The 70,732-nt window shown below is 42.5% G+C and overlaps 6 protein-coding genes across 10 annotated transcripts; 4 read left to right on the top strand and 2 right to left on the bottom strand.

Annotated features, from left to right (window-relative positions):
• Window positions 1–41,925: 41,925 nt before the first annotated feature.
• Window positions 41,926–43,821, top strand: LOC116655395. The gene is made up of 2 exons (XM_032453260.2): window positions 41,926–42,658; window positions 42,712–43,821. Exon 2 carries the CDS (start codon window positions 42,901–42,903, stop codon window positions 43,810–43,812), a length of 912 nt encoding a protein of 303 aa, XP_032309151.1. The 5' UTR covers window positions 41,926–42,658; window positions 42,712–42,900; the 3' UTR covers window positions 43,813–43,821.
• Window positions 43,822–44,296: 475 nt separating this feature from the next.
• On the top strand, window positions 44,297–46,936 carry LOC123257368. Its single transcript, XM_044716185.1, has 2 exons — window positions 44,297–45,193; window positions 45,242–46,936. Exons 1-2 carry the CDS (start codon window positions 44,297–44,299, stop codon window positions 46,934–46,936), a joined length of 2,592 nt encoding a protein of 863 aa, XP_044572120.1.
• Window positions 46,937–58,186: 11,250 nt separating this feature from the next.
• LOC116655397 lies at window positions 58,187–60,088 on the bottom strand. Its single transcript, XM_044716106.1, has 3 exons — window positions 59,669–60,088; window positions 58,912–59,522; window positions 58,187–58,831 (listed from the first exon to the last, which is right to left on the bottom strand). The coding sequence occupies exons 1-3, from the start codon at window positions 59,694–59,696 to the stop codon at window positions 58,241–58,243; spliced, it is 1,230 nt and encodes a 409-aa protein (XP_044572041.1). The 5' UTR covers window positions 59,697–60,088; the 3' UTR covers window positions 58,187–58,240.
• Window positions 60,089–60,286: 198 nt separating this feature from the next.
• On the top strand, window positions 60,287–61,832 carry LOC6505413 (60S ribosomal protein L5). Of its 2 annotated transcripts, none has more exons than XM_001966874.4 (5): window positions 60,287–60,414; window positions 60,492–60,524; window positions 60,609–60,872; window positions 60,925–61,362; window positions 61,573–61,832. In XM_001966874.4, the coding sequence occupies exons 2-5, from the start codon at window positions 60,522–60,524 to the stop codon at window positions 61,765–61,767; spliced, it is 900 nt and encodes a 299-aa protein (XP_001966910.2). In that variant the 5' UTR covers window positions 60,287–60,414; window positions 60,492–60,521; the 3' UTR covers window positions 61,768–61,832. The 2 variants fall into 2 exon arrangements, with proteins under 2 accessions (XP_001966910.2, XP_044572042.1); XM_044716107.1 differs by having other exon boundaries at window positions 60,313–60,363.
• Window positions 61,820–69,911, bottom strand: LOC6505388 (vacuolar protein sorting-associated protein 41 homolog). 4 transcript variants are annotated; one of them, XM_001966875.4, is made up of 12 exons: window positions 69,747–69,905; window positions 69,559–69,687; window positions 69,324–69,494; window positions 69,151–69,271; window positions 67,811–68,164; window positions 67,413–67,740; window positions 63,628–63,696; window positions 63,171–63,572; window positions 62,794–62,980; window positions 62,503–62,736; window positions 62,313–62,439; window positions 61,820–62,255 (listed from the first exon to the last, which is right to left on the bottom strand). In XM_001966875.4, the coding sequence occupies exons 1-12, from the start codon at window positions 69,768–69,770 to the stop codon at window positions 61,882–61,884; spliced, it is 2,520 nt and encodes an 839-aa protein (XP_001966911.1). In that variant the 5' UTR covers window positions 69,771–69,905; the 3' UTR covers window positions 61,820–61,881. The 4 variants fall into 4 exon arrangements, 3 of the variants coding, with proteins under 3 accessions (XP_001966911.1, XP_032309129.2, XP_014759540.1); XR_006507393.1 differs by lacking the exon at window positions 61,820–62,255 and having other exon boundaries at window positions 62,503–62,607; window positions 62,709–62,736; window positions 69,747–69,907; XM_032453238.2 differs by lacking the exons at window positions 67,413–67,740; window positions 67,811–68,164; window positions 69,151–69,271; ... (1 more) ...; window positions 69,559–69,687; window positions 69,747–69,905 and adding an exon at window positions 66,064–66,148.
• LOC6502488 (beta-1,3-galactosyltransferase 6) lies at window positions 66,131–67,426 on the top strand. Its single transcript, XM_001966876.4, has one exon. It carries the CDS (start codon window positions 66,213–66,215, stop codon window positions 67,356–67,358), a length of 1,146 nt encoding a protein of 381 aa, XP_001966912.1. The 5' UTR covers window positions 66,131–66,212; the 3' UTR covers window positions 67,359–67,426.
• Window positions 69,912–70,732: the final 821 nt, after the last annotated feature.

Below are 70,732 nucleotides of genomic sequence, written 5' to 3'. Positions count from 1 at the left end.
TTAAGGCGCTTGCGTATGTCACATTTTTGTCAACGTTAATGGGTCCTAGTGAGGATCTGGCTGCAGTCGAGAAGAAGACTTCAGGGTTTGATCTGGACGCCGTGAACTGTCCATTTTGGGTGCGGGCAGCTATTCCTTTCTGGTGGATGCGACTTTTCAGCTCCTTATAGACTGGGCATCCTCTATAATTAGCAGTGTGATTGCCACCGCAGTTGCCGCACTTTTTCGAGTTGCTGTCATCTTTGCTCGCTGGGCAGTGTGCGGAGTCATGAAGCTCTCCGCAAACTACACACACCGGGCGCAGTTTACAGTATGACCTTGTATGGCCATATTCCTGGCAGTTCGCACATTGTACCGGGCCATTGCGTTTGTGCGGTTCCTCAACTGTAATTCTGCGGTGCAGCAGGTACTGAAGATTGTATATTGGGTGCACTTCGTATTTCTTCAGGAGCTTGGTTTCTGGTTCAAGCTCAACCTTAAAGAGTGGCTGCGGCTTTCTATCCCTGTTAAGGATATTAAAGACTGTCTTGGCGCTAAAACCCTTCTCCTGTAGCCCCTTTTTTATCTCTGCAGGCGTTACTTCGGGCTCTATGCCCTTAAGTACGACTTGCAGGCCCTAGCTGCTTTTTAGCTGGTACGTGTAAAAGTTCTTTTTATTCTCGGTAAGATATTTTGATAATACTCTATAGTTATCTTCAGACTTCATTTGAACTTTTGTTTCTTGAATGTTGCCCTTTACAAGGGGTATTATGTGGAAGTTATCCTTACCAATAAGCTCAATAATTTTGTTGACAAGAACATTGGAACTTTTTTCGCGTATATACATAGATAGGCGGAGGTTTTGGCTTCCTTTTCCCAACTTCAGTGGATTCGACCGCCTCAACCTCATCGGCGTCTGCCAAGATTTTAAATCGGTTTGAGTTAATGGGCGTTTCTTTTGCTACTAGGCTAGCATTGCCACGGGTTATTTTGCGTTTGGAATTCAGGGGGCTCAGCTTCCTTTTGATTTGGATGTAGCGATCCATGCCAGTCTGCACAGCCGGCTTAATATAGTCATTGTTTTTTTTTTGGTTTTCGGGCAGCGCGGACGTATTACTATTTGCGCTGCTAGCTGATGACGTCGTTAAACGCGCTGTCGATACAGTTGCGGTTGTTGTTGTTGTTACTGTTGACGTTGTCAAAGAAATTGAGGTGCTAGTTACTGCACTCTTTGGCTGCAGAGACATCGATGGTATCGAGGAGGAGCAGGAACGCGCTCTCTCGCTCTCTACGTTTAAGAATTCGGTCAAGTTGGGGGTAATTGACCGAGCTTGATCGGAGCTTGCATGGTTTTCGGTTGCTTTAAAAGAGAAGTACGCGTTGTTTCTTTGTACTGAGAGCCGTCTCTCGTCTAGCTCACGTTGACGTTGTGTGCGAACGTCGTTTGAACTCATTGCAGTCGAGGTTGATTTAGTTTGAGTTTTAAGTGTTGTGTTTTATATTAATTAATTAATTAATTAATCAATATAAACATTAGCGATTTCATCGCAAAAAGCGTCTTTTCGCGTTATTGTAGATTTCTTAGAGCAGTCACTGCACTTTTATGATTTTATTGAATATTTTTTCCCGGAGCACAATAAAAAACACGTCTGCATGCGACGACTGCAATCGAACATTGTGAATAATATGAGACAAATTTCATCAAAAAATAATGAAAATTGGTGAAGTTATAACGCTTTTCCCAAAAAAAGTCAATTCAACCTTGCGTGCGCTCCGGAGTAACAATGTGTATAAGAATAAGAGTATATTGCTTTCTTCTGACAAAAATTCTGTCATTTATGCCACATATTAATATTGTCTCATTAATAATGAATAAAACGAGACAAATTTCATTAAAAAATAATAAAAATTGTTGAAGTTATAACGCTTTTCCCAAAAAAAGTCAATAAAACCATGGGAGCACTATAAGAAGAAGAGCATATTCCTGTCTTCTACACACAGGTACTCCGGAGCGCACGCAAGGTTGAATTGACTTTTTTTGGGAAAAGCGTTATAACTTCACCAATTTTCATGACTTTTTGATGAAATTTGTCTCGTTTTATTCAGTATTAATAAGACAACATTGCTATGTGTCAAAAATGACAGAATTTTTGTAAGTTGTACCGAAAAACTGGCATCAAAATCCGAAAAACACGAACAAAAGTCGAAAACTTCAGTTTCAGGTGTAAAAATTTTGTTCTTTTGGTTTAACAAAATCGAAGATGTATATTTTTTTCAAAAGCTACAACATTTCACTATTAAAAAACACCAAAACTTTTCAAATCGGTTGAAAAAAACGCGTTCTGGAATTTTTAAGCGCAAACAAGTCCCGAAAAACGGTTTTTTAACCATAAATCAAGATTTTGAGGGTGTTAGAAATATTTCAAAAATGGTTTTGTGATATACTCGACCCAATGAACAATTCCTACTATGTCACTTCAAAAGTTCAGAATCACTGTTACACTGTGTTATTGATAGTCGAGGCACAGAGTATCGTCCTCCTGCTCCCGCTGCCACTTCGACCGCGCCTGTAGGCCCAAGACGTACTCCCGGGACCAACGCTGCCAAAACATTTGCTTGATTGACGAGACAAGCCGCCATCGCCGCAAGCACGTTAGACCCTGCTGGTCCGGGGTCCGCGGTGCTGGTAGGGCGATGAGCGGCCCGCCTGTCAACAGGTGCCCGGGAGTTAACGCCTCGCCGTCGCTTGGGTCCTGACTGAGGGCGCCCAGGGGCCTCGAGTTCAGGACGGCCTCGACTCCAACGAGGACGGTCTGCAGCTCCTCTGCGGTCAACTTTGCGCTGCCCACCGCTCGTAGGAGTAGGTGCTTTGCAGACTTCACTCCTGCCTCCCATAGTCCGCCCATGTGCGGAGCCCGCGGCGGTATGAACGCAAATACGCATCCTTTTTTTGATGCGTATTGCCGCAGCTCGTCCGCTTCGCTCTCGATCTGGTGCCGCAGTGCCGCGAAGTGGCGACTCGCTCCGACAAAGTTCGTCGCGTTGTCGCAGTGCACGGTCTGCGGACATCCTCGGCGCCCAACGAACCTTTGAAAATCAAATAGAAAGGAATCAGTTGACAAATCGGAAACTACTTCTAAATGTACTGCTTTAGACGAAAAACAAACAAACAGGGCAATGTAGGACTTGTATGGTGGCCTACCACGAATTTTCAAGGTCGTCTCAATAGGGCCACAGAAATCCACGCCACATATGGAAAATAGGCGGAGAGCTCGAACTCGATCTAAGGGTAAATCTCCCATGATTTGAGTCATCAGATGAGGCTTGCATTTAAAACAGCGTATGCATGACCGCACTATCTGACTGCAGACTTCCTGCGCGTTTACTATCCAAACGCGCTGTCGCAAGAGACTCACTAGTGCTCGTAGACCCACATGAAAATTCGACTCGTGCAAGTATCGGACGTAGCTCTGAACAAATTAAGAGCGCTTCGTCAACAATACTGGAAACTTGGCATCGTACGAAATAGGAGCATTAGCTAGTCGCCCCCCGACCCGCACCAACGAAAAGGTAAGCCCAGCCTGAGAGGTTTCATGGACAAACGGACTTGGAGCTTCTGTAGGCTTGGGCTAACAACAAGATTTTTTCGAATATTTTTTATTTCCTCTTGATACTCGTGCTCTTGGGACAATTTTATTAAAAGCTTCTTGATATTCGACAGGTGAAGGTACACTATCAGAAGTAACTACTAATTTTGTATACTTCTTTATAAAGCGGACCATGTAAACGAACACTCGTTTACACTCGGTACATGCCGCCACGTGCTATCCTCTGACCACTCTTGAATCTCAGCAACTCTATTTGATACGAACGTTGACAACGACGATGGATGGGAACGAATCCAATGAAGACAAACTTCCGAATCTGACCAATATACACTTCGTTCGATCGGTGCTTTGATAAGAGGTTTTATTTTGCGACAGAGGTCGGCGAGAAGGTGAGCGGCACATAACTCAAGACGGGGGAGCGTCTTTGTCTTGAGCGGCGCTACTTTCGACTTTGCTGTCAACAATGAGACTTTACTACCTTCTGCAGATTTGCAACGGATATAGACGCAGGCTCCATAGGCTCTCATCGATGCGTCAGAAAAGGCATGAATTTCAATTGGTGACATTGGCTCACTCATCACAAATCTCGGTATTGAGATCTCTTCTAACTGTGACAAGGCAAGCTGAATCTTGTTCCATGCGGTTTCCAAGTGCAGTGGAATGGACTCATCCCAATCTAGCTTATTAAGCCAAAGTTCCTGTAACAGGATCTTTCCTTTAATAAGGATCGGGCTTAATAAGCCAAGAGGGTCGAAAAGCTTTGACGTCACCGAAAGAATATTCCGCTTAGTCGCCCTTTGACCCATGACTGACATATCAATTTCGAATTTAAATACATCATCTTTAGGAACCCAAACGATTCCTAATGTTTTTGTCAGCTCTGAGTCCGAAAGTGTTATTGACTTAACCGTGCTCTCGGATGCAGTAACTTCAGGCGAGTTTGAAAACCACTTGCTCAATTCAAACCCAGCGTTTTGAAGAACCTGAGTTACTTCAGCCTCAATTGTCTTTAGCTCCTCCACGCAACCAGCACCCGTTAACATGTCGTCGACGTAAAAGTCAGACCCAATAACTTTAGCAGCTCGAGGGAATGTATTTTTCGCGGATTCACTCAACCTCTTCAAACACCTTATGGCCAGGAATGGGGTTGGTGCAGTGCCATAAGTAACGGTGTTGAGCTTGCACAATTTCAAGGACTCAGACGGGTCTTTTCTCCACACTATCATCTGGTATCGTCGATCTGCTTCATTTACCATCACTTGACGATACATCTTTTTTATGTCGGCTACCAGAGCGAATTTGTTTAGCCGAAATCTAAGAAGAGTTGAGTACAGCTCTTCCTGAATTGTTGGACCCACCATCAACAACTCATTTAAACACTTTTGTGTGGTTGTCTTGCAGGACGCATCGAAAACGACTCGAAGTTTGGTCGTTGTACTTTGCGGCCGCAAGACACACTGGTGGGGTATAACGTAGTGTGGAGAAGCAAGAACGTCATTGCTTGCAGGGGACATATGGCCTAGGGATTCGTATTCTTCCATAAATTCCAAATACATTTTCTTTAAGTTCGGATCTCGAGATAATCTTCTCGAGCGACAGGAATCGGCGTTTGGCTATCTCGAATGAATTGCCCAAAACGCTTGGATCCGACTTAAATGGAAGTTTAACTTCAAATCGACCTGATGGCAGTATTCTTGTAGTCTTCCGATAATGTTCCTCACATAGCTCTTGTTCTGGCGACAACATCTTTTTAGAAGATGGAACTTCTTCCAACGACCAGAATTTTTTCAAGTTTTTGTCTATTGACTCTAATATTTCCTCTTGGCAATTCAGACTAGAGACCGGCTGTGGAGGAGTAGAGGAATTTGCCAGATATTTTCGCGATACTATCCACCCAAGGAGAGTTTTTTGAAGGATGGGATGGTTCGGACCTTGTTTTATTTGGCCAACGGACAACAGTTCGAAAAATGACTCAGCTCCAATTAGCATATCTATCCGCTGAGGTTTGTAAAAATATGGGTCTGCTAACGGCAAGTTCTTTTGGTAGGGTCCAATCTTTTACGTTCACTGACTGGTCAGGGTGATAGCCTGAAATGGTTTTCAAAACCCAAAAGTCGAACGGAAACTCGCTACCATTGACTCTCGACTTCACCACGGTGTGTATCTTTTTCTTGACTTGTGAATTAGTTTGACCAATTCCACGCAAGTTGATGCACGATTCCTCCCTACGGATCTGTAAGCGTTGAGCAAGATCTTCTGTAATAAAATTCATTTGTGACCCTGGGTCAAGTAATGCTCGGGCCAATATGTGCTCACCATTTTTTGTACGAACGCTTATGATCTACGTTGCTAACAAAACCCTTTCTACAGACGACGCATGCAAAGCATGTGAAGTAGAAGGGCCATCATTCGTTAACTCTGGAGGAGGATTTTGTGTGGGTGGTGGTAATGCTAAGCTATTTTCGGTCACTGTAAATCGGTGCAGAAGTTTATGGTGCGATCTTGAACAGATTTGGCACCTGGTCGATTTACAATTCGCTACCGTGTGACCTTTTCGCAGACAATTCAAACATAGGGAGGCTGACTTAACAAACTCAAACCTTTGCATTACAGCAAGGCGAGCGAACGGACTGCACTGGGCCAAAAAATGGTTGTTAGCGTTACAATTGTTGGCGTTGGTAGAAGAACAAACCAATGAAGTTCTATTCAGTTGCTTGCCGAACCCAGTTGGTGTGCCAGTCTCTTCAGCGGACAGATGCTGGTATCTACGAAGTAGTATTTTTTTCGAAATCGGACCACAGCGGCAATTCCTCATAATCCAGTGACTCTTCCCATTTTTGCTTGGTCACTGGATCCACTCTACTCAAAACTAAATGAATAATCATTGAGTTTGCAATTTTAGTATCATCTCCTATGGATAATAGTGATCCATAAATTGATGATACAGTGTCGATGAGACCCCTCAACGACGACGCAGACGGCTGGGAAATTTTCGGAAGGCTGAACAGTTGACGTATTTGGTTCGCAAAGATGAGACATTCGTTATCATAAACTCTTTTTAGACTAGCGATAGCTTTGTCGTAATTACTCTCGGTGACCTGGAATGCCTTTGACAGTTCCTAAGGCTTCACCAGAGAGGCAAGAAATTAAATGATTAAATTTCTCGATAACTGGATGTTCACATCTTTGTCAACTAATGTCTCGAAAAGACTTATGAAATTTTTGAAATCCGAATAATTTCCACTGAATTTTGGCAATGCCAACTAGGAAGTCGAGCTCGAGTTGGGGCTGCAGAAATTGCAGTAGCTGAACGGGAGTCTTCAGCTGAATTAAAGGCATTACATAAGGACATGATCCTTGCCTTGGTAGTTATTCCTATTCTTCCAACTCGGCTCCGAAATCATCCAATTCATCTATTTGCTCGATCTGGTCTTGCAACTCATTTGCTTTAGAAATTGCCTCATCTAAAACCTGAAGCCTGCACTCTAGCTCGTTTTATTTAGAGGAAGTGATCCATCTTCCAAACGTTCCTCCAACCGGCGAATGCTTTTAACTTTGACATTTAATCTTCTTTTTAAGTCAATAAGAGTCGTGGAATTAAGTTTTTGTTTAGTACTTTCCATTTAAAAAAAAATTTGTTTTTTCAATACAAAAACGAAAACAATGCAAATTTAAGATTTAATAATTTATTTAAAATTTTTTATTAATTTTAAAATATTAATATTAAAAATTTATTAAATTTTTATTTATTAAATTTTTCTAAAATTTATTTAAAATTTATTGAATTTAATTCAACAACAAGAAAATGCGAAAAAGAAAATAATTAATCAATCTTATTTAAATATAATAAATAATTTATTAAATTTAACCAAATCTATTTGATTAATTAATTGATAACGAATTATTGATAGTCGAGGCCAGAGTATACAGTTGGTCGCCAATGACACTGAACCAATATGCCCGACCAAATTGTAGGGGAGCGCGTCACTTGGCGGACCTGGTAAACTATACGCGCAAAAAGTGCATATACATACATACATCAGCAGCGGATAACGGTGGGAAACGAAAACGAGAATATTATCGCTGCATCTATTTGTATGTATGTAAACCAAATATATATGCACCTTTATTTTATCTGTAATAAATAAATAATTTTTGGCTGCACTTTAGTATTTATTTGGAAGATTTGTAAATTCGAGAACGAGGGGGTAGGGGCGACAGTGATTGCAAATAATATAAATATTCTCTTTTTTATTTATCCACAGGCAGTACATTTAGGTTAGCACATATATTTATAATTAAATTTTTAGAATTTTTATTTATGTTGTTATATATTTTTGCTCTACTATTTTTTCTACGTACGTATGCGCCAAGAATTGAAAGGAGGGTGCAATATTCCAGCACAAGACGGATTTTAATTTGTCTTATCTCAACTTTCAATTTTTTGCACAAATACCTGGGGTTCTGCTTTCGGATCCTTTAATCCTGCGGCCACTTTCCTTTCACAATCGATGCAGGTGCAGGGCATGGGGACGACGAATCCTTCCAGTAGCAGCTCTGTAGTTGATTGGAGAAGTTTCGCGACGCGGAGAATTCTTTAATTTGTATTTTGAATTCACTAACACAACCGTCGCGAGCAACTCTTTTATTTTTTTGAATATATATATGTTATATATATTGTTTATATATGTTATGTGTCACTGTCACTATTTTTTTTTTGTTGCTTTTTTATTTAATTATACTACAGTCCACCCGGGGGCGCCAAAATGTTTATTGAGATTATTTTATCTCTTCGCGAAAACACACGAAAGGAAAAAAGGCGGCTGTAAAAAATTCAATTGCAAAAAAAAAACGAACGAAACGAAAATGCGTGCGACGTTATAAATTCGATTATATTCATATTAACAAAACCTTAAGCCTAGCTTATCTAGTGCGGCGAAGCGGGGCGAATTCATGGGAGAGCGCAAGTGAGAGCTTCACTTGCGCTCCCGCTCCGCCCTAAACTAACTTATACTAGACTTCATACAATTCCACTTAATTATCTACATCTAATTATACACGGGTGTCTATCATATTTGGCCCTGGCGTATGATTTGAAATTGGTTACATTTTCTTTTGCCAGTATAGCCATTTTTGGGAAGTAGTGCTCGGTGAGTACCTGCTTCACATTTTCTTGGGCTGCTCTATGGGCGCTGTTATGTTCGGCCGTGAGGATTTCTCTCCTCTCGACAACTGCAAGATTATCTGTCACTCTATTTTTCCAGTGCCAGAACGTTGTGACCGGGAATGCACGGACCAGAACATCTTGGACCATTGCAAGTGTGTGTAAATCACAATGTATTGCGTTCACACCTTTGGGGACGACTGTGTCTGCGAGTTCATCAAGTAATGTTTCTTTGCAGATAAAATATGCCGCCTTTTGTTTCCAAAAAGTACGAAACTCCGTTTCTGCGGGAAACGCGCTTCTTCTAGAACGATTTGATTCTGAAAGCAATTTAGCGGCTTGTCAGTCGTTTCGATGGTATGAGTGGGGGAGCGCTCACTGCTCTTCCACTGCATTAAGCTGTTGTCTGGATAGCGCATCAGCAACTAAATTCTCTTTTCCGGGTTTATAAAAAATTTTTATCTTTGCTTTGGGATTCGAATCCGACACTTCATATGTTAAAGGTTGATGGAAAGGTAGATGTTTATATTCTTCACCGCATATAGATAATGCCTCAATTTGGCTAATGCCCATATAATCGCCAACAGTGCATTGATGGCGTAGTTAACTTCTCTGTCCTTCAATGTTGTCGAGATCATTGCAATCGGACGACCTTCTTGGGATAACACTGCCCCGATGGTGTAGGCTGAGGCATCTGTCGTTAGATCAAATGCCTTCTTGTAGTCTGGGTATCTGAGCATGACATCCTCAGAAGCTAATATGTTCGGAAATAGGTCTTGCTATTGCCGCAAAGTCTTTTATGAAGCATATATAGTAATTTGCTAGACCTAAAAATGACCTTACCTCAAACACATTCTTTGGCTTAGGGAATTCCTTTATTGCCTTTACCTTCTATGGGTCTGTTGTGGCCCCGTTACTGGTGACAATCAACCCAAAAAATTAACGAAATTTTCAGAGCGAGTCTCACGACCGCCCGTGAGGCAGGGCGAAGAAGGGACATCGAAAGCAAGTTTGGAGCTAGGAATACAGTGAGCTCGACCGGAGCTGAAGCAGCTGGAGCGTTCGCGACGCTTTAAGGGGCGCTCCGCTGGAGACTAAGGTAGGGTTCGGCCCTAACCTCGCAGGAGCCGCCGTGCAGTAGGCGTCATCCTGGAGGAGTGAAACCAAGGACGGAGTGCTTGCGGCGCTTTCAAGGAGCACCCCGTCGATTGAAGGAGTCGCCGTAAAATAGGCGCAATCCTGTAGGAGCAGAAGCGGGAACGGAGCGCTTGCGGCGCTTTCAAGAAGCGCTCTGTTCTTCAAGGGAGCGGAGAAACTCGTCCGACTGATGGCCTAACGGTGCCGAAAGCGGAGAAGAGAAGTGGAGTCCGGAGATTTCAAGCTGGAGCACTGCTGCTGTCTGTGTTGACATTGTTAACGGGATAGGCGAAGTCCTCCCGATGCATATTTTATTTTCAAGCCTCGAGTAGTGGGAGCGCTTCAACGACTCGTCGCGGATATAATAAAAAAAGTGAGTAATCTTCAATCTATGCCAAGCCAGCTGAAGTGATGCGAAATTCTCCGATAAATATTTTTCCAGAGTTCCGGCCCAAGAGGCTCCACCGGTTAGACAGTTAGCCACCTTGCTACATTGAACAGAAATAAAAGAAAAAAAGTAAAATCGAACAAGGCCCACTTCCGTACGCGGACTTTGTAGTGGAGCTCTTTTAGCAATTAATAGTATTCTTACGCGATGAAATTGAGCGCGCGTCCACGAATCCTATCAAATTGAGTATACATTTAAGTTCGCAAATCTTCAGCGATAAGATATTGTTAAGCGTAGCAAGAACGAATATATATTAAAGTATTAGGATATTTAGGAAGCTAGAATAAGGATGTTATTTAGAGATTTAAGGACTTTCTTTAAGGAATAAATATGAAGTTTATAATGGATTGAGAAAACATAGTTCGCCTCGTTTGATTTGCCACCGCCCTGTCGCCAGCCTGTGCCATGTACCTTCTTAGGGATCCCCGAAGGATCCTGATATGCACCGTTCTAAGGAGCCCGAGTTTGACCTACGCGGTTCATGAGGTCGCGCACGCATCATTATCGAAATAATTTATGATTACCGAGGCAGCATCGAGGGGAGAGAAGGGGGTGTTTCAGAACCCGCCCATTAGCCGACGAGATCTGGCCGGACACCGCGTGCAACCCTTTCTCTCATCCGATATCTCTAGCGATGCCGCCTCACTATTCGTTACAATTCAATGCCGTGCCAAAGGAGGATAGTACTGCATCGGCAGGGCACAAGATTTTATTTCTAATTATGATGACAGCCTGGTAGTGACGTGAGCTGCCATCGTACTGACGGCAACGGCCGCTTGTCTCCAAGAGACGTATTATTCCTGAGTCCCCGCAAATTCTGGTAAACATTTTCCGGCATCTTACGGCTCGTCACAAAGAATATTGATTTATTTCCGTGGTTTGTGCTGAGGCTTGTGACACACTCATCGCTGCCACTTTGGCAGCAAGCGTATCAATTGTTTTGAATGGTTTTGAATGGCTTGCTTTGCCAAAGCATTGCCAACAGCCGTGTCTACGATAGCGCAAAGCTGAGTGGGGTCCATGATTAATTCTTCGCGAGGGGTTGCAATTGCGAGTTTCGCCAATGATGCTGGAACTCCCCCTTCGCCCTCAGATTTCGAACCGCTAGAATAACTTTTCCTGCTTCTATGGCGACTCAATGAATCGGTCATAAGTAACTAGATTGATGTTCCTAGAAACGTGACCGTATCAGCAGCATTGACAAAAAAAAATCCGCTACTAGGAAATTCAGCAATATAGGCACCTTAGATTACACCCACGGAAAATATTCGTATGGGTAGCGACGATAAGGAACAAAAACAGAGTCAGCCAGCACATAAGTGGCCGGATTATTACCACGGAAAAAACTGTTGGGTCAGCAACAGGAAATAAAAAAAAAAAATTTGTTGTTCGACCGCGGGTTTTATATTACCGTCCGGACCGGGAAAAGTTATGAACAACAAAATTAAATAAAATATAAGACGGAAAAAAATCCTGTTTGCTTTTAAATTGGTGTCCAATAACACATTTTTTTAAAATTAATTTATTTGTATTTATACTTTTGAATTTTTTTTAACTCTTTTCTACTATACTGCTACTGCTGCTAATTCTTTTCTATTATATGAGTCACAATCAACTTTTGAACCAGCATCAGATTAAAATTACTTTTTAATGACTTTACTGTATCCGTTGCCGCTGGCTTAGTGACCCAGCCGGCAAATAAAAGATAGATAATTATGACAGCGATTGCCGAAGTTAATTTTTTTTTGAGCAGTGCGCTCTTAATTCTTTGAGATAAAGACTTAAACAAAACACTTTCAATCTAAGCTATGGCCGGTAATAGACCACATCGGGAACCCCTAAAAGGGGATGACCCAGCATAAGGCTGAACTTAAATTTAAGTATTTACGGCTGGTGCATATTGCATTGGGTTTGTTATAAGTATTTTAATATTATTTATTATTTTGTTGTGGCCGATGTAAACAATCGGAGCAGGGCTGCCACATAGGGAAGAAAAGGGCTGCCACATAGGGAAGAAAAGGGCGACAGGGCTGCCACCTAGTCCCGGGCAGGGAAATTTTTGAAAAAGAGGGTGATGACCTGGGACGGATCGGGTCCGGAACAACGGTCCGATCCGAATGACCATGCCAGGTAGAGATCGAAGGTGAATTGAAAGGCAGTGGTCAAGCGGTGCGGTCGCAGGCACATAAGAAAAAAAAAAGAGGAAGAGAAAAAAAAAAAAAAGGAGGAGAAAGAGCTTTCTCAGGTGCGGTGACGGGAAAAAAAATATAATTTCGCCGGAAGTGAAGGAGAAAAAGCGGGAAGCAGGATCGGCAGGAAGATCAGGACCGACCAGACTCGCATCTCCGGGGGAAGAAGCCAGGCCGGGAAGGAAACGAAACTAGGCCTGGCACATATTTATTTGGGGACTTAAGATATAAAAAAATCAAAGAATCAACGGTCATTTGATCCCCCCCCCCTTTTTTCCTATCGATTTTTGGCGCCGCAGTTTTTTTGGCGCCTTGCGAAAAATAGAAGCCGGGCCTGAGATGTGCTGGTGAAGTGCGGCTGCAGGTGTTGGTTTGACCCACCGAGAACGGATCGCAGGCTAAGAGGCTCTTTCCTTCTATGCGTATAACGGGTTGGCCGTAATCCGGAGAATTGCCTTATCTTCTCGGGGCCGGAATCCGCCCACAAGGAAAGAAGCCGGAAGAGTAGCTGATTGGAAATCCGACGGGGATTTTAGAACCTTCCGAGGGAACCGTTTTTGCCTTGGTGGATTATTTGTTTCTAGTTATTTATAGTTATTTATTATTTATTTTTTTTTATATATATACCCATTTAATTTTCTTGTGTTGTTGTATATGTATTTTCATTCAAATATTCCGTAATTTCTTTTTTAATCTGTTTTTGTTTTTTTTTATGTATATATATTTATTTATTTAGTTCCTTTTTTTTTATACATAAATGTAAGTTCCGATCGCGGCCGTTGGAGCTAACGGTTGGCAATTTCCCAAAGAAATTCGGTAAATTTCCTTTTTGGTTTTGGCGGTAGTCCCTACGTATTAAGGAGAGCTCTCTTAGGTAGGGATATAAATCCGGGCGAAAGTGACATTAATATAATATCAGGATAATGATGAGGATGTAAGCCATGAGCGAAACCAAAGCGTCGGAATAGGAGAAAAAAAAAAGATAAAGGATAAAAACTAATTAAGTATCATTTGTAAAATTGTTTAATAAATTATAAAAGGAACAATGAAGACTGAGTAGAGGATAAGTTGGGGGTTAGGGATAGGATAATGGGAAAGTAGGAGGGGATTGAGAGAAAAGAAATAGGGGCGGACGCACGAGATGGCCAGCGTTCCGCTACGGAAGGGAGGGCAGGCCCAACTACTCCAGGTCAGCAGGAGTAGGACAGAGATCCCGTGTTAGTCTTGTGAGGATGAGTGTTAGGAGTTTGTCTCAGTATGTTAGTATTTGAATTTAAATGTTGCGGGGGATTTAGTGTTGTGAAACGTCTAACATGTGCTGTTTAGTATATGTTGGATGTTTTATTTTTGTTAGCGGTCTATATGGGAAGGGTCAGGGAAACCACGGCCCTGGTTGAGCTAGCCGGAGCCAGACCCATGCCGATTGGCGGACCGTAGGACCAGGAGTTGGTCATAACAGATGGCGCCCAATTTGAAACCAACGCTATAGCCTCCACAAGAGGAACCTCTACTTTCGTGGGTCCAGAAAGCTAAATGGAGAACCGCTCGAGAGGTCCCCAATTAGTAGGTTTCTGGACTGCGAAAGAAGCAAGGAAATAGAGTCCATTTTATGGCAGTACAAATCAAAGTTGAATTGGAATTCCATATGCGACATCGGGCCTGAATAGACCAAAGGCCGATTTGCGCAGCAAGGAATGAACTGTGATATGTACTGTGATAAATAGATAGGACTTAAAGTAGAAATAGATAAGAATAGGAAAAGGATGAGATTAATAGAAGGAGAAAATACAACGGCTGTGTCTTAAACTACAAAGGATACATATGCGTTGATAGAAGAATAGGATAGAAAGATTTTTTTTATATTTGTAGGGGCTCTGAACCAAAAACGGAAGTCCCAAACGGCTAAACACAAATAGCCTTTGCGTTGCTCCAAGTAGGACCAGAAGAAAAAACCCTACAAATAGAAAACAAAAATATTAAATATGTATATATATCTTAAGGCATCTTGACTATTAACCATCAATAAAATTGATGGTTAGTATAGTCGACAATGCCGCTAATAACACTCACCCGGAGATCCAGGAAAACACGGTTCAGACGGAAAGCCTCAATCCGGAACCCCAAACATCCTTCCTTATGGCCCCCAGATAGGAAACCAGATATAGTTGTGTTACGAAGAGAACTTTTTATAGAAGTCTATTAGTCCAAAAGTTGAGGAGGGAGCGTTTGTGTAATTATTTATTTATTTATTTCGACATTTAATAGTACAATTATTTATTCATTTGTTTATTTGGTTTAATAGTGTTCATTTGTATATTTTTTTTTCTCTCAATTATTTATGTATTTATTCATTTATTTAATTTGTTTATTTATTCATTTTGTTTATTTATATATTTGTCTATTTATTTATCTAATTATTTATTTATTCATTTATTTTGGTTATCGGGGACTCATTCTGGTGGTACCGACCAGTATCGAAATTAATTATTATAGTCAGTCAGCGCTAGCATATAAATAGATTGGATTATTCGTATTGGAACTTGAGTAAAATAAAAATAGGACTCTATGGGTGGACCCAGCCTATCGATGCTCGAAGAAGGGGAAAGAGATGTGGACATGGAGGGGGGAGCTCAGGGCGGTAACGAGCATAGCAGAGAGACCACTCGACTCAGCGCACAACAAAGGGGGGCAATCCCGAGGAACCTCAGCATGGAACAAGCATCAACTCCATTCGGGACGTACTCTCATGTCCAATTAGATCCCATTCAGGAGCAGTATAGCCTGGAAAACGCAGAGGCCTATGCATCCTTCAATCGACGAGAGATGCAGGCCCTCATTCACACCTCCCAAGAGCAGCTAAGGGTAGATCTCAGCCAACTGGTGGATCGAAGGATCGACCAGTGCATGAGGACGGGATTTGAACAAATACTCCGGAAGCTGGATCGGGACTCCGGAAAAGTTCCTTCCTCGAGGTCATCAGAATCCTCCATGGCCACCCAGGTGGAGAATCCACGGCCTAATGGTTCAAATGGCGGTTCTCCTAATTCGGGAAAGCAACAAGGAGACATACAAAAGACAGAGAAAGCCACGGTGTTCCTTGCCCCACCGAGTTCAGGGACAGGAAACAACAGAAGCCAAGGAGACGCATTAGGAACGGTCGGAACGAACGCCTTGCTGAACCGGGTACTAGCGGAAAGCAGCCAAAGAGCGGAGCGAAACGGTAATTGGGAGTTTCCACCACCGCCGAATAATTGGAGGCACCGGAGCTCGAGCAGGAATAGAAGTTTCCAAGGATCGCAAATGGACGGGCCCAGAAGCACCAATATGGCGGGAACATATATGGTACCGCAGGAACAGGGAGCACAACAGAGGAGCCGGCAGTATGTTCCGATAGACAAATGGGGTTTCCAATTTTCAGGTCGTCCAGGAACGATGAGGGCGGAAGATTTTCTGTTCCGGGTAGAACACCTTCAGAAACAGTATGGGATGCCGTGGATTGAGCTGCTTCGAGACTTCCACCGGTTGTTGACGGAAGAGGCATCCGAATGGTACTGGCTGCTAATAAGGACCAAGCCGCCGCAAGACTGGAGAGAGTTAAAGGAAGCCCTGCAACGCAGATATTGCGACAATAGAGGCGACTACGATCGGATCCAGGATATCGCGGAGAGGAAGCAACGGCAAGGGGAGTCACTGGAGGAGTATTTTATGGCCCTAAGTAGACTGGTAGCTTCGGTGAAATCAGGAGTGGAAAACGACTGGGTCATCAAGACGGCAAAAAGAAATCTCCTAGAACCGATGAGGCAGTGGATTTATCCAATGCGAGTCTACACCCTAGAACACCTGCACGATGAGTGCAAGGAAGTGGAACGAGTGCTAAATCTGGAGCGAGGAACAGGTCATAGGCATCGCGTGAGCGCCGGATTCAAGCCCCGGGAGGAGCAACGAGTTGGAAGACTGGAAGAGGTGCATCCCTACTGGACAGGAGGACCAGCCGAAATGAACGCGACGGACAAACTAGGAGATACGGTGGCGGCGATCTCTAGCGGCGCACCCAGAAAAGTGATCACCTGTTGGAACTGTCAGCAGGAGGGTCATGTCTACATGGATTGTGAAGCAGCTCAGCGTAGGCTTTTCTGTTACAAATGTGGATTGGCAAACACCGTAACGCCCAAATGTCCAAATTGTAGGCCGGGAAACGCCAACCGGAACGTTGCGTCGGAGGGCAACCAGCGTTCGATGAAAGAGCCCGAGGTCCAGAAGAGGCAGTAGGAAGGCTAAGGATAGAAGCACGAGTACCATCATCAGACACCCAGGAAGCGATAGAAAATAGAGCGGCAGATAGAGTTTATCGAAGTTTGGAGGAGAGAGTGCGTCAGTACAAGGAGGCGAGGGAAAGAATCTTCCGAGAGAATCAGCTAGCAGGGATGACGATGGTTACGAGAAGAGTCAAGAAGATCCGCGAGCGTTTCAAAGCGAGAAAAAAGGAACGACAGGAAGTAACCCGCTCGGTGATGTCCATGACGCGTGAAGGACCCAAAACAGACCCACGACCATACGCAATGGTCAAGGTAGCAGGGAGAATGATGAGAGGACTACTAGATTCCGGAGCTTCGATTAGTCTAATTGGAAGAGGCTGCAGAGAATTGGTGGAACGTCTGGAAATCCCATGGAAGCCATGGCATGCTAAGGTCCGGACGGCGAATGGATCGCAGCAGCAGATCTTGGGCAAAGTGAAGATGCAAGTGGAATACAAAAAAAGGACTCGAGAAATCCTATTCTATCTATGTCCATCGTTGGAGCAGGAATTATACCTAGGAGTGAATTTCTGGCAGGAGTTTGAAATCGCGACGGAGTTGTTTGGAGTATGCGAGGTGGAAATGGCTGAAGAGAAAGCGAACAGAGCAGGGACAGAGAAGGAGGGCCATGAGCAGCATGAACTGGGAGAAGAGGAAACAAAACAGCTAAACAAGATAAAGAACTCGTTCCTGAATTTCGAGGAGAACGGTCTAGGAAGGACAGAGGTCATGAAGCATAGCATCGAGCTGACGGAAGGAGCCACCCCAATCAAAGATCGGCACTATCCGGTATCACCAGCGGTGCAGACACTCATTTACCAGGAAATAGATGAGATGCTACGCCTGGGAGTTATAGAGGAGAGTGACAGTGCATGGAGTAACACCATCACGTTAGTCCGAAAGCCAGGAAAGAATCGCCTCTGCCTCGATGCCCGAAAGCTGAACAAGATAACGGTCAAGGACGCGTATCCGCAGCAGAACATCGAGGGGATCTTGAGTCGCATAGAAACGACAAGGTATATCTCTAGTATGGACCTTAAGCATGCGTTCTGGCAGATAGAGCTGGACGAAGCCAGCAAGAGGTATACGGCGTTTACGGTCCCGGGACGCCCGTTGTACCATTTCGTGGTGATGCCATTCGGGTTGACAAACGCAGCCCAAAGGCTGTGTCGGCTGATGGACAAGGTCATACCGCAGAGGCTCAGGGAAAGCGTCTTCGTGTACCTGGACGACCTATTGGTAGTGTCAGAAAATTTTCAGGAACACATGGAAATGCTGGAAGAGGTATCCAGGAGCCTGAAGCTAGCAGGGCTGACGATTGGCCTAAAGAAGTCGCACTTCTGCTTCAAGGAGCTGCGTTACCTGGGATATGTGATCGGCGGAGGAATCGTGAGGACGGACCCAGAGAAAGTGGAGGCCATAAAGAAGGTGACGATTCCGAAAAGTGCCAAGGAGGTTCGACGGTTTCTCGGGATGGCAGGGTGGTATCGAAGATTCATACGGAACTTTGCAGAACTGGCGGCGCCGCTCACGGATACCTTAAAAAAAGGCAAGTTCGTGATGACGGAGGAGGCGGAGAAGTCCGTAAGGACGCTGAAGGAGGCGCTGAGTGCATCACCGGTTCTGAGACATCCGGATTTTAAAAGGATGTTTTATGTACAGTGCGATGCTTCAGATACCGGAGTAGGAGCGGTACTGTTCCAAATAGAGGAGGACAAAAGCGAACGTCCCATAGCCTTCTTTTCGCAGAAACTGAACCCAGCGCAGCGCAACTATAGCGTGACGGAGAAAGAATGTTTGGCAGCCGTGCTGGCGGTGGAACGTTTTCGTCCCTACATCGAGCTCATGCCGTGTAAGCTGATCACGGATCATTCGAGCCTACAATGGATCATGTCCGTCAAGAACCTGGCCGGAAGGTTAGCGAGGTGGTCGTTCAAGCTGCAACCATATCAGATGGCAATCGAGCACTGCAAAGGATCGGAGAACGTGGTGGCAGACACGCTCTCCAGGATGGTGGAAGCCGTTGAGGAACCAGAGGAAGACTGGATGGTCGGTTTCCAAACCACAGAATTTGAATCTCAAGAGTACATGGAATTAAAGCAGTTGCTCGAGGCGGAAAAGGATAGGTTTCCGGATGTGAAGATTGTGGATGGCTTCGTGTTCAAAAGGACCGAATGTAAAAGCGCGGTGGAGTTGGAAGAGAACACCTGGAAGTTGTGGGTACCGGCCTCGCTGAGCGCGGCCATGATAGACCAGGCGCATTCCCCGCCCGATAAGGCTCATGGAGGGATGTCGAAGACCCTGCATCGCTTAAGGCAGCGATTTTATTGGCCAGGAATGGTGGCTCAGGTTCGGGCTTTTGTGAGGGAATGTCGGACTTGTAAGGAGACGAAGCCTACGAATAGCGGCCCGCGGCCAGGTCTAGGAGCCGAGACGGTAACCTACAGGCCATTCCAGAAGCTATACATAGATTTCCTGGGGAAATATCCGAGATCTCGAAAAGGGCACGCGTACATCTTTATTGTGGTAGACCATTTCTCAAAGTTCGTGTTCCTGAAAGCCATGAAGGAAGCAACGACGGCAGAGGTGGTTAGGTTCCTGGTGGGTGAGGTGTTTCACACCTTTGGAGTACCGGAGACCATTCACTCGGACAATGGGAAACAGTTCGTGGCAAAGCGATTCCAGGAAATGATACAGGAATTCCACATCCGCCATGTCAGGACAGCAGTGTATTCCCCTCAGTCGAATGCGGCAGAGAGGGTGAACCAGTCGGTACTGAACGCCATTAGGGCATACCTGGACGAGGACCACCGAGATTGGGACCTGTACCTGACGGAAATCGAAGCAGCTTTGAGAACGTCAGTGCATACGGCGACGGGGGTAACCCCGCACTTTGCCCTGTTTGGACAGCACAGGTTCACAGATGGAACCGACTATAAGGTGGCTAGGAGGATAAAGGCACTGGAGGACAATGAGCTCCTGTGTTTGCCGCCGTCGGACAGGATCGCCTTGATCAGGGACGCAGTAAGGAGAAACTTGCACGGGGCACATGAAGCAAGTGCAAGAACTTATAACAGGAAGACGCGAGTGGTTCGGTTTCGGCCTGGCCAGGAAGTCTTCCGGAGGAATTTCGTCTTGAGCGACTTTGGGAAGAGCTTCAATGCCAAATTCGCAAAGAAGTTTGTGAAATGCAGAATCCGAAGGCCGATCGGCGAGAATATGTATGAGCTAGAGAACCTGGACGGAAAGACCGCGGGAGTATTCCACGTAAAGGATCTGAGGCAGTGACACTAATAAGAAAGGGAGGAGGTAACGACCAGCGGAGAGGTGCCTGGAAGAGAGAGGAAAATATAAATCAGGCATCTTGTAGACATGGAGATACTTGCGGGACAGGAAGACGCCGGCGGAGAGAAGTTGAGTGCCGAGTGACATCGAGAATCCGAGGGGTCGTCTCCCACGTTGGGCGCTGAAGATAGGGTCCAGAGCCGCCTCCCGAGCATGGGTCTGATCCAAAGAGTGGAGCCGAATCGTCCATCTTTCCATTGTCATTTGACGCTAATAAGCGTAAAATGCTAATGTGGCTGTTGTGGCCGATGTTGTGGCCGAGCAGGGCTGCCACATAGGGAAGAAAAGGGCTGCCACATAGGGAAGAAAAGGGCGACAGGGCTGCCACCTAGTCCCGGGCAGGGAAATTTTTGAAAAAGAGGGTGATGACCTGGGACGGATCGGGTCCGGAACAACGGTCCGATCCGAATGACCATGCCAGGTAGAGATCGAAGGTGAATTGAAAGGCAGTGGTCAAGCGGTGCGGTCGCAGGCACATAAGAAAAAAAAAAGAGGAAGAGAAAAAAAAAAAAAAAGGAGGAGAAAGAGCTTTCTCAGGTGCGGTGACGGGAAAAAAAAATATAATTTCGCCGGAAGTGAAGGAGAAAAAGCGGGAAGCAGGATCGGCAGGAAGATCAGGACCGACCAGACTCGCATCTCCGGGGGAAGAAGCCAGGCCGGGAAGGAAACGAAACTAGGCCTGGCACATATTTATTTGGGGACTTAAGATATAAAAAAATCAAAGAATCAACGGTCATTTGATCCCCCCCCCCCTTTTTTCCTATCGATTTTTGGCGCCGCAGTTTTTTTGGCGCCTTGCGAAAAATAGAAGCCGGGCCTGAGATGTGCTGGTGAAGTGCGGCTGCAGGTGTTGGTTTGACCCACCGAGAACGGATCGCAGGCTAAGAGGCTCTTTCCTTCTATGCGTATAACGGGTTGGCCGTAATCCGGAGAATTGCCTTATCTTCTCGGGGCCGGAATCCGCCCACAAGGAAAGAAGCCGGAAGAGTAGCTGATTGGAAATCCGACGGGGATTTTAGAACCTTCCGAGGGAACCGTTTTTGCCTTGGTGGATTATTTGTTTCTAGTTATTTATAGTTATTTATTATTTATTTTTTTTTATATATATACCCATTTAATTTTCTTGTGTTGTTGTATATGTATTTTCATTCAAATATTCCGTAATTTCTTTTTAATCTGTTTTTGTTTTTTTTATGTATATATATTTATTTATTTAGTTCCTTTTTTTTTATACATAAATGTAAGTTCCGATCGCGGCCGTTGGAGCTAACGGTTGGCAATTTCCCAAAGAAATTCGGTAAATTTCCTTTTTGGTTTTGGCGGTAGTCCCTACGTATTAAGGAGAGCTCTCTTAGGTAGGGATATAAATCCGGGCGAAAGTGACATTAATATAATATCAGGATAATGATGAGGATGTAAGCCATGAGCGAAACCAAAGCGTCGGAATAGGAGAAAAAAAAAAGATAAAGGATAAAAACTAATTAAGTATCATTTGTAAAATTGTTTAATAAATTATAAAAGGAACAATGAAGACTGAGTAGAGGATAAGTTGGGGGTTAGGGATAGGATAATGGGAAAGTAGGAGGGGATTGAGAGAAAAGAAATAGGGGCGGACGCACGAGATGGCCAGCGTTCCGCTACGGAAGGGAGGGCAGGCCCAACTACTCCAGGTCAGCAGGAGTAGGACAGAGATCCCGTGTTAGTCTTGTGAGGATGAGTGTTAGGAGTTTGTCTCAGTATGTTAGTATTTGAATTTAAATGTTGCGGGGGATTTAGTGTTGTGAAACGTCTAACATGTGCTGTTTAGTATATGTTGGATGTTTTATTTTTGTTAGCGGTCTATATGGGAAGGGTCAGGGAAACCACGGCCCTGGTTGAGCTAGCCGGAGCCAGACCCATGCCGATTGGCGGACCGTAGGACCAGGAGTTGGTCATAACAATTTATTTTACTTATATACTTTATAGGGTCGGAGATCTTTCCTTCACTGCGTTGCACACTTTTGAACAAAACTATAATACCCTCTGCAAGGGTATAATAAGTCTGAAATGTTTAAAGTGAACTTATAAAAGATTTTAGAATAACGCAGTACGCACAAAAAAATATTTGTGATAGATTTGCCCTTTGATTTTGAAAGTTGGCATGAATTGGTCAGTTACAATTTACTCACCAAATTATGTCATTTGGAAGCAAGAATTATATTTCCTAATGTTTGTAGTAAATGCTTCGATTCAGGTGTTTCAAGTTGAGGAAATTTGATTTTTCTGCCAAAACAACACATTTGTTTCGTTGCATTATTGAACATCAGAGCCTGGCAGCAAGAGTAGACATGGCTCATCTGGCCAATGACGACATGGCGACTGGAGCTATAATCAACAGCTGGATCATATCGAAATGCAAGACGATTGCATGGCTGATTTCGATCTACTGTTATCTGTGCCCGGAATTCAACAGACCTTGCCCTATCATGTTCATGTCTTTGCGAGTGAATTAAATTCGTTTGCTGCCGAACGCGACTGTCGTGCTCGCAATCGTTGATCCTCAAGCCTGACTCCACGCCTTTCTGCTGGTTCCATGATATTACTCTGCCTTTGTCTCAACCAATCCGTCTCTCGCACCAATTCCTGCTGTTGCTCAGTCCTATTATAAACCTTCTCATTGTCCACTCTCATGCAAAATAAATAGAACTAGATCAATAGATAAGAATCGCGTGATATTTCGTTCACCTATCCAAGGTGACCGGAGAATCATTGATATTAGACTTTAAAGCTTTAACCTTATAAGAGATTAAGCATTGAAGATATCTTATTTATTTATTTTTTTTTTTAATTGATCTACTCATGAATGCCCTGTGGGAAATTTTCTTTGGTTTTTTCTTTGATCCTGGCCGATAAAGTTAGTTTTTTTGTGATTGGACAACATCCCCGGAACACGGCTACATATGACAAATTTTGGTGCGCCAGTTTTTTGTATAGGGAACAATTACTCTCCACCTAAATTCCTTTATTCTTCTCGCCAAAGAGGGAGCGAAAAGAACGAGATCAAACAGCACGTGTCGCACAAACTGCTAGATCAATTTTGTTCTCTCCGATGAAAACAATACATATGTAAGTATGAGTGTGTGCGCAATATAAGCAAGCCCAAAGAGTCAGAGTATGACTTCCATGAGATCTGCCAGGTGGCCAGGCTCTTGGCTCTCGCCGCTGTCTTCCTAGCCAATACCGCCGTAGTTTCATCCGTATCGTCCCGCTCCGAACTCTCCCGGAATGGGAGAGCCTTACCCCTTTCTTGCCTCGGCCATCTGATGTTTAGCAGCATGCGCGAGAGTGCCCAAGTCGTCTTACTTGCCCTCTTGTGAGCATACTCCAGGTGCTCCCGGAATAAGAGTCGCGTAACCAGCATCGCCCCAATGTATTTGATGGCTTTTCTTTTGGTGATGGCCACTCCTCATACGCGAACCTTCGCCGTTTCCACTTTTTTCCGGCTCGAGATTAGCACTGCCTCCGTCTTGTACGGTGCCAATTTTAGGCGGGGGTTAGGGGGTGTACAACCAAGCCTCCACTTTCTCGATCGCACGGTTCGGTATGACTTCCACCTCCCCGACTGTCTTCGCCACGACTCAGATTCAGATTGAGCTGAATCACTTCCATCCTACTGTATCATTTATAGCCACTTTGAATTTCGGACATCGCCGGCTACCGGTCTGGTATTTGGTGTCCCGCTCGCCCCTCTCTTGGGGCATCTGACTATTTTATGTCCTTTATCTCCGGATGCAGCACCCGCTCCAACCAATCCTCACTCTTTCTTTGCTCACTACCTTTGCCGCTTTCTTGCCTGGGAGTCCATAATGGCAGTTTGAGTGTCCCTTGAGCTCCCTCGCAGGCTCCTGATCAGGACTGAGTCTCCGGCCAAGCTGAACTGCTCGACCATTGCCGCGCGGATGTCCTAGCCTTGCCGATGTTCTCTTGCAAGTGAGTCGTCGTGCTGTCCTGGCTTAGCCGTCGCCATGGCTCAGTCTGCACCGACATTTCCTTGCGCCGTATAGGCATGGCCTGCGCCTGCTTGTCTGCCTTCGGGACGTCTTGCTGGCCACATATCGAGCAGATAGCCTCGGATGTCGACCCCAGTTGGCCTGCGTCGATTTGGCTGTTGGGGGCTCCACTAAGTCCTTCCTGCAGCTCCTTCATTCTGCAAAACATCCTCGGCTTCTCTAGTTTTCTTCGCCGGGGTTGCTCTCTGAGGTTTCGAGGGGCTTGAGGGATCCCTCGCCCTCTTGGTGGTTTCTTTCTCGGCTTTCGGCTCGCTTCGCGCGGAGGTCCGTGCCGCTTGCAGGATGGGTAATCACAGTATCTTCGAGCTGCTCATGAAAGCTAAGGATTGCTCAACCATTTTTTTGGCTTGTCGCAGGTTCTGCCCCGGCCGTGGGTTTCCCCACCGGTAGATTTCCACTTGAGTGGTTGCCACTTTGAGTAGTGTCGTTGGTGTACATCATCCTTCCAGTTTTGCTTTTTATACCTACTGCCAGCACTACCGATCAGCTGGATCATCTGGTCTAACATCCAACATCGCTGACCAGCGCAATCTGTTTTAGAAGAATTTGCAACGCGGGAAAACATTGGCACCGAAAGAGAGGGAGTCAAGAGAAAGCTGCGCTTACCCGGTCCCCCTGAACTTAGGATATCCGTTGGGAATCCGGGGCCGGCCTGTCATTCAAGCTGAGCCACGGGGATGGCTACTAGTTTTCAGGGAGTGACCTCACGTATTTGGTCCACCACAGGGCCGTATAGCAGCGCAAACACCGTAGCGCTTCACGGCACCCATCCGTCTTGTTCCACTTTTCATTTTAACTCTGAAGACTTTATTACTTATGTATGCATGTATGTTTATGCTCGCTTAAGCTATTGGTAAGCGGGAGCGCGAGAGATTGAGTATATGCATAAGCGTTCTGGAAAATGGTCAAGCAGTAGGGAAATGCTGACACTTGCACTTAATATGTACAGTCTGAGGCACTACCAAGTAATTATATTTAAACTTGAGATTTGCCTCTGACTTTGTGCTTTTGTTCACAAAAAAAAAAATCTATATACATGTTGTATAAATTCTACATGTGGTTCAGTGTTATATTCGCCAGCCTGCCTACGGTATCAACGGTACAAGCTTGGGAGCACTGCTTGGGGAACTCCAGTGACATTCTGAGTTTCCTGGAAACCTACCTCAACAATCGCCTCGTCAGCATGAACATCATTGAGAACTGGAAATTATCTCATCCCACCCTGAGCTCTTCTGAAACCACGGCACCCATTATCTGCATACACGTCACATCACATGTTTGCTCAGGTGACGACTCACTAATACTCTCCTACTCATTATATAAGAAACAGTTATTTGTTATGGCTTACGTCCACAGATATCTGCATAACTCACGCTACTTTCGACAGCGCAGTAGAGTAGAAGAATTGCGAGAAGCTCTCCACCAAATTGTAAGGATGGTGCAGATAGAAGCCTTTTATCCAGAGATCAGCTGAATCCAGTCAAATAAATCGTTATCCCGACACAATGCCCTCAGCGCTCCTTGCCCATTTTTAGACGACTCTGGGATTATGCGAGTCAAGCGACTACCCAAAAGCCATTATTTTACAGACCTACTAATTAGAAACGAACATCTGCAACGCACACTGAGCTCACAGCAGCAACCATTCAGCATACATTCTGGTTACTGGATTCTGGCCATCTGAGAAACTTTCAAAAGGAGAAAAAAATCGCGAAAAAAAGGAGTCTAAAGAAAAATATAAAAACTGAAATCAAAGAAAAATTCCATTCATTAACAGGGTTGTGTAAGAAAATGACACCTATTGTTCTATGGTTTTTTAGTGAAAATTATACTGTACTGATTCATTATGACATATGTAGATCATTTTGAGAACCCTAGACACACGACCTAAACTAAAGTTGTGAGAAGATAGAACTTCCCTAATATCTTTTTGTTACAACAAGACATGAGTTTACATTTAGTTCAAGTTAATTTATGCCTTAATCTATTATGTTGAGATAGTAAGCTGTTCTCGCCGAGTTACAGAATCGATACTTTAAGGTCGAATGTTGAAACACTCTTAAATGCTTAACTGCTAGTCACTTGCGTAACCATTCTTTTGTACTTTGACACTGGAGCGATCGCAATGTGAAATTATTAAGAAAAGATTCGACAATGATTTCTACAATTATTTCAATTCCATGGAATTTAAAATAATTTTTTAACTGTTTGCGCCTTCTCAGGTGGCAACAGAAAGCTGCTCAGGTGGCGACCTGAGGAAGATCGGAACGAATGACGTCATCGAAGCCCTAAGGGTAGCACAATGCCTGCAGTCGCAGCTATGATTATTGGAAGACTGGCTTCGCAGAAAAGATGTCTGGAGCATCCAGTACACAGTATCAGAATGCTAGTATGGATAGTATTGGCAACGTTTCCCCTTGGGGAAACACCTGGACTATGAAAGCTAGTTACCCAAGGATAAGAAAGTTTCCGTCGGTTTTTGCATCGTTGGCGGGAGCGTCAGATCCGAGAAAGGATGGTCCTCAGCTTTGGGAAAAAAAAAGTCGTAATTCGTTGACCACGGTTTTGTGGTAAGCGTGCAGAAATCTTTGGTTAAGTTCCTGTGTGATAAATTGCGTAATGGGACTGCTATAAGGGAGTACTACGCGATCGTTCCCCATTTATCTTCTTAATACGTTCAACCAGCTTTAATACTTCATCTGAAACTATATACAGTCCGAGCTTGTATAGTGGATTGTTTTTCGTGGTTCTCCTTTCAATATTAGTCGTATATTCTGGGTACGACCTAAAAGACTTTTCGCGACTTGGAGATCTTCTCGTGATGTCGGGTTCTCGATGTCTGATCCAGGACCTTTGCCTTTTAATGCCATAGGCTATGCATCATGCATCTTTAAATCCATCACATACAACGATTAATTCCGACTTTAATTGAACGCCTTATTTATATACTTATACAGCCTCTTCCGTCGGCCAAAATTGCCTTTCTTGCCAAAGGAATATTCAACGGAAAGCCGTTCCACCAACGACTTTCTCGGTTCTTTGTTCCTCAGCATCTGTCTTTGACGCTTTTACTGTCTATGACCTTGCTTACACGGAAAGCTACAAATTTTTTGTATTTCATCTGGTCCGATCGAAACCAGCTCAAAACGGTTCTCGAATCGGTCCAGAAAGTTCGTGTGCTTAGCTTTGCGTTAAGTGAAAGCTCCATAGTCTGAGCTAAGCTCGCTCTAAGCACTGATCCCATGGTATGGATGTAGGTTTTAAAGGAGCTTTCTAGGTTTTCATGCCCAGTAGACTACAGTGCACGCCTAATATATCGCAAGGATTGGTGACACCACACTTTTCCACCTGATGAGAATTAAACTATCCTTATTTAATATCCTTATTTAATAGGGATCGACCGACTATATCCTATAGCTGTCATCTAACTGAACAATCGGAAATGGCTCAACCCTGCTTATTTTATAGATGCTTGGAGCTGTTTCAAACATTCTTTTTAGAAATTTTATTTGATGGTGATATGCTCATAAGGATCGGCCGATGATGTACGACATATATAAAAATATAAGCTACTTAACCGTAAGGGTATATCAACTTTAGCTCCAACTGAATTTAGCTTTTCTTTCTTGTTTGTAAAGAAAAATTATTCCTCCCAAATTTTTAAACTCATTTTTCTCAGTGAAAACATATTTTTTCTTATGCTTGGGATCTCATGAAAGGCCGAATGAGAGATCGCTTACACTTTGTGAGTGCCGGCAGCGCAGCAGCATTTCTGGTCTATACTCGCGAGTTATGAAAAAATAGAGTTTGCTTTAAACACAAATACTTAAGAACATCATAATAAGGCTTATATGCTATCTGCTAATATACGCTAATTGATTGAGGTATAATTTCTATAATTCATAAGATAAAATTCATATTTGCACATAGTTTCATGATTCTCATTAGAAATAACTAAGTCATCTACATAACTATATTTTCTTCTTCGTGCGTTGTTCGCAGGTAGAGCAACTTCACTTATATCATTCCGTGCTAAGGCATCTTCTTTCAAAACCAATGCCATTGGGCCTCCAATGGTACTGCCGAACGACGTAAGGAGTTTGACCATAGGGTCAGAGTCCCTAAGGAAATCCCTGACCGGAGAGTGGCACACTCGACGCAGCGGAAAGGCTCCTACAATGAAAGGAGAGGAACATTTAGAATCCTTCCCTGATCAAAACAACAGCATGAGATAGGTAAGGGCAATCCTGCACGATTTTTAACCAGGAGGCGGGAGTGCGGAGAAGACGACAGGTTTGCATTTCTAGCAAAGAGATCGCACAAAGTGTGAAAAGGCAGAGGTCAACTGAAGGTTGACCCAAGCGGTAAGACCATTATTGCAGCCTTTGGTAAAGGATCCAAGGATGACCTCATCCAGCACCAGAATTTGAAGAGGCAGCTGGTACCAAGGTAACATCAAGGTGATAGCGTGCGAAGATGCTAGATTTGTATTTCCCTACAAGCGAATAATAACATACTATGGGAGATGGTGCCATGTTACAAATCACAAAAATTGGATGGATTTAAAACCAAAGCTAAAACCAATCAGCCAGCATGTGGAGTCGGCGTCGGAGAAGAAACTGTTCGTCCGTAGAGCGTTATGCGGCAACTACGTCAAACTTGAACTCGCGGGAGTAGCGGTAGGTCCCGGAGTCGTCGTCAAAGAACGTAAATAGTCTGACTAAGTTTACCTGGATTCTGCAAGGGGCTGCTCGGGTTGACCAGGCGCTTGCTGTGATCAGGCATGAGTTGATGTGCTTGAAGTCCTGGGGTGGTTTTCCTCAAGTACCGGTGGTATGGTGGTTCGGCTGATTCCTTATCGGCCGGTCCTACTGGCGGTTCGTTTCACGGGGGCAACACTCGAAGTAGGTTAGGTAACGCGGGGTCTACCGGTGGTCCGTTTCACGGGAGCAACACTTGAAGTAGACTGGTATGCCGCGGATTCTACTTGTGGTCCGTTTACAGAGGATCCACTCGAAGTAGATTCGATGATGAAAGTTCTACTGGTGGTCCGTTTACACTGGAGCCATGCGAAGTAGATAGCCTTCAGAGAGTCCTACTTGTGAACCGTTTTACACAGGATCATTCAAAGTAGGTTGATTTTAAGTGCCGTGGTTCAGACACTGAGTAACGAGACGATTCACTCTGACTTCGCAACTGTCTTTATTTCAGAAGAACAACTCTTATATAAGATGCTAAATTGTACATCATTAAATCTAAGAAAGGTCAATGTTATGGACGTGCTAAAACTAATGTTAATGCCAGGGTCACCCACCTCTGAATCTGCTGACTCAGATTGTGCCGCATAACGTACGGCACGAATCGCGAGAATAAAGTCGAGTTAGTAAATGTAAATAGAAAGATTATAAAGATAACGAGGAGGTCAATGGAGGTTTTCATAAAAGGGAATGAATGGGGAAAGGGATGAAAGTGAAATAATGCGATACAGACCATCGAACATAAACCCTAAAAGGATCATGCAGTGCATATGCCGAACTACAATGGCTAACACTATAATTGTGTTAGTAAATGCTGGCTATCTACATCACAATTAATAAGGTTGTGTTGGAAAACAACTCCCAGCATAGTTCTAAGATTTGTAAAGGTCTTTAATTTCACTTGCCTATCTTTTGATAAAACTGAGAACAACTTTAGCTTTATTAAACATTGAAGAACAGTGGAAGGAAAATTTAAATTTTATTTCTAAAAATACACCAAGATCATTAACCTAAGTTAATTAAAGGCAATCCCATAGCCCCTTAGTACGCAGCACAGTTAGGAGTCGTTAAGCCATTAGCTAACCACCATTTTTGAAAATGATCGGGATCGAACTGAAATCTGTGTTGGGCAGAAGAGGATTTGTATTGCAGACAAAGCTTAACATCATCCGCATATATATGTACCATAATAATACTAATATTAGTACCAGCGATAAGTATCCAGCGCACTGAGTTGATTGTTTCATTTTCGGAAACGAACGATCAATTCTTTAAACCCATTCTTGGTCTGTCGCGAGATAGATGCAGATGTAAACATTTAATATTCGCACAGTCAACAATATATGCTGGCCTGGGGCGAAGACATTGGCTTATTGCACGATTTTAATGAGCAGACAACATTGTATTCCATGAGTGCCAAATGTGGCACTTTACAAACACGTAGCGATACGGGTATAACTTTAATATTAGGTCACAAAATTAGTGTTAAAAAATTAACCACACCAGATTAGTGTTTCAATTAAAGTTTCAAACCCGCATTTGACAAGAATAAAAATTTATCGCAAGCGCAAATTAAAATCACGACCGTTCGCTATGAAGTGAAGGAGTGAAGTGACTGGCGATTAAACTGACGAGTAAAAACTGACGAATAAATTTAAATTTTTTTGGAAGCTGCAAATTTTTGACATTCAAAAGAAACTTCGATCCTCTTCAGATATAGATTATAAGAAACTCTTTGTAAAAAAGCTGAGCAGAGCAAAAGATCGAAGATTTATTGTAAAACTGCTTTTCGCCGTACACCCTACAGTCTTGGCGGATTCGAATGATATTCCTAACAAAAGGTTGTTAGCTCTAGCAAAAAGGTATTCCGAATTTATAAAGAAATATGAAGCTTTGGGACATATGAAACTTACCCAAACACACTCAGTTCCCGCGTACCCCTCACCTTGCCTCTACTTGGCCCGCACACATAACTAAAACGGCGGCTCAGCCTCCGCGGCACCCTCACACGCCCAATTGCCTCTGTGGGCATGCAATTCAAGCATAATTTTATTTTTTTTTCGGGAGGTTTTATACATAGCTACAGCTCCACATGAGCAATCCTTTCCAACGATATAGAAGCCGAGACCGAAAGATTGGCCAGATTTTCCACCCCAAAAAGCGCAAACGCTAGCGCACTCACACACGCGAACATGGCTTTCAGCATGGAACAAATGACAGCCACTATACAGGCGGCCGTTCAACATGCCGTTCAAGAAGCCAATACCGAAAGCCAACGTAGGGAAAACGAACTGCGCCTGGCTATACAACAGCTGATCGAACAGGTCAACGCAGCACAAATAGCTGCCGCGCAAGCGGAAGCTCTTAAAATCAAAGCCTATGAACCTATAGAAATTAGGAACAACGTCAAATGTGACTAGCCCCTAGATGCCGTCAAGTGTCTGCCCGAATTTATGGAAGCGCCTGGCCGCATATTATATTTTTAGGAACTACGTTAATAGCTCGCGCCATTATCAGGCAGTTATCATTATTAGAGTAAAATAAGAGGCCCTGCCGATGCCGTGGAATCCTCGTTTGGCACTGTGCTAAATTCCGACGCGATTATAAATCGACTCGACTTCACGTACAGTGATAAGCGTCATGGGTACTCTCAGACAGGGAAATATGACCCTCCTGCAATACTTTGACGAGGTCGAGAAAAAACTCACCTCCATAACGCTTTCCATTCTACACCAAGCAACACAAGCCGCTAGTGCACTCTGCCCCACACAGTGGAGGCACACCCGAACCCATAGACATTAACCCATCACTGTCCAAGATGCTTAAGCCATCTCAAGCGCCGGAATACCAAAACAGGAAACCGGCGAGTCCGATCGATCGGTCCCGTACGAAAGGCAGAGGGTTAACCCCGGATTAACCACGTCGTGCAATGCGCAAGCGAATCCGGGGTGAAATATACCGCCGCAGCTTCAGACGCGGCTCCAGAAATTGACGACGACGCCATTAAAGAATATGATTCGGACGTCATAAATTTTTTAGGGGAAAGTCCCTGCTACCCGTCATCAGACGAAAAGTAGAGGGCATTTTAAAAGTATTTTAAAAATGCTAAGCGACAGGAAAAATGCCTTCGCGTACCTAAACGAGGCGTTACCTTACAACACCTCAGTGGTGGCCACCATCAAGACAGTTGATGAGGAGCCCATTTATGCCAGACCCTACCCGTACCCGATGGGGCAGCCGATTTCGTGAATGGCGAAATTCAAGACCTACTAAAAAACGGCATAATCCAGAAGTCGATATCCCCCTACAATAACCCAATATGGGTAGTAGACAAAAAGGGCACCAACGAATCTGGCAACCGTAAGATGTGGCAGGTATTAGACTTTCGAAAGTACAACGAGAGGACAAATACCGGATCTCTACCCCATGCCAATTATCTCTATGATACTAGAGAATTTAGGCAAGACCAAATATTTCACAACGCTCGATTTGAAGTCTGGCTACCACCAAATTACACTGGCGAAACGTGACCGTTCAAAACCTTCCTTTTCCGAAAACAGGGGAAAATTCGAGTTTCGCCGACTGCCATTCGGGTTGAGGAATGCTGCCAGTATCTTCCAAAGAAGACTGTGTTCTAAAGAGCCTGCACAACGCCAACACGAAAGTGTCATCGCAGAAATCGGTCTTCTTCAAAAAAAGCGTTAACTTTTTGGGGTTTATAGTCACCAGCGAAGGGACTACGACAGACCCAGAAAAAGTCAGGGCCCTCAAGGAATTCCCGGAGCCTAAAAACGTGTTTGAAGTAAGGTCATTCATGGGATTGGCTAGCTACTATAGGTGCTTTATTAAAGATTTTGCATCAATAGCTAAGCCCATTTCGAGCATCTTAAAATGGGAACATGGAAATGTCAGCAGATACAGATCCAGAAGCATCCAGGTACAGTTTACCGAGCCACAACGGCTAGCCTTCGAAAAGCTTCGTAACATCCTGGCCTCTGAGGATGTCATCCTCAGGTACCCCGATTATAAAAAGGCATTTGAACTAACGACAGATGCCTCAGCGTACGGCATTGGCGTAGTATGCAGTACTGTCGCTAACCCACACCATCCCTTCCACGGACAAGCGTCTCAATTGCTTTCAAATTCAGATAACTCTGGAGAAAGCACGCGTTTCGCCAAAACGCAGCTTCGTTCTCTTTGGAAACAAGAGACAGCATAACATTGACTTCACTTGCGAGGAGCCATTGCTGGAAGAGCTCGCGGACATAATAGTTCCTAAAGGCATAAACGCCATTGCTTACGATTTGCCCAAGCTAGCAATGATACAGGACCAATTGGTTCGGCAATTTACTGCCACCAAATTTTGGCACTGCAAAAACCGAGTAACGGACATTTTTGCAATTGACGAGAGGCGGGAATTTCTCACTGTCGAGCACAACAGAGCTCACAGATCTGCCCAAGAAAACGTGAAGCAGGTACTCTCCGAGTACTACTTCCCGAAAATGACCAAAATGGCGAACGAAATAGTCGATTCTTGCAGGACTTACGCCAAGGCAAAATACGACAGACATCCAAAGAAACAGAAACTTGGCGAAACTCCAATCCCATCTCATGTAGGAGAAATGCTACACTTAGACATCTTCTCCACGGATAAACAGTATTTCCTTACGTGCATCGACAAACTCTCAAAATTGGCCGTCGTCCAAACGGTTCCCTCTAGAGCTATAGAGGACCTTAAACCAGCGCTACTACAGCTGATGAACATTTTCCCTAAGGCAAAGGTCATATATTGCGACAACGAACCATCGTTGAACTCGCACACCATCGTGGCCATGCTGGAAAACCACTTCAGCGTTAGCATTTCGAATGCACCGCCCCTCCACAGTGTCTGAAACGAACAAGTGAAACGCTTCCACAGCACTCTGGTAGAGCTTGCTAGATGCCTTAAAATCGACAAAGGCATTAGCGATACCGTAGAGCTGATCCTACTGGCTACGACCAAATACAACAAATCTATCCATTCGGTCATCGACAAGAGGCCGGCTGACATGGTTCAGACTCAATCAAATGAGCCACAATACGAAATACAGGATAACATAAAACTCGCCCAGGACAAGCTCCGGAACAGGTAAAACGCTTCCCGACCAAATAGAGTGTTCGAGGTTGGCGAAAAAGTCCTAGTGAAGTTCAACAAATGCCTAGGAAACAAACTCTCACCGTTATGTGAAGAAAAAACCGTTGAAGCGGACATCGGGACCAAAGTAATCATTAAGGGGAGAATGGTCCACAAAGACAACCTTAGGTAGGCCGAGCGTGACTATATTATCCCTCGCCTGATAATTTTTCATTTTTATTGTCCTTTTTTCCTAGCTACTTGGCATACGTTTTTTGCTTCCATTATTACATTAATCACGTTTTGGTGGTGGGCCTTATTTTCCCTAATTTTCCTTTTGGCACAACATCGGCACGCGTCACGGACTATTTTAAAGCCAAATACATTCCCATGGCCAAATTCTAGTATGGGAGGAATTCGCGTTGTAAAACACTTAGCGAATCTCTCGGAATATAGGCGCGTCAAAGAAGAAAATAATGGGATGTTCGACATGTTCCCTCAGTCTCACATGCAGAAACTCTTGGTTGTTGATGTCGCCCATCTACGCGACCTGCTCGACTCGTTGAGCATCCATCAAAGGGTAGCAAGAAACTTACACTTCCTAGGGACCGCGTTGAAAGTAGTGGCAAGAACGCCGGAAATTAAGGGAATTCCAATTAACAAATGCAAACAATAGGCAGGTCAATATTAACAATAAGGTACAAATTCAAATTAATAAAATTTCCGCTACCATCAACCAACTTCTGAGGTCAGCTAAAAAATCCCAAATTGATACAGGGCACCAATTCGTGATGCTTTTAACCCGGAATAGGATGATAACAATGGAGCTGCAGGGTTTAACACTGTTAGTAGCACTTGCCAAAGTTAATGTTGTTAGCCCTAGCATCTTAGATCATGCAGACCTAGAAGGTGTATGGATGGAAGAGCCCACCGAGACCGCGATTAAGGATGTTTTGTCCGTATCGTCTGTTAAGATCTTACAATCCGATAACATTTTACACTTTATCATTAAGTTTCCAAAAATTAAGTCGGCCTGCAACAAGATCACCGTTTTTCCGGTGTCTCATCACGACACCATACTCAGACTGGAAGATAACGTAATTGCTGAATGCGACGGCAATATCCACACGGTAGAAAACTGATCGTCGACATCAGGGGCTACATTTTGCCGGCTGGTGCGAAAAAGATCATGGGCTCACGAGCTCCACGCTGGAGGCACGGCGCGTTGCGAGATCCAGCAAAGCGATTTAAGCCCCATCACTTAGGTTGATGAGGGGATTGTAATTATAAATGATAGCCCGGCTCCCGTGTGTGTGGATAATGCCACCTGCGCCCATGTAAGGGGCACATATCTCGTCACCTTTGAAGAAGGTGCCATCGTCAATAAAACCGATTGGTCAATCATGACACAGCCCAGAGAGGGCTCCAGGAGTGGCCAGCTCGCCTTCCCTGAACGTCACTATGGAACGTAACGTTCTCAGTCTTCCTTACCTTCACCGGTTTAGTGAACGTAACCTGGAACACATCAAGGAGTTAAGGGAGAAGATCAACCACCATCAATTATATCAGATGGTGTTCATAGCGGGAGCAATATGCTGCGCTTTGATTTGCATCGGCTTGGCCTATCGGCGGGTCACTCAGGACCGAAGAACCGCGGCCCAACCAAAGGAGACCCCAAATGGGGTCGGCCGATTACTACCTCATTCTTGAAGGGGGAGTAATTAACTGAAGTTAACTGCACAAGGCAATGTCCGATTACTTAAGAGCTCGCATAGCCGGCGAACACTGCATATTTGAAATATATATTAAATATATTTTGTTAGCTTTAAGTTTCAGTTTATATCTGAGTTTCATCCAATAAAGAAGTCTTTCATTAATACTCCGGCACAGCCGTTAAAGTCAATGCATTTGTCAATTTGGTTACCTGGCCTTCAGGGCAGTAGCAACGGAGTTAGTAACTCCCACCATAACTTCCCTCCAGAAGGAAGAACCCCCTAGGCAACCGCCAGGGACAACATTCACCTCCCGCATCTGAAGACATCGTCATCAGCGAGGGACAAACAACTACTACTACAAATTAACTTAATTAGCTTGTATGCTCAATGAAGACCAACATTACGGACGAACGCAACCAAGCGAAGCTCTGGTTATAACAAAGCGAGTGGTCTGCTTTGAGTTATTACAAATCTTCAACCCAACAGGTTTATTTAATCCAGTTGTAATAAAAGCAAAGATATTCATGCAACACCTCTGGGAATTGACAATGATTTAGGGTGATGGGCTGTCCCATTCCCCTATAGAACTTTAGTCAGAATGGAAAAAATATCGTTCAAACCTTGGGTGCAGAACTCATGCATACAGTCAGACAAGATTTACGGTTGTCTTTAGACAATGTAAGTGGGTTCTTTTGGATTGATTCATTCGTCGTATTAGGATAGATCAATGCAACGACTTCCACTTACCACACGTTTGTGGCAAATCGGATAGCCAAGATTAAGAAGTAACGGATCAGTCTCAAAAGTGGCACGTATCATCCGCCAATAATGCAGCTGATGTCTTATCCAGAGGAACAACAGCTAGCAAACTCTCGAATAATAATATTTGGTTCTTACATGGATCAAGGGAGAACTGGAAAAAAATTTCCCAGCCATTATTTCAACAAACTTAGAACAAAAAATAAAATTTGTCAGCATGGCAGCCGCTAAGAATACATTAGGCAGAGAGGCATACAATACTGTGTAGGCACAGTAATTCCTTTTCACAGAACAGAAATGAACAATCTACAAAAGTGTTTGAGTAAAGAAGTTCGCCCAGGACTTCATAAATTAAAAAAAAAATTTAAATGGCGGTTATTACGACACCATTTTCGGGAGTCCCTCGGAAAAAAGGTGCCTCATCATCAGGAACATCAGAAATAAAAATAAAAAATTTCGTGTTTTAGTAAAGACAAAAAAATAGGTATTGAACAAAGGAAAAAAATGATAATTGGATTTTTGAAAGACGTTTTTATAAAAAAAATGCAAATTTAGATGAAAATTTCTAGATATTTTTTATTTTTTAAATATAATAGTTGTAATTAAAAAAAAATGTCGGTTAATATTTTGTAAATAATATCTCGAAGACCTGGGTAAAGTTTCATTAAGATCGGTTGAGTACTTTGCAAAAAATTTTTGACAAGCCAGTGGAGGCTGCTGGCTTTGAACTTTAAATGTGTTCTTTTGGCTTCAATGTGGCTACGCCAATTAAGACGTCTATCGAGGTGTACGCCAAGATATGTTACTTCATTTTCTATCGGAACCACTGTGTGATCGTTACGTTTTTACATTTTTGTTCGTTAACTTTGATTCGCCAGTCGGATAGCCATTTCTCCACTGCCATCAGATGTTTAGCAAGTTGCGCCGTTGCTTGCTTGGGGAATCTCGAGCGGCTTACGATCGCTGTGTCATCAGCAAAAGTGGATGTGGTTAGAGTGTTTTAGATAAGGTAGAGTGTTTGTCCTAACACGCTGCCTTGAGGAACTCCGGCTCTGATGATGTAATCATCGGTCATGGCAGCGAAACCGCAACTGGATGTAGATTTAATTGGAGGAGTACAGGCGAGTGATAAGACGATAGATTTGATAAGGAGTTGGCTCTTATCAGGTTGCGTTGAAGTGTTTTGTGTGACTGCAAAATCTATCAAGTCTGGCAGGTTTCTCGGATCTGTTGGCCAATGGTTTCCCAGGTGACATACAGTCTACCTTGTTGCTTGCTTTTATTTTGCATTGTACAACTGCCTTCCCTTTGGAGCACATGTCGAGATCCCCAGTGCGTATGCTTGGCATTAAAGTCTCCTGCTACTATAAATTGTACCGAGGAGGACAGTATACGGCGGTGAGTGAGGTGAGGGCATTTGTATTGGATTTTGTATCTCCTTCTCAATCGTTTAGTTCTGTCTTTTGCACCTTCACCCCCAGGCCTTCATATATTGTCTACGAGACTGGTCTGTTTGGCCTAGGTGAATAGTTTTCAGACCATGAGGTTACAAAGTGTGACTGAAAATGATTGCGACGTCATCCGCTCATGCCACTAACCTGCAGCCGCCCCTCTTCTATCTTATATAGGCAGCTATGTTCCATAAGAAAATGAAGAATACTCCCCCTTGTAGGATTCCTCTGCAGACAGACCTTAAAGGAGGCATGTAAGCACTTGATCAAAGAGTCCCACCAAGTAGCTATCAACCCCATGAGCCCAAATGGCGTCGGTTTGGGTGTTTGGGAGCACATTAATGAATTCCTCTTTTATATTTAAAATGGCCACGAGGCCATTCCTTCTGGTAGCCATTATGTAGCAGATAGGTAGCTGTGAAGTAGAGAGACTAGTTTTCATAGAAACAGACAGACAGACATGCTCATATCGACTCATCGTTATTTGGGTCGGAGATGTCTTCTTCACTGCGTTGCACACTTTTGACCAAAATTTTAATACCCTCTGCAAGGGTATAAAAAAAGAGGCTCACCGCGGCCTTTTTGTGTTTGGGCTCGCCCCCTGGGAGTGATTTTAGTGATAGTGCGACAGTAATAGTGCGATAGTGATAGTGCGACCCTGGAGTCGCATTTGTTCGTCTGTAGAGCGTCACAACTGTAGAGTTTCAGTTGGCATTAGGTGCCAAAAGTATCCTATTAGAAGGCCTTTTTTGAGCTTAGACACTACGTCGTCTTGCCATGACTTTTTGAAAAAATGAGACTGAAAGCTCCTATTTAATTGAAGAAAATATGGTTTAACTAACTATGATAAATTCAATAAAATTATTTCGAGTTTTTCCTTAAATCCAAAATTAAATCATGGTATGATCTACTGATTTCAATAAGAAAAAAAATCCATAGAAAAATGTTTTGGGGAAAAATCATAGAAGCATAAAAATAAATGAAGCACAAAAATAAGATTTCAACTTTGGATAAGTATTCCAAAGAGGCGGCAACTGCTACATGAATTTTTTTTTTAGCTGGTATACATACATTTTAAAAATAACATGTACTAACAAGAAAGAAATGCTTACTTCGGGCGGAGCCGAAGTTGATATACCCTTGAAGTTAGGTAGCAGCTTAATAAAAATAAAAATGTTGAAAACAACCCAAAGCAACTTTAAAAATAGCAAGATTGTGCCATTTTCGATTGTTCTGTTTGGCAGCAGTAGGATATAGTCGGACAATCGTTTTTGTAAACAAGATATTTTGGCCAAATATAACATGTGTGGAAAGTCCCATACTTCTAGCTTAAAAATATCAAAGTTATGGTGATTGATTGATATTATAATTGACTGATTAAAAATATATATACTTTATGGGGTCGGATATGTCTCTGTTATTGCAGGGCTCCCACGTCTTTTGGCCATTACTAACCTATCGATAAGTTTACATATGTGTGCTTATTCTAACTGTCGCGGATCGATTATCGATAGTTAGTATTTAAGTAGAATTTAGTTTAGTAGAGGCTGCTGGCTTTGAACTTTAAATGTGTTCTTTTGGCTTCAATGTGGCTACGCCAATTAAGACGTCTATCGAGGTGTACGCCAAGATATGTTACTTCATTTTCTATCGGAACCACTGTGTGATCGTTACGTTTTTACATTTTTGTTCGTTAACTTTGATTCGCCAGTCGGATAGCCATTTCTCCACTGCCATCAGATGTTTAGCAAGTTGCGCCGTTGCTTTCTTGGGGAATCTCGAGCGGCTTACGATCGCTGTGTCATCAGCAAAAGTGGATGTGGTTAGAGTGTTTTAGATAAGGTAGAGTGTTTGTCCTAACACGCTGCCTTGAGGAACTCCGGCTCTGATGATGTAATCATCGGTCATGGCAGCAAAACCGCAACTGGATGTAGATTTAGTTGGAGGAGTACAGGCGAGTGATAAGACGATAGATTTGATAAGGAGTTGGCTCTTATCAGGTTGCGTTGAAGTGTTTTGTGTGACTGCAAAATCTATCAAGTCTGGCAGGTTTCTCAGATCTTTTGGCCAATGGTTTCCCAGGTGACATACAGTCTACCTTGTTGCTTGCTTTTATTTTGCATTGTACAACTGCCTTCCCTTTGAAGCACAAGTCGAGATCCCCAGTGCGTATGCTTGGCATTAAAGTCTCCTGCTACTATAAATTGTACCGAGGAGGACAGTATACGGCGGTGAGTGAGGTGAGGGCATTTGTATTGGATTTTGTATCTCCTTCTCAATCGTTTAGTTCTGTCTTTTGCACCTTCACCCCCAGGCCTTCATATATTGTCTACGAGACTGGTCTGTTTGGCCTAGGTGAATAGTTTTCAGACCATGAGGTTACAAAGTGTGACTAAAAATGATTGCGACGTCATCCGCTCATGCCACTAACCTGCAGCCGCCCCTCTTCTATCTTATATAGGCAGCTATGTTCCATAAGAAAATGAAGAATACTCCCCCTTGTAGGATTCCTCTGCAGACAGACCTTAAAGGAGGCATGTAAGCACTTGATCAAAGAGTCCCACCAAGTAGCTATCAACCCCATGAGCCCAAATGGCGTCGGTTTGGGTGTTTGGGAGCACATTAATGAATTCCTCTTTTATACTTAAAATGGCCACGAGGCCATTCCTTCTGGTAGCCATTAGGTAGCAGATAGGTAGCTGTGAAGTAGAGAGACTAGTTTTCATAGAAACAGACAGACAGACATGCTCATATCGACTCATCGTTATTTGGGTCGGAGATGTCTTCTTCACTGCGTTGCACACTTTTGACCAAAATTTTAATACCCTCTGCAAGGGTATAAAAAAAGAGGCTCACCGCGGCCTTTTTGTGTTTGGGCTCGCCCCCTGGGAGTGATTTTAGTGATAGTGCGACAGTAATAGTGCGATAGTGATAGTGCGACCCTGGAGTCGCATTTGTTCGTCTGTAGAGCGTCACAACTGTAGAGTTTCAGTTGGCATTAGGTGCCAAAAGTATCCTATTAGAAGGCCTTTTTTGAGCTTAGACACTACGTCGTCTTGCCATGACTTTTTGAAAAAATGAGACTGAAAGCTCCTATTTAATTGAAGAAAATATGGTTTAACTAACTATGATAAATTCAATAAAATTATTTCGAGTTTTTCCTTAAATCCAAAATTAAATCATGGTATGATCTACTGATTTCAATAAGAAAAAAAATCCATAGAAAAATGTTTTGGGGAAAAATCATAGAAGCATAAAAATAAATGAAGCACAAAAATAAGATTTCAACTTTGGATAAGTATTCCAAAGAGGCGGCAACTGCTACATGAATTTTTTTTTTAGCTGGTATACATACATTTTAAAAATAACATGTACTAACAAGAAAGAAATGCTTACTTCGGGCGGAGCCGAAGTTGATATACCCTTGAAGTTAGGTAGCAGCTTAATAAAAATAAAAATGTTGAAAACAACCCAAAGCAACTTTAAAAATAGCAAGATTGTGCCATTTTCGATTGTTCTGTTTGGCAGCAGTAGGATATAGTCGGACAATCGTTTTTGTAAACAAGATATTTTGGCCAAATATAACATGTGTGGAAAGTCCCATACTTCTAGCTTAAAAACATCAAAGTTATGGTGATTGATATTATAATTGACTGATTAAAAATATATATACTTTATGGGGTCGGATATGTCTCTGTTATTGCAGGGCTCCCACGTCTTTTGGCCATTACTAACCTATCGATAAGTTTGCATATGTGTGCTTATTCTAACTGTCGCGGATCGATTATCGATAGTTAGTATTTAAGGGGTTATATACAGTCAGGCGGTCAAAAAAATGCAGTTTTTGGGTATTTTTTTTTTTCAAGGAAATATTTATTTATTAAAGTTGAATTTTTTCAATATTATTTTACATATTTTAAAGTTTAAAAAAATATATTATATCTGTAAAAATATTATTTCCTTTGGCCTCTGCAGCTTATCTCCCGATGGTCTTCGAAAAAAAAGTGTCTCGCGGTGAACATAATAACTATTTGCAGAATCATCTGAAATCAAAAATTCAAAAAGATGCTTTTAGTATATTAAAAAATGCAGTCCGTAATCGAAGGAATTAAAAAAATATCACTTTTTGACAAAATGGCAGCTTCCAAAAAAAAAGTTCATTTTTATGGAAAAAAAAATCGACTTCAAATGTTGATTTAAATTATAATTTTAATTTTATTTAAAAGATCTTCGATTAAAGACAGCAAAAAGTAGTTATTAATTTTGTGTGAAAATTAGAGCTAAATCGGTTCAGTGGTTTTCGAGAAATCGTGTTCATCGATTTGAGAAACATAGTTTTGAGAAAAACGATTTTAAAGTTTCACAAACAGTTTACATTGAGTTAAAAATTTTTTCTAGTTTTGTCTGTAACTTGGGAAACATTTCTCGAATCTTCATAAAAATTTTTTTCACAACAGAGAAATATATATTCTTTAAGAAAATGCAAAAAAAAAAAATCGATTTTTTGAAAATCCTGACTGTATATAACCCCTTAAGTAGAATTTAGTTATTGTGCACTCGTGAAGAGATTGGGCACACTAGGATAGCAAATAATGGCGCGTGTGGTGAATTTGTGATTGTTGTCATAGAGTGTGGGAGGTTAAACTGCGGTAAGCTTTTGTAATTTTATCATTCTTCTTACCCTAACATGTAATCCCCATAGAATAAAACATACGTTGTACGCATACACATTGGCTTGTGTTTTGGAAGCGGGTTGCCCCATCGCCGCCGTACATTTGTTTAAGGCATCTCCCACACGAGAGACGACAGAAGCTTTTATTCGCAGACAGGCGACTGGCGACATTGTTTTGGAATAGCACCCTGGTGAGAGGATCGATATTGCCTGGACGACATGATGCACCATTCGCCCAGAAGGAGTCCCCGACTAAACGAGGGACAGAATATCGCAACGCAAGTAGATGGCAGCGCTTCGGCCCCGCAACCTAGTGTAGGGGCGTCGCAAGCCGGCGGCCGAGGCAGTGAAGCCCCGGCGTCATCAGCGCAGCTGGCAGCATCTGGAGCCACCAGGAAACCGAAGGTGGCCGACCTCATGGATAGGATTGCCGAGTTGGAGAAGGAGTTGGAACGTCCTCGCAGCGCTAATATGGAACGCACCGTTATGTCGAGTGAGGTTGGGGTAGGTCAGCCGCCATTTGCAATCGGCCTGACCGTACCCAACGCGACAAGTGTTTATCATGCGGCGTCAGAGAGACCGCCATCCTGGAGCGGATCTCAAACGGTACAGTGTTCGCAGAACTGTACCACGAGGATTAATCACGCATCGCCATTTTGCGCTACTGTTCCAGCGCATGGTTTCGGGATGCAGAATGAAGTGGCCGGCGGAACATCGGTACGTGCGCCTTCTCCTGGAGACGGTGCTTGGGCGACGAGCATTGGAAAGCTTCCTGAACTGCCTACGTTCGGAGGGAAGCCAGAGGACTGGCCCATTTTCTACTGCGCGTTTACGGAGACGACGCAAGCGTATGGTTGTACGGACTTGGAGAACAACCAAAGGCTACTGAAGGCGCTAAAGGACGACGCGCGTGAGACGGTGAAGTCGTTGTTGATTCACCCCAGCAATGCGAATGCAGCGGTGGAGCAGCTGCGTTTTAGATACGGCCGACCGGAGCAACTAATACGCAGCCAGCTCAACAGCATTCGAGATGTGCCTGCAATTACGGAGAACAATCTAGGAAAGCTCGTCGCATTCGCCACCCGTGTCAGCAACCTCAAGGTCAGCGAAGGCGGAGCAGCACCTGGGTAACCCTATGCTGATGGAAGAACTTGTGGCCAAGCTCCCAATAAGCAAACGAGTGGACTGGGCAAGGCACGCTGCAACTATTCAGCCCTATCCGACGATTGTGGACTTCAGTTCGTGGTTGATGGAACTAGCCAACGTGGTCTGCGTTGTGGCGGACATTGATGGAAAGGAGCCAAGACGTCGATTGCTTCATGCCAGCGTCGACCGAGAGCAGGACGAACAACAGAAGAGCTGCCGCAGGAATTGTCCAATGGAGACTCGCAAGAAGACTCGCAAGAAGACATCGCCTATGCTTCATGTGCTTGCAAAGCGGGCATATGACTGGATCCTGCGCTGCGTCAGGAGAGTGCCCCGTGAATGGATGCAAGAGGAAGCATCACCGTCTTCTTCATGAGGCAAAAAATGAAGGCTTCAGGAGACCGCCACAGCGAGGCGGCAATTGGGGAGCTACAACCGGCAGGCAGCCGGACCGAGGGAAGGCGTCCGAATGAATGAAGGAGCAGCCTCATCCGTGGATGCCTCTGCGACGCCGGAGAGAAATTTGAGCTGTGTCGACGAGGACCGAGAACGACTTCTGTTCCGTGTATTGCCGGTGACGCTATACGGAGGTGGGAAGCAGGTGGATACGTACGCTCTTCTGGATGAAGGTTCTTCGGTGACGATGGTCGACAACGAGTTGGTTGCAGAGCTAGGCGTACAAGGAGTACGTCGTCAGCTGAACGTTCAATGGTTCGGAGGCAGGGCCACAAGAGAGCCTACTAACGTGGTACGTCTGGAGATCAGTGGAGCAGGCAAGTCCTCCCGACATGTGCTGAGGAACGTCTATGCCATTTCGAACTTGAGTCTGCCGATGCAGAGCCTGCACAGTAGGGATGTTAGGAGCGTGAACAAGGACGCTCAATTACCAATGAAGCCCTACGTAAATGCAGTGCCGAAGCTGCTTATTGGTTTGGACCATGGGCATCAAGGACTGCCGTTGAAAACGAGACGGTTTGCCAGCGAGGGACCGTACGCGGCCGCAACCGAATTAGGATGGGTTGTTTTTGGGCCTGTAGAAGGACGACGAGACACGCCATCACAGAGGTCTTATCTGCTAGCCACGTCGTTGGATGATAACGTGGAACGGATCGTCGAGGACTACTTCGAGATCGAGAACTTCGGTGTGAAGGCGGCGCCAGCGGCCGCAGCCAGCGACGACGTGAGGGATCAGAAGATCTTGGAGGATACTACGGTGCGAGTTGGCCGCCGATACCAGACGGGATTATTGTGGAAAACGGATAACATTGTGCTGCCACGTAGTTATGATATGGCGTACAACAGATTGGTCAACATCGAGAAGAAAATAAAGCGAGATGGGCAGTTCGCCCAAGAATATTCACGGATTGTTCATGATTATGTCGACAAGGGATACGCTCGGCATCTGGAATGACAGGAGATCGATTCGGGAAGCGATAGAACATGGTACTTGCCACATTTTGGTGTGGAGAATCCCAACAAGCCAGGGAAGATCCGATTAGTATTCGACGCAGCGGCACGAGTTGGAGGAGTATCGCTGAATTCTGCGCTGAGCAAGGGGCCGCAACACTATAAGGCCTTGGCATCTATCCTCTTCCATTTTAGGGAAGGTGCCGTCGGAGTCTGCAGCGACATTAAGGAGATGTTTCACCAGGTGCTGATCCGACCCGAGGATAGATGTGCGCAACGCTTTCTGTGGAGAGACGGGAATGACCAACGGGACCCTTACGTCTACGAGATGTGCGTGATGACCTTTGGAGCAGCATGCTCACCGAGTGCGGCGCATCATGTGAAGACAGTGAATGCCAAGCGATTCCTGGATTCGGATCCCAGAGCAGTCAAGGCCATCGTGGACTACCACTACGTGGATGACTATGTGGACAGCTTTGCCACAGAGAGCGAAGCTATCGAAGTATCTAGCAGAGTGAAGAAGATACATGCAGAAGGCGGTTTTGAGCTTTGCAAGTTTTCGTCCAGTTTACCTACAGTGGAGAGGATGCTTGGACCCAGTGATCACGCCCAGAGTATTGGATGGGGTGAGGCCGAGCAAAAGATTTTGGGAATGCGGTGGCAGCCAGCCACGGACGACTTCAGGTTTCGAGTGAAGTACCACAAAGTCGCCCCCGTCGTGTCCGATGGGAAGAGAATTGCCACAAAAAGGGAATTCTTGAGTATGGTCATGTCAACGTTCGACCCCTTGGGATTCCTGTGTTGTCTAATGATAACAGCGAAGTTGTTGTTGCGAGAGGTCTGGAGAAGGAAGATCTCATGGGATGAACCACTACCGGCTGAGATGTACAACGCCTTTATGGACTGGCGTAAAGAGATGGAGAAAGTGGAACGTTTTCGGAGCCCACGTCACTACTTTGGATCCGGGCTGGTGAAGACTATCGACATGCACGTATTTGTGGATGCGAGTCAGTCGGCATTCGCATCAGTGGTCTACTGGAGGATCACGTACGAGGACGGCGACGTGCAAGTGAGGTGCGTGTGCGCAAAGACGAAGTGTGCACCGATGCGAACGATGACTATTCCACGGTTGGAGCTGCAGACAGCAGTTCTAGGAACGAGGTTGATGGACACAGTCAAACAGGACCATAGTGTGGCCATTGCAGAGACTGTGCTATGGACGGATTCAAAGACAGTGCTGCGTTGGATTGGCAGCACACACAGACGCTACAAGCAGTTCGTAGGGAACAGAGTAGCCGAGATTCTGGAGTCGACGAAGGTGGCCCAATGGAGATGGCTACCATCCGCCGACAACGTGGCAGATGATGCAACTCGAGCGCAACGCAGCGTGGACCTAAGCGAGGAGTCACGCTGGTTAAGAGGACCGGCATTCCTGAGGAGACCAGCGGGCAGCTGGCCAGGAACTGCACCCACCGACGAAGCGGATGCAGAAGACGAAGAGGAGATGCCGTGTGAGTTCGTGCTTGTTGGCGCGAGTGACCCTTTTATATCGCTGGAGAGATTCTCAAGCTACAGGCGATTGCTGTGGACTACGGCCTGGGTCCTAAGATTCATACGTCGATGCCGTGGACAACGAGACGAGCTGGAGAACTACGGCCTCAATGTAGCTGAGTGTGAAGCAGCTCAGGACTTGTTATTGTAGGACTTGTACAACGTGAGGCGTTCCCCGATGGGGTGCAGGCCGCAGAGAAGGTCTTGGACGTCGCTTCGTAGTGTGATCTCGGGATGCAGCGAGTGTAAGCTGCACAGAGCACGGCCGATGCCGCCGATTATGGGACCCCTGCCAGATGATCGTTTGGACGCCTATGGCTGGCCGTTTAAGAGCACAGGCCTCGACTACTTAGTGACCGTTGCTCGGCACCAAGAGAAACGGTGGGTGGCCTTGTTTACCTGCCTGACGACCAGGGCGATTCATCTGGAACTGGCACATGACCTGTCGACTGATTCCTGCATACTTACAATCAGGAATTTCATCTGCCGTCGAGGGCCTGTACATAGACTGCGCAGCGACAATGGCAGGAACTTCGTTGGAGCAGACAGAGAGGCCAAGAGATTTGCGGAGATCTTCGAACCCGAGAGGATCCAGTCGGAGCTGTCAAGCAAGGGAATTGAATGGATCTTCAACTGCCCAGCGAACCCATCAGAGGGTGGAGTCTGGGAGCGAATGGTGCAGTGCGTGAAGAGGGTGCTACGCCACACAGTGAAGGAAGTGGCGCCGAAGGAGCACGTCCTGGAGAGTTTCCTGATAGAGGCGGAGAATGTCGTTAATTCTCGTCCTCTCACCCATTTGCCAATGAGTGCGGACCAGGAAGCCCCTCTCACACCCAATGATCTCCTCAAGGGAGCAGCTTGCCCACCGGATACCCCCGGCCTGGATGGAGGAAGGAGCTACGCGGAAGCAGTGGCGCGTGGCAAGGATGTTGAGTGACCGATTCTGGAGGAGGTGGGTCTTGGAGTACCTACCCACGCTGACACGGAGAGAGAAGTGGTGCCGCAGAGAGAAGCCGATTCAACGAGGAGACATTGTCTTCGTTTGCGATCCAGCCATTCCGCGTCGAGACTGGCGGAAAGGCGTCGTGGAGGAGACCTTTGCTGGAACGGATGGTGAGGTCAGACGAGCCCGCGTTAGGATCATGGATGGAGATCGGACCCGCTGGATAATGCGCCCCGCTTCAAAGTTGGCGGCTTTGGATTTGAGTGAAGAAGTTCTTCACGGAGGTGGGGATGTCGCGGATCGATTATCGATAGTTAGTATTTAAGTAGAATTTTGTTATTGTGCACTCGTGAAGAGATTGGGCACACTAGGATAGAAAATAATGGCGCGTGTGGTGAATTTGTGATTGTTGTCATAGAGTGTGGGAGGTTAAACTGCGGTAAGCTTTTGTAATTTTATCATTCTTCTTACCCTAACATGTAATCCCCATAGAATAAAACATACGTTGTACGCATAAACATTGGCTTGTGTTTTGGAAGCGGGTTGCCCCATCGCCGCCGTACATTTGTTTAAGGCATCTCCCACACGAGAGACGACACTAACAATTCAAATTTAAATCAAAATTTCTAGATATTTTTTATTTTTTAAATAGTTGTAACTAAAAAAAAAATGTCGGTTAATATTTTGTAAATAATATCTCGAAGACCTGGGTAAAGTTTCATTAAGATCGGTTCATTAAGATCGATCTCACCATAGATTCGCTCCGGTCAGTCGGACATTCTTACCGATGATATTTTGGTTTCTGGCCTGATTCCGGGGGTTTCTGGCACTGTATATTAGAACTGGTTTATTATGTCTTGGCACTGGGTGCAGCACCATTGTCTCAAGCGGAACAAAGGACATCATAGTTCAACCATACAACAAAAGGGAAATAGACTTTAAATTCCTTCCCTCACAAGCACCATCAAGTGATGGACTTTGGGAAGCTGCGGTGAAATCAGCAAAACGAATGCTTGAATCAATTAAATTGTATCATTAAAATAAATGGAATTTAAGACTGTTTGGAGTGTTCTGATAACACCTCGGATACAAAGTGCTGATGCTCTCTGAACTTTTCCACGCTTTTTAAAAAAAAAAAAGCCCTAGCACTTTCGCTGAAAAGGTGACATTGGTTGTATAGTTCACAAGAGGTGAGGTAAGTTTTTTTTTTTTATTAAAGATTGGTTTTATTTATTGGATCTTCTCTTTATGAGACTAACAACAAGGTTGCAAATCTTAAAAAAATACATTATCTACCAGTTTAACTGAATAGACCATGTATCCTAATAATTTGCGCTGGATTGGAAGGTCGTTGCGGCGAAGAGGGGAACTGCTGGAAACTCGCGTGAGGGTTCTCGCGAGATGATTTGGATGTACTGATACCCTGTTGTAGTACTTTGTTGCGATTTGTGCTATGTCTTCTCTGACAAGTGATATGTGAAAGTCCTGAGATAGTGAACCGGTGATGGAACCGGTGATGGTTCTGCGAATTTTTTACTGAGTTCTTTGCATCCACATTGGTTTCAAAACGGTGTTGTATAGAAGTACCTTATAGTCCAGCCTAAGGGGCGAGCGGCCATTGATAAGCCAGTGGAAGCTGCTGGCTTTAAACTTTAAATGTGTTCTTTTGGCTTCAATGTGGCTACGCCAATTAAGACATCTATCGAGGTGTACGCCAAGATATGTTACTTCATTTTCTATCGGAACCACTGTGTTGTTTAGAGTAATTGGAGGGCAGTCTTGCCTGTTAAGTGTGATCGTTACGTTTTTACATTTTTGTTCGTTAACTTTGATTCGCCAGTCAGATAGCCATTTCTCCACTGCCATCAGATGTTTAGCAAGTTGCGCCGTTGCTTGCTTGGGGAATCTCGAGCGGCTTACGATCGCTGTGTCATCAGCAAAAGTGGATGTGGTTAGAGTGTTTTAGATAAGGTAGAGTGTTGGTCCTAACACGCTGCCTTGAGGAACTCCGGCTCTGATGATGTAATCATCGGACATGGCAGCGAAACCGCAACTGGATGTAGATTTTGTTGGAGTAGTACAGGCGAGTGATAAGACGATAGATTTGATAAGGAGTTGGCTCTTATCAGGTTGCGTTGAAGTGTTTTGTGTGACTGCAAAATCTATCAAGTCTGGCAGTTTTCTGGGATCTGTTGGCCAATATAAAGGTTTCCCAGGTGACACACAGTCTAGCAAGCAACAAGCTTTTATTTTGCATTGTACAACTGCCTTCCCTTTGGAGCACAAGTCGAGATCCCCAGTGCGTATGCTTGGCATTAAAGTCTCCTGCTACTATAAATTGTACCGAGGAGGACAGTATACGGCGGTGAGTGAGGTGAGGGCATTTGTATTGGATTTTGTATCTCCTTCTCAATCGTTTAGTTCTGTCTTTTGCACCTTCACCCCCAGGCCTTCATATATTGTCTACGAGACTGGTCTGTTTGGCCTAGGTGAATAGTTTTCAGACCATGAGGTTACAAAGTGTGACTAAAAATGATTGCGACGTCATCCGCTCATGCCACTAACCTGCAGCCGCCCCTCTTCTATCTTATATAGGCAGCTATGTTCCATAAGAAAATGAAGAATACTCCCCCTTGTAGGATTCCTCTGCAGACAGACCTTAAAGGAGGCATGTAAGCACTTGATCAAAGAGTCCCACCAAGTAGCTATCAACCCCATGAGCCCAAATGGCGTCGGTTTGGGTGTTCGGGAGCACATTAATGAATTCCTCTTTTATATTTAAAATGGACACGAGGCCATTCCTTCTGGTATCCATTAGGTAGCAGATAGGTAGCTGTGAAGTAGAGAGACTAGTTTTCATAGAAACAGACAGACAGACATGCTCATATCGACTCATCGTTATTTGGGTCGGAGATGTCTTCTTCACTGCGTTGCACACTTTTGACCAAAATTTTAATACCCTCTGCAAGGGTATAAAAAAAGAGGCTCACCGCGGCCTTTTTGTGTTTGGGCTCGCCCCCTGGGAGTGATTTTAGTGATAGTGCGACAGTAATAGTGCGATAGTGATAGTGCGACCCTGGAGTCGCATTTGTTCGTCTGTAGAGCGTCACAACTGTAGAGTTTCAGTTGGCATTAGGTGCCAAAAGTATCCTATTAGAAGGCCTTTTTTGAGCTTAGACACTAGGTCGTCTTGCCATGACTTTTTGAAAAAATGAGACTGAAAGCTCCTATTTAATTGAAGAAAATATGGTTTAACTAACTATGATAAATTCAATAAAATTATTTCGAGTTTTTCCTTAAATCCAAAATTAAATCATGGTATGATCTACTGATTTCAATACGAAAAATAATCCATAGAAAACTGTTTTGGGGAAAAATCATAGAAGCACAAAAATAAATGAAGAAAATTGGAGATTTCAACTTTGGATAAGTATTCCAAAGAGGTGGCAACTCCTACATGAATTTTTTTTTTTAGCTGGTATACATACATTTTAAAAATAACATGTACTAACAAGAAAGAAATGCTTACTTCAGGCGGAGCCGAAGTTGATATACCCTTGAAGTTAGGTAGCAGCTTATATTATTATATATATATCGGATCGTATATAGTTGGCCGATTCTTATGAAAATTTTACCATTGAATCAATTTTCTAATAAAAATGTTGAAAACAACCCAAAGCATCTTTAAAAATAGCAAGATTGTGCCATTTTCGATTGTTCTGTTTGGCAGCACTAGGATATAGTCGGACAATCGTTTTTGTAAACAAGATATTTTGGCCAAATATAACATGTGTGGAAAGTCCCATACTTCTAGCTTAAAAACATCAAAGTTATGGTGATTGATTGATATTATAATTGACTGATTAAGAATATATATACTTTATGGGATCGGAGATGTCTCTGTTATTGCCGGGCTCCCACGTTTCTTTAGCGAACACACAATTTTTCCTTTTTAATATTCTTTATTTATCAATCAATTTTCTATTTTTTCTGCCTAACGATGGCCGACGCCTTGCCTCCTTTTGGCCGTTACTAACCTATCGATAAGTTTACATATGTGTGCTTATTCTAACAATTCAAAATTAAATAAAAAATTCTGTTACGGCGGCAACATTCCCTCCACCGTAATTGATCCCGGTTCGTGGTCAGTTACCATCCTCCAAGGCGGCGTCCAAAACCGCTACCTTCGTTGCTGGTCGTTCCAAAACGCCGTGCTGGGTCTTTATAGTCACTCGTCGTGTCGGTCAGTCGTTCTTTTAACCACAGGTTCCTGGGGAGGAGCTCATCCACGATGTCTACGATGCTCCCAATGGTTATTGGAGGTACCTTCTCAAACCATTTGGTGCGCCTGGTTAATACGGGCGCATACTCTTTAATCCATCGCTGCCAAAAACGGTCACCGAAGCGCTGAGTCTCATTCCATCTACGGTGCAGATTCATCCCTTTTTTTGGCAGTGGCTTGTATCCATTCCCTGACCCCAACAGTAGGTGGTTCGGAGTCAAAGCAGCGTCATCCTCAGTATCCAGACTTACGAACGTGAGCGGTCGCGAGTTGATGATAAATTGTGCCTCCATCAATGCGTTTCTCAGGCCCTCGTCATTGAAGGAGTAGTTTGAGCAAATGTTCTTCAAAATTCCTTTTGTTGTCCGGACGAGTCTTTTCCATGCTCCATGCATGTGTGGTGCTCCTGGTGGGTTGAATCGCTACTTTATGCCATCAAACTTAATGGTGATCTTATCGTGCTCGATCTTTTTCAGCTCCTCTCGCACGGCTTTTTCCGTGGCTCTGAAGTTTGTACCATTGACTGAGAATATTTCCTTTGGTGTCCCTCGAAGCGCCATAAAATTGGAGAGGCACATGTTGCATGAACTTGTGCCAAGACTATAGGCGATCTCGAAATGCACCGCGCGCAACGCGAGGCAGGTAAAAGGAGCTACCCATCTCTTCTCCTTGCGCCTGCCGACGTTCATCGTTGCATCGTTAACATGTACTCCGCACGGATTTGTACAACACTCGGAGGCGGCTGATGTAAAACGAAGCCTTGATGTCGTTTATTGCAGTCTCGTGACCGCCGCCAATAACCGCGAGAAATAGTGCGCATTGAACGCAACTACTGATCTCGCACGAGTTGTCATTACATGCTTCCGTATTTCTGAAGTGATGCTCTCCTGCTTTGTCGATGTTGGCCAATGGCTGGATTCAGCTATTAGGAACCCAGGGCCCGTTATCCACGTCTTCTGCTGGGTTTGGTCGGTGATCTTTGTAGCATCGTCTGCTACGTTCAGCTTCGAGAGGACCCACCGCCATTGCTCCACTTGAGTTGTTTCCAGGATTTCAGCGACTCTGTGCATCACGAACTGATGAAAGTTACGGGGGTCCATAATTAGCCACTGCAGTACTGTCTTTGAATCCGACCAGTATGTGGCGTTGTCGATTCGCAGGTGGCGCATGCTCATCACCTTGTGGGCTAAGCGTGCTCCCATAACTACTTGCAGCTCCATACGCGGAATCGAAAGTGGTTTTAAAAGTGCCACCTTCGACTTCGCTGTCACCAAAGAGACACCAAGTAGCAGACAACAAAATACGCATACTCGCTGACGTCGACGAATGTGTGGAGCTCAGTTTGACGTGGATCTGACGTGTCTGGGGAAAAGCATCTAGGCACCTCGAAAATCCTGATCTGCTCTAAAAGAGTTTTCCAATGGCGCCAGTCTTCCAGAATCTTCTCGGGCAGCTTCTGATCCCAGTCAATATTTAGCCGCCATAAACGCTGAAGAAGTATTTTTAGCCCAATCGTCTGGCACGACAAGAATCCTAATGGATCGAAAATCGACATAAGGACTTGCAGAACTTCTCGCTTGGCCGGGACTACGATTTCTGCCAGGACGTCGCGTTTCAGCCTTGCAAATCAGCAGAGAAACTTAAACACATCCTTATGTGGGTCCCAGGACATACCAAGTATCTTTTCAGTCGAACAACGATCAAAATCCACAGGTTTTTGGCTACCAACATTGCCATTACTCTGCAAGCTCTTAAGGACTTCTTTTGAATTTGACGACCAGTTGCGGATCTCGAATCCGCCTCTTCGATGAACCTCTATGACTTGTCTGGTGGTCTGGATGGCCTCAAGTTCTCATGCTATCGATGTAGTCGTCGACGTAGTGCGCCCTTTGCATGGTGATTACGGGAAATCTTTTTGATGGGCTTCTGCATTTTTATCTCGAACAAAGTGAGCTATGAATGGTGCGCAACTGATCCAAAAAGTCATAGCCCGCATAACATAGGTTTCTATTTTATCGCTGCTTCTGTCATACCATAAGAATCGTTGCGCGTGCATATCCTCCTCACGGATATTGATCCTGTGAAACATTTCCGCAATGTCTCCGCAAATCGCAATCTTGTTGACACGAAAGGCTAGTAAGACCTCTATGAGTGGGTTCAGGCAATCTGGTTCCCTGAGTAAGTAGTCATTCAGTGCACATCCGTGTGACTTCGCGGCTGCAACCCATACTAGCCTTAGCCTATAAATATCGGCAGATACCATGTACGGCTGTTCTTACGGAGAGCTTGGATAGCTTGGATAGCTTAACCGCGTATCCTTTGTCTAGAAGGTTCCTGTCTTGGGCGTCAATCTTTTCATACATATCAGGTTCCTGAGAGATCTTTTTTTATTATGCAGGTAAGGCGCTTCAGAGTGTTACCGAGGCTCTCTGGCAGCTTGTCGATGCCACCACGCCACGGAAAACCGACTTCGTATTTTTCTGACTTCTCTTGGCAGGTGGTCTCTAATATATATATATATTTTGACTGGTAGCTTATCTTCGGCTGAATATAGCTTACGTGATACGAGCGTCTCAAGGCTGTAATGGTCCTTGATGTCGCCATGAAGCTCCTGCCAATCTCAGTCGCAGTGATGCATGACAATGGATCGTTGTGGGTTCGTCGATCCTTGGATGGTCCATCCTAGCATACACTTCGATGCTATCGGTTCGTTCCATTTCCCTTCTCGGATCCTGCGAGGGACTGCCAGCTTCCAATTATTCGACCCGATTAGCAATGTCGGCTGGGCAGAATAGGACTCTAGCGGTAAGTCTCACAAATGCTGGAATCTGTTACGTAGTTCTTTCATCTCGATTGTCTGTTTTGGCAGTGCTAGGTTCTGAACGGTCTGGACGTTGTTCAGCCAATAAAATCTATCGGAATTGGATTCCGAGTTTTGGACTGATGCTTTCACGGATTCACTCTCAAGTTGTCTCGAGTTGTTTCTGCGGTTCACTGTAAACACATTGGCGCAGCTTTGCCTTGTATTCCTAATTTTTGGAATACCGATACGTAGTGACTAAGGTCACGGATGATCCTTCGTCTAAGAATGCATAAATTTCGATCATCCTGGTGCCATTGCGTAGCTTAACTGGAATGATGCGAAAGAATTAACTTCCGTGGTTGTCGTCTTGATGCGTACTCACGAGACTTTGTGTTCTGCCATGTCTCGTGTGAAGTAGCTCATGGTGCCTCCTTGTACATCCGTTAACTTTACAGTTGCCGGTTTGGCATCTATTGCGCTATACTTTGAGGCAGCAGAAACATGTTTTACTCGATGTGGTTATCTGCCACCTTGGCTGCGTGTCGAGATGTAAGAACACCTGACATTATGGTGGGCGGTGACTGATATCGCTTCCGATTGTCTTTTCTTTTCCAGCATCTTTAAAAGCAATTGGTTCCTAGTCCTTTCCGGATTGCCTTCCTGCGCGTGTATGTTCTTTCCGCTGCCGGCCGTATCGATTAGAGTATCGACAGCTAGCGCTTTGTCGTGCGGTTCGGGGGTGGCCATTGCGTCTTCGCGTGTTTGAGGCTGTACCGGTGATCTTTGCATACTGCCGTACGGTGCTATGTGGCTGCAACCCGCGAGGCAGAAATCGCAACTCCAGTCCTTGCTCTCAATGTCGTCCTCTACGCCGGCACACTCAAAATGGTATCACCTTCCGCAAACGTCACACTGAACCCAATTTTCTGACGCTGTTTCGTTCTTGTTATCGCAAATTTGCCACACTTCTGTGTTCATGCTCTACTCTAACCGGCGACGCCTTGCGACGCTTTGAACCGTAGGTAACGAAGTTTTTTAGAAATCTTATTGCCGGGACGTATGGCTCCCACGTTTCTTTAGCGAACACACAATTTTTCCTTATTAATAATCTTTATTCATCAATATCTGTTTCAGTTTTATATGTATGTTTTGAAAAGCTAAAAAACTTCGTGTTTCTTCCACCCGTTAACTTCACCTCGTTAACTCACGTCTTTTTTGTCTTTCTGCCTAGCGATGGCCGACGCCTTGCCATCTTTTGACCGTTACTAACCTATCGATAAGTTTACATATGTGTGCTTATTCTAACAATTCAAATTTAAATCAAAAATTCTATTACGGCGGCAACAGTCTCCTTCACTGCGTAGCACACTTTTGACCAAAATTATAATACACTCTGAAAGGGTATAAAAACAATGATGGTCAACGCAATTACACGGCCTATATAATTAAATATATGATAAAATTTACAATTCAATATATGATAAATTTATTTTTTAGGTGTACCGCGGAAACTGTGGGTGATGGAGCCCATGTTTGTTCTGGAGCAGGTGAAATTTTCACAAACTTTATGCAATCGTATTACGGACAAGCTGGTAGTACTTTCGGCATGGAAAAACAGGAATGGTCTTGGAGTTAATTCATCCAAAACCTAACTTGTTCTATTCACTTGGAAGTAAAAACTGTCAAATTTGAAACTTTCGAATACCCACAGCACCCAGGGCACTTGAGTGTTCCTCATACAATTAATGAGATGACGGAGTAACATGATATCCGCCTTATATAGCCTTATATACCTGGATAAAGGGACCACGAGGTAAATTGTGACACTGATGAATTAGCAAGGTTGGAGACTAACATCCCTCTCAAGAACATCCTATCCTAAGAAAGAACATGCATCCCCTTAGCAACACGTAGGCTCAAATGCAGGGAATACCTCGACCTGGTAACCCTAAGGAATTGGTGAAATATCCATAACTACAGGAACTCGCTACAGGAATTTAGCTTCCGTTTTCTGCGCATTTTCTCCCAGGCTATTTCTGCTTGTCCATTCGGCTAGGGGTTGCAGTTTTGTGTTCATGAGATCTCAGAGCGTCTGTGAATATTTGCTGTGAATAGGATTGTGACGTAGTCCGCGTATGCCACTGTCCTCCCTCTTCCATCTTGCATTGAATCGAGTTGACAGCTATGTTCCATAGGAGAGGGGAGAGGTCTCCGCCTTGCGGTGTGCTTCGATGTACCTAGATGTACCTAGTTCACTATTCTACAGGTTAGCAAGTGGTCAATGAGTCCCACCAGAGTCCCCCAAGAGTCCTTAGGGTGCTGATTATAGTGTTCGGGAGAACGTTGTTGAAGGTTTCTTACATGCCCAATGGATTTCCTGCGATTTGAAATAGTAAAGGAGGGATTATCTCCCTTGTTACAGAGGAAAATGTTTGACCTAAGAATAAAATTGAAAAGAGACTCGCCGCGGTCATTTGTATTGGAGCTCACCCATTGTGAGGGGTGAACGTTGGAGTCACATTTTATAAGGAGTTATGATAAGGTGAGTAAGGAGCTCCCCATCAGCAGCCTCTATGGGAGCCTTATTTTACTTATTTATTTCCCTGTACAGATATGTGGATTTCTCGAAAAATCGAAAAAAACGCAAATCTTTTTTTTATTGAAAGACAAATAATACAATTTTTAAATGTTTATTCATAATTAAGTTACTTATAACTAAATATCAGCTTTCATAAATTAAATTAGGCTGAGAATTTCCAACGGACAAACGTCGAAACGGCAGATTGATCGATCTTCGCTCACAAAACGCACTACAAAAATGTGCGACCCTGGGTGCCGAGCTTTTTCAAATCATACTAATCGGTTTAACCTATTATATAGGAAAGCATTGAAAAAATAAAAAAACTTGGTTCAGTTTTTACAACTCCACATCAACAATATCTGGGCTATCTCAAATATTTATTTTTTTATATCGATGTACGACATTGATCCATCTATTAATATATAATATTATGTTATATATATTATAATAATATTATATAATAATATATAATATTATATATAATACTAGCTGTCCCGGCAGACTTCGTACTGCCAGCTGTTGTTTTTTTTGTTGCGTTCAGAATCTTCTTTTGTGACAAAACTTAAAAGTTTTCAAACTTAAAAAAATTATCTGATACAGTAAGAACTGAAGATAGCTAAAATTAAGTTTCGCGGAGCTATCATTTTTATCATTTTCAATCCCAAAAATTAAAGAGTACCCTCTTATTTTATTCAACTTCATTTATTGAATAAAACCATAAAGTTTTATAATTATTTTCGATACATCATGTTGCTTACTTATAAAGAGTTTTCCTGAAATACTGGCTATTTATAAAATTTAAATTTGATATTCACAGACACACACTGTTAAAATACAGTGTGTTAATTAATTAAAAGCTTTCTCATAAACTATATTTTTTGTTTTATTTTGTGGTGCGTAAATAAACAAAGAAGACGGTTTTCCGACGCCCGAACACGAGACGTCTAATTGTCCATGCGCGAAATAGGGAAACTCCAAGTTGATTCCACAAACTTCTAACGATTGTCCTTCCGATTTATTTATAGTCATCGCAAAATCCAGACGTACCGGAAATTGTAAGCGTTTAAAATCGAATGGTGTGTCCGTTGGAATCATTGGTATCCGCGGGATCAAGACATCCTCTCCTTTGTATTTTCCTTTTATGATTGTTGTCTCAATGACGTTATTCATCAGTCTTTTCACAGCCAGTCTTCCAGTATTATGGCTATCAGATGGCATCCGATCCAATGCTATTTTGATCATGTTTACTAAATTGTTATTCTGATGAAGAAAAATTTGTAATTGTTGGACAATGGTTCTCTTTACTGTTGGTTTGTGAGCACAACGAATATTAATTTCCGCATCTGAATTGCCCATAAAATAAATTTGTAAAAATTGATGATCTGCATCAGGTAGTGGTAACAGAGTTCCCAGTAAGTGATAAAATTGTCCTTGATTCTGTGATTTTTCAAAATTTAGCCATTAATTATTTCCTATATATATATTTGAATACAAACTTGAATATTTTTATATAATACCTTAAAAGTGGGCATGAAATTGGCTTGTATAATATGTGTAGCACCAAATGATGGCATCTGAACACAGTTGTTATATTTCTGAATGTTGGTCAAAAAGTGCTTCGAATCATTTCCAATCCCAGAAACTAAGGAGCGTAAAGGATCTGGTGGTGGGACCAATTGTGGCAATTTTACTTTGCCTTCAGCGCAACATAATCCAGTAGATTTACCAGTGTACTTTAACGCCTTACAATATTTACAAAGTGTTTTCATTTCCGCAATTGTAACTGTTTTGTCGGCACAATAATCAATTGCCGGATCATAGTGGAATGCAGCTCGTTCAAGAATCACAGAAGCACTGCGTCTGCGGATTCGCTCATTTTCATTATGTCTAGCTTGCTGTTGTTGTGTTTGATGTACACGAACTCGTTGCATTCTAAGCTTATCTCCTACATTGTCACTCACTAAAGAACGCAGTTCTGACATAGCAATACGACTATTTTCTTCTGTCTGTCTCTGGTCATCAGTGCGGCTAGCACGTGAGGTAGCTCTTCGCACATTTAATTGACTACGACGACCTAAGTCTTCTCCTCGGCATCGTAAATTGTAATTAATCAAATTGAGAAAATTTCCTGCGAAATTTGAGAAGTAATAAAATTTCAAATAAAAATTTTTTTCAATTTTTTTCACAATTTTTCAGTGAACACAATATCGGTTTGTCACATAAAATTAACTGAGCAGAGAACAATGAGTAGCTGTCAAACAATGTATCACATACCGGCGCCTACTATTATTGTAGTCTCCATTTTGTTTAAAAAACGTTTGTATGGGAAATAGAAAAATGCTGTTTATGGATTTTCCCGGCAATCATTCCCGGTTGATCGTAGAAGGGTGAAAATTTAGGATTGTATGTATTTTTGTATGTTGTATCATAAAACAAGAGAAATTAAAAATTTTGTCTAAAAAATAAAAATAAAAATTTAGGGGTGGACTACCCCTAACATTTAGGGGGATGAAAAATAGATGTTGGCCGATTCTCATAGATACCGGATAAGCACAAAAAATTTTATCAAAATCGGTCAAGCCGTTTCGGAGGAGTATGGTAACGAAAACTGTGACACGAGAATTTTATATATTAGATTACAGTTAAAATATTGAGAATAAAAAAAATTTTATTTTTTCGTACATAAATAATTTTTGGGTGAAAATTTTCGATATTTTTTGGTACATTTCGGTTTATTTGGTACAAAAGGTTACATACAAGTATTTTTTTGGTATATAAGTATTTATTAGTATTATCAAGTGGGAGGCAATCACGATGAATATCTAAGCAGAATCGCCAAAAACCGGGACGCATGTTGTAATGCATGACAACATACATATGTATACATTGGCGAATAAACATTGCTTTTTCAATTAACGGTGCCCTAATCGATATCGGTACATTTTATCGTTATCGGTGCGGTCACTCTGGTACTGGCCACATTATTTTATTTCCTTCTTTTTCTATCCGTTTCCGGCGAGGTATATACGTGACAACTTTTACGCCACGTTTTTTCTTTTTAATTTAATTTTATGGTCTCCTTACGGTTTTATTTCAGATTTATCGCAAGCGGTGATCTAAGTTTAAAATGGTAAGAGCTAAAATTGATGTATTTATATATAACCAACGATTAGAGTGAATTACGCTATAAATATTTAAAAAAAAAAACTTTTAGGGTTTCGTTAAGGTAGTCAAGAACAAGCAGTACTTCAAGCGCTACCAGGTTAAGTTCCGCAGGCGTCGCGAGGGTAAAACCGACTACTATGCCAGGAAGCGCTTGACTTTCCAAGACAAGAACAAGTACAACACGCCGAAGTACCGTCTTATCGTGCGCCTGTCGAACAAGGATATAACTGTTCAGATCGCATATGCACGTATTGAGGGAGACCGCGTCGTCTGCGCAGCTTATTCTCATGAGTTACCCAAATACGGTATTCAGGTAAGATAGTATGCATTAAAAATTGATTGCGACACTAAACTGTTCGTTAAAGGTCGGCCTGACTAACTATGCTGCAGCGTATTGCACTGGTCTGCTAGTAGCTCGTCGCGTGCTTAACAAGTTGGGCTTGGACTCACTGTACGCAGGATGCACTGAGGTTACTGGCGAAGAGTTTAATGTGGAACCTGTCGATGATGGTCCAGGAGCTTTCCGTTGCTTCTTGGATGTCGGTTTGGCTCGCACTACAACCGGAGCTCGTGTGTTCGGTGCCATGAAAGGTGCAGTTGATGGTGGATTGAATATTCCACATTCTGTTAAACGCTTTCCTGGTTACTCGGCTGAAACCAAGAGCTTTAATGCAGATGTGCACCGAGCTCACATCTTTGGGCAGCATGTGGCAGACTACATGCGTACTCTAGAAGAGGAGGATGAAGAAAGCTTCAAGCGCCAATTTAGCCGTTACATAAGGCTGGGAATTCGTGCCGACGATGTAAGTAAACATAAATTTCTTTTAAGACGTCCATTTTTAAAATTGCTGCTGCATTTTGCCCCCTCAATGCTGGCTGTGCCAAAGATGGACCACATAAAGCGAGTGACCTGTGTTCGAAGTTTCGTCTCTTAATAGATAAAATTTCCTGTTAGGGTCGCACAATTGTTTTTTTCTGGCTTTTAGTATTAATAAAAATTTTTTCGATTTTAGCTTGAGGATATCTATAAAAAAGCCCACCAGGCCATTCGTAACGACCCCACCCATAAGGTCACCGCTAAGAAGGCTGCCGGTGTTACGAAGAAGAGGTGGAATGCTAAGAAACTCACAAATGAGCAGCGCAAGACCAAGATTGCCGCTCACAAGGCGGCGTATGTTGCAAAGCTTCAGTCTGAAACTGAGGCTTAATAATTTTTTTCATCCGTTTATGTAAAGCGTGAAGAAAAATAAACAATTCTAATGACAATGTCAAATATTTATTTCAATGTAGATTTATCAATGAATGAATAATCACTAGATTTATTAGTTATCTGCTTCATCGTTAACACTTATCCGGCATTCTTTGCAATAAAGGCAGTGAGTTAATGAGCACGAGTTATGGTAAATATGGCCACATTTAAATCCCACTATAAAATTCTGCGCAGCATTTTTTGTGAGTACTGAACTTTGGCACTTCGGACATGATTGACCATAGGTTACCTGGAAGCCACGCCGTTGGGCAATAACAATGTCAGCACTATAGTCGAAGTAATCCTCAAGTTGTATAAGGTGGGCGGCAGATAGCAACTCTTTTTGTAAATTGTAATGACGAAGCAATTTTACGACTGATTCTCGTAATTTAGGAATTTCCTGTCCACATTTAATTTTTCTGACCACGACTTCGGGGTTTACGTAATCTAAAATATATTGTTTTATAATTCATTGGGGAATTAAAAATAATTTTAATATCAAACCTATAATACCGTCCAACAGTATTGTTACTATTTCTGGATTTTTTATTGATTCATCTATGAGGAAGCTCCACAGGTCGTTGTCCTTATGATCTTTGCAAAACTCTATAGCCGCTTGAATATTGTTCATCTATAAATTTCAAAAAATTATATTAAAAAATGCACGATTTGGTTGTGGCTGTATTTCTCTTACATTGTGAATTATAATGCTCAGAGCTTCCGCGGCTTCACCCATACAATCTAAGAGGTAGACCCTTTCTTCATTAAAATGTTCCTTATTACAAATGGCCAGAGCTTTCTGTATTACATATTTGTTGGATCGTCGCAAAAAGGGTAAAAGTTTGTCACGATTATACTTGGCATATAGGGAAACTAACTTATGTTGAAATACATTATTACCATCAATTTTTAGTAAAGAATCCAAATACTGAAAAAAGTCCAGCGATTAGTGGTTTTTATAGACAGACAAACTCATACAACAAACCCAGTAGAGATACTCTTGATTTCCTTCTAGCTGATGGACAACGACATTTGGTTGAATCTTATTTTTATCTAGAAGTATTTTAAATGCCTGCTCACGATCCAATTCAATAAGTGGAACGATTTGTTTTGATATTACGTTGTAAAGTTCATGAGAACGAATAAGGTCAAAGACGTCTTTTTTTTTCAATCTGAAAAAATAACAACAAAAAAATGTAATCCCATGTGTAGTTTCATATACATATGCAATATTTTCAGGCAAAGGTAAAGTATGTTTGACCCAATAGCAATGACAAATAGTCTATAATTGAAAAATAAAAACCAATTCTAAAGCTGTTGGCATGTGTTATTACCAATAAGGTACAAAAAATTGTTACTTACTTTATATAAATTGGCATGGCTCTCTCGTAGTCCCCCTCGTAGGTGTAGAGTAGCGCAAGCGACTCCAGCAGTTCATTATCATTTTCGTCCTTAAATTTTGCTTTGACAGCGTCGATAACTCTTTGACTATTATACAATCGTGATGGCCATGTTTTTATAAGATTAAGAAAACCTTTTACATCCAACTCTAAAAATTCAAACAGAACCATTTCATATACATGTGGACCGAGTTCGCAACTTTCGGATGTGGGGAGGTACGCGCTAATAGGCCGCAGCTGCTGATCTCCTGTAAATTTGAATACAGCATCTTCCCACAAAGATTTATTGTTGCCAAGCCTGAGCTGACATTGTTTTGCAGCAGTTTCATATTCCTTCCGGGTCAACAAATAGTTGATATAAAGTCTGTAGTACTTTCCAAATTAACTTTAATAAAATAAGACAGTAATTCAGATCTTACTTGGCAATAGCTAAAATCGGCATGCTTCCTCCATGTTTTGTGACCACCTCAATTGCATCTTCATATTTGCTTCAAATCATTTCAATGTAAAAATATATGTAATAAAAAACAAGAATGGAAAGCTAACTTCGGGCGGAGCCGAAGTTGATATACCCTTGCAGTTAGTAGCATCTTATATTATTAGGTATATATTCGATCATATATAGTCCTTAAGTAAATTTCAATATTTAATCCTTTTTCTAAAAAGAACATGTTGTAAAAAGCCCCAAGCATCTTTAAAAATACCAAGGTTGTGTCATTTGAACAATTCGCTGCGTTGCACACGTTTGTTATTAGAACGAGTTTAGTCCAGTTTCTAGATTTTATGATACCCAGAGTTCCTTAGTGCCTTACATTTTTTTAGGTTTAATAGATATAAATTGACCTTTTTGGATCTTACGGTACAAAAATATTATATTTTTTGGATCTAGAGGATACGTGGCAAAAATTAATATAAACGTGACCAACGTGGTTACTATAGAAGTCTACGTAAAAAATCACAGAGTATACACAATCTGTAAATATGAAATCACATGTCAATAAATTGAAAATAATTGACCCTATGGAAACTATATACATATAGCTGTACTCATTAAAAAAGCAGTGCAACAGAATCGAAAACATATTTGTTTTATTCAAATTTTTGAATCTTTCCCTGGCTTTTTCGATATTATTTTAGTAAAATAAAGTTAAGAGATTGAAAAAACCCAAAAACCAGAATTACGCCGATTTGATCTTTTATTCATATTTTTGCAGCAATTCAAGAACTTTAGGCTTTTCACCTTTTTTTTTTTTGCTTTTCTTCTTTGAAAAGTGCCAAAATTTTTTTTAATTTTGTGAAAAGTAAATTTAATTATACTAATTTTTGTAATTATTACAACATTAAACTATTTCTATTAAAAAAATTTTATTTTCGTGGTTAGAGGACCTCACTCCTCCAAGGGATAAAGAGTAACGGTCGTTCAGCTTCGAGAGAAGGGAAGAGCATACAAAGAAACTCAAAGTCTCATAAAATGTTCTGCCAGAATGATTTCCATAAATTATGAATCGAACCGAAAAAAAACGAGGTACGATATGCACAAACACCATATTGTAGGACTGACGCATAGTGAGCTATAGCAAAGCGGGCCCTTTTGCATCCTTTAGAGTTATAAAAGCGGCTCTAAAATGGGGGATCAGTTCTGTGACTATTCTCCGGCAATTATTAAATGATAATTTTAATGCTCGAAGTCCAAGAATGGTGCACGGCATATTACATGGTAAAAGGCATATCAAAGCCAGGTTGGGGCTTGACAAAATCTACTTGAATTGACCACTATTCAAATGACGTAATATCTGTTGACAGAGCAGACTTAAGCACTGTAGGTATAATCTTAGTAAGATTGGTTTTATTACGCATTGCGGTTTGAGGCCCATACATATGACCGATGGGATCATGGACCAGCTCGTATATGTAGATATATAAAAAACAAACGTCATCCTGCCCTGTTCTGAGGAGGATATGCCGCCATAATGGATATTTCCGCAAGACAATGATCCCTAACACACATGAAAACTGGTCATGGCATGGTTTATCCAAGACGAGACTTAGAATATGTCATGGCCAGCACAATCCCAGTATTTAAATCAGTTTGAAAACTTTTAGGGGACATCAAGGGTAATGTTTTAAAGAACTTTTCGACCTCTAAGCCGCAGTTGAGTTATGTTTTGTAGGAAGCATATGGCGATATTACCCTCAAACGTTGTCAGGACTTTGTAGACTCCATGCCACTATGTTGTGATGCTGTAATAACCTACAATGGCTATACAGCAAAATATAATTTCAAACCCAAATATTTAAAAGTTTTTATGAATTTTATTTAATTTTTTTGTTAACACTGTTATTTCAGTGAATAGCCAAAGTTCGTGAATTGGTGCAAATATATGAATAAAAACTAAAAAAGTCTAAATCTAATAACGCTTTTGGGTTTTCTCAATCTCTATTTCCAATTTATTAGAGCAATATTGAAAAGTTCAGGAAAACACTTGAAAAATTAAAATAAAACAGTTATATATTTTAGACTCGGTTGCACTGATATTTTAATGAACACAGGTGTATATGATATACTTGTACGATCTGAAATATGATCAAATCTGCCTGCAGACGGAAATGCTTTGTTTTTATTCATGGTAGTCCTGATAAAGGATTATGGGGACGAAGATGATTCCTTGAATGCATTAAAAATTATTGAACAAAATAAGTTTAAGTAAAAAATTGTAAGTAAAAAATTATAGAAAAAAGCTTAAATGAAAAGCAAAATTTTCTTTTAAAAATTATTATTAAAAATATATAAAAAAAAACTAAATAAATAACAAAAAAATGTCTAACGGGTAAATAACTCTAAATTATAGTGTTACCGTTTGAAAATCCAGGTCGCAGTGTTAAATGTGACCAAAAAACCAAACCAAAAAATTCATATGTATACATTTATGTATTTTTTTGCATGAAAACTGGTCATATTGTCTCTTTCAATCCATTATGAAAGTTAGAAATTTCATATTTTAAAATGCGTCGTTTAAAGAGCGTTGTAACTTTTATTGTGGTAATAGCTGCGTTTTCTTTTGGTAGCTTCATCACAAAGATACTCATTTTGGTGGAGAAATGCCCGGCCGAGCACAGCGGCCTCCATGTTGCGACGCATGCAGACAACTTTCTTTTGGTACTCGTTCTTAGCAGTCCCCGCAACATGGAGCAAAGGAATGCAATCCGCGGTACTTGGCTTCGACTTTCTCCACGGCATATTTTCCATTCCTACTATCCTGAAGAATTACTATATCTTCCTAACTATGGACCCAATGGTCATTTGGAGATAGAGTTGGTTGAGCATCAGGAAATTCGTCTGAAAGAGTATATCAACTGGAAAAAAAGCAGTAAAAACTTGCATTCTCCTAAAAGGGCACGCAAAATTAAAGTGAAACATATGTTCGCTATCGGCACTATGCAGCTGGGCAAAGCAATACAGGACAACTTATATAGAGAACAAGGAAAACATAACGATCTATTGTTACTTCCTAACCACTACGACACATACTACAATCTAACTGAAAAGATTCTCCAAGCTATGAATGTTCTTACACAAACTTTTGAATTTTCCTATCTCATCAAAGTTGACGATGATACTTATGTAAAGCTGGATACTCTAATAAATGAACTAATTTCTTATGACAACAAATTACTCCATAAAGAGCGAGAGTATGGGACTAACCCTCTACCACAACTCTATTGGGGCTACTTCAATGGTCGAGCAACAATTAAGCTTCATGGTCAATGGAAGGAGTACAATTATTATTTAAGCAAAAACTACTTGCCATATGCTCTTGGAGGTGGATACGTTCTATCCCGCAAACTATGTGAATACATTTCTAACAATTCTCAAATTCTATCTCTGTACGCATCAGAGGATGTCTCTGTCGGGACATGGTTGGCTCCGTTGCGCAATGTTTATAGATGGCACGACCCCCGGTTTGACACTGCTTTTTTGCCGCGAAAATGCAAATCCTATCACATAGTCTTGCACAAACGTAGCATGGAAATGATGGCTCAAATTTTTGATGGTAAGCTATGCAGTGGAACTGGTCACAGCTCGGTTCTTGAATACTACTATGACTGGACAAAAACTGCTGACAAATGTTGCGACAATTTAGTACCTTAGAGCATGAAAATAAAATTTCCTTGAAAGAAAATTATAATGGACATCGCTGCATACCTGTGTTTAATCAACCATTCAACGCGATCATCTGTTTCGATAAGACTAGCCACCACAATGTCCTTGGGGGCCACAATGTAATACCGATTCTCCTCAATTATGCAGCCCAAGCTGTAGTCATTAACGGTGTAATCTTCATACCCGCGCAAATTTAGACTATCTGTGCATATTTCTTCGCTGCTGTTCATTTTATATTCAATGACACATAATACTGGACTCAGTGCCTTAAGCGAGACACTTTTCTCCTTAATATATCCAAGTACCACTAGTTGACTAGATGTCAATGGGGCAAGTCCACATACATAAAAACTAGTTTGAAATGTGGAGACTGCAAAGAATAATTTTTTAAAATAATAAAACCAAAAATTTAAATTATTTTTAATTCAAATTTTACTCACTTGGATCAACTACATAGTCTGGTAAATTTCTGGATGAAGCTTCGATTGCATTTCGTTTTCGAATTATGCAAATTCTAATGGTATCCACCCAGCCAATAAGAAGCTTGTTGTCGTTTTGCCATCGCAAGTGACAGTTAAAATTTTCAAGGCGAGTCTGTGACGGAACTTCCCATTTTATCAGACCAAGAGAACATTTTTCATTCAAATCGTAGACATGAACACCCAAATGACTTGCCCATGCAACCATGTGTAAATGCCAACAAATTGACAATACACTACCCTCAACCATACATAGCTCTTTAGGCATAAATTTGTTAAAAATGTTTCTTTTGTATAAGACTAGTTTTTCGTCACCTGAAAATATGTACAATTACTGTTTAATTCGCATAAATGGCTGGATAATTTGGTAAAATTTTGAAGAGTTTAACAGACTTGTTTAAAAACACAGGCCAACAGCAAAAAATCTCCACGCATAATTTCACCTGCTCCATAGCCTTTAAGCTCCCCTGAACCAAAGTCCGGAACAAACATAGGTTCTATCACCCACAGTTTCCGCGGTACACCTAAGAGAAGAAATTAATTAAATTTTACCATATATTGAATTATGTATGCCGTGTAATGGCGATGAACATCATTGTTTCTAGTACATATCATTTTTGAAATGTATGTGTACCAACTAAAATTAAAAAATGGTATCTAGCAGTTACCATATCTTTGGAATACTCTTCTAAAGTTGAAATCTCAGATTTTCTACATTAATTTTTGGTCTTCTATGATTTTTCCCCAAACATTTTACTATGGAAGATTTTTATTTTCTTATTGAAATCAGTAGATCATACCATGTTTTAATTTTGGATTTAATGAAAAACTCGAAATAATTTTATTTATTATAGGTGGTTAAACAATATTTTCTTCAATTAAATTGGAGTTATTAATCTCATATTTTCAAAAAGTCATGGTAACTGCTAGATACCATTTTTTAATTTTAGTTGGTACACATACATTTCAAAAATGATATGTACTGGAAACAATGATGGTCATCGCCATTACACGGCCTACATAATTCAATATATGGTAAAATTTGATCAATTTCTTCTCTTAGGTGTACCGCGGAAACTGTGGGTGATAGAACCTATGTTTGTCCAGGACTTTGGTTCAGGGGAGCCTAAAGGTTATGGAGCAGGTAAAATTATGCGTGGAGGAAAAAAAAGTTGGAAATTGTCGGCCTGTGAAACAGAATATTTAGATAAGCACATTACACAGGCGACAATTTGAATGAGATGCAGTAAAGCAAAACCTCAAGAAAATGAATAATTAACAATTTTTAAAAAATTACGCACCGACAATAAATTGATCAATACAAGACTTGGAATTGGGATCCACGGCCACCACTTTGATGCATTTTTGAAAATCAAGTTTCTGGTGTTCTGGTATTTGGTTGAACAATCCAGTAATGTTTACCTGTGATATGGGAAATAATTTACAATAAAGCTAAAATAAACATTTTACTCACTTTTCCGTCGTCTGAGCATGTGGCCACATACTCGCCCTTCGGGTCTACATCAACTTTGTTGACTGCCACCTGGTGGGTATGTCGTCCGCTTTTGCTCAATTGTGAATCGACTGAATTTCCTTGGTGATCCAGCAAGTATACGCGACCACGAAAAGTTCCAAGTATAAGAAACTAATATAATAGGTAAGCGAGAACACTTATTGAAAAAGCGAGCGAACTGGCAAAACATCCTTACCTTTGGGTGAACTGCAGTGCATGTAACAGCATCGGCGTTAAGTATAGTTTTCAAATCGTTGGTTAGACGTTGATACTTAAACTTTGGTTCATTTTCATCTTCTCCCTGTTTACAATCCGTTTTGGAGTTCTAGAGAAACGAACAATTTCAAATTACAAAACGAAACAATCCCTAAGTTTTTAACTTACGCAACAAGAACACTTGTCAGACATTTTGAAAATATGCTTCTTTTGATTGTAACAAAGCCACAAATTTTTTTATCATATGTTTTTACCATACAATATACAACACAGCTGATGGCACTGCCATCTTAAAATTTTAAAAATCTAAAGATGAAAAATACGTAAAGCAGTAAATATAGGAACCGAAATACTATCGATATTAAAAAAGAAAATACCAGAAATGTACATGGGCATGCCAACCTGCACCAATGAACGTTTTTTAGCGAATAGATTACAAATTTTATGCTTTCTTTCCATTGGCTACTGTCACTGAGCGCGCAAAGTTTAATTTTACTTTGCAATTTTTTAAATTATGAAGGGGAAAATGGGAAAAAGCCTACCACAGCCGACTAGGTGAGTTTGATGAAATGGAAATCATCAATCTTATTAAGTTGCTTGAAACTTGATCAGCAATATGGGCCTTAGTACACAAGAAACATTTCCATTTCATATGAAAAATATGAACCGAAATTACGATATTTTGCCCTATAATTGTCATGATTTAAACTGCTAAAATGTAACATTCTGAATCAATTTGTAACAAATTCAAATCAATTTGTAAACAAACACAGCTTACACTAGTCGGCATAATTATTTTGACGAAACTTTTTTTGACTCTTGAACTTAGAGTTGCTTGAAATCGTCAAATAACGGTGCGAATATGAGGCGCAAAACAAATAATCTATGTGCATGCCAAATTTTATTTCGTTTCTCTTTCCGCTGATAAGAATGCATGCAGACAATGGTTTTTTGCGTGGCACAAGTATTTTGACAGCATCTTTATGGAAATATTTTTACACTTTTAAGTACGGGAGAATCAATGAACTTCAGTGTTTTAACTTTGAGCAATATTTATGGTTGTTATTAAAATAGAAAGTTATTAAAAATTTTTAAAAATCATGGGTAAAACGGCTGAGCTAAGTTTGGTTACCAGATCTTCAATGGTAGCAAAA

This window comes from Drosophila ananassae, chromosome 3R (assembly GCF_017639315.1).
Source record: "Drosophila ananassae strain 14024-0371.13 chromosome 3R, ASM1763931v2, whole genome shotgun sequence".
NCBI lineage: Eukaryota > Metazoa > Arthropoda > Insecta > Diptera > Drosophilidae > Drosophila > Drosophila ananassae.
The sequence above is the reverse complement of the archived record's forward strand: the minus strand, read 5'-3'. Positions and strand labels throughout refer to the sequence as shown.

Coding starts and splice junctions, on each gene's coding strand:
- LOC116655395 (XM_032453260.2), top strand. CDS start 42,901: ATGATGCACCATTCGCCCAGAAGGAGTCCCCGACTAAACGAGGGACAG.
- LOC123257368 (XM_044716185.1), top strand. CDS start 44,297: ATGAATGAAGGAGCAGCCTCATCCGTGGATGCCTCTGCGACGCCGGAG. Junction 45,194..45,241: donor CCCAAGAATATTCACGGATT/GTTCATGATTAT, acceptor CTGGAATGACAG/GAGATCGATTCGGGAAGCGA.
- LOC116655397 (XM_044716106.1), bottom strand. CDS start 59,696: ATGGAGACTACAATAATAGTAGGCGCCG. Junction 59,523..59,668: donor TACAATAATAGTAGGCGCCG/GTATGTGATACA, acceptor CAAATTTCGCAG/GAAATTTTCTCAATTTGATT. Junction 58,832..58,911: donor ATTTCATGCCCACTTTTAAG/GTATTATATAAA, acceptor GAAAAATCACAG/AATCAAGGACAATTTTATCA.
- LOC6505413 (XM_001966874.4), top strand. Junction 60,873..60,924: donor TACCCAAATACGGTATTCAG/GTAAGATAGTAT, acceptor TGTTCGTTAAAG/GTCGGCCTGACTAACTATGC. Junction 61,363..61,572: donor TGGGAATTCGTGCCGACGAT/GTAAGTAAACAT, acceptor TTTCGATTTTAG/CTTGAGGATATCTATAAAAA.
- LOC6502488 (XM_001966876.4), top strand. CDS start 66,213: ATGCGTCGTTTAAAGAGCGTTGTAACTTTTATTGTGGTAATAGCTGCG.
- LOC6505388 (XM_001966875.4), bottom strand. CDS start 69,770: ATGTCTGACAAGTGTTCTTGTTGC. Junction 69,688..69,746: donor CTGACAAGTGTTCTTGTTGC/GTAAGTTAAAAA, acceptor TCGTTTCTCTAG/AACTCCAAAACGGATTGTAA. Junction 63,573..63,627: donor CCGATTTTAGCTATTGCCAA/GTAAGATCTGAA, acceptor AAAGTACTACAG/ACTTTATATCAACTATTTGT.